Source organism: Chanos chanos, chromosome 11 (assembly GCF_902362185.1).
Source record: "Chanos chanos chromosome 11, fChaCha1.1, whole genome shotgun sequence".
Taxonomy (NCBI): Eukaryota; Metazoa; Chordata; class Actinopteri; order Gonorynchiformes; family Chanidae; genus Chanos; species Chanos chanos.
In genome coordinates, this window is record NC_044505.1 from 3,408,940 (window position 1) to 3,481,028 (window position 72,089).

The 72,089-nt window shown below is 42.4% G+C and overlaps 2 protein-coding genes across 2 annotated transcripts; one reads left to right on the top strand and one right to left on the bottom strand.

Moving 5' to 3' along the window:
* Nucleotides 1-3,851: 3,851 nt before the first annotated feature.
* On the bottom strand, nt 3,852-45,267 carry tbck (TBC1 domain containing kinase). The gene is made up of 26 exons (XM_030788066.1): nt 45,240-45,267; nt 44,632-44,860; nt 41,199-41,271; nt 40,631-40,745; nt 40,451-40,524; nt 38,714-38,855; nt 38,383-38,443; nt 38,177-38,238; nt 37,458-37,519; nt 36,487-36,635; nt 35,117-35,255; nt 34,206-34,305; nt 33,870-33,919; nt 33,624-33,753; nt 32,973-33,071; nt 32,167-32,229; nt 31,747-31,873; nt 31,215-31,265; nt 30,941-31,024; nt 29,777-29,862; nt 26,358-26,394; nt 24,104-24,265; nt 16,153-16,331; nt 7,529-7,704; nt 4,559-4,721; nt 3,852-3,962 (listed from the first exon to the last, which is right to left on the bottom strand). The coding sequence occupies exons 2-26, from the start codon at nt 44,822-44,824 to the stop codon at nt 3,852-3,854; spliced, it is 2,688 nt and encodes an 895-aa protein (XP_030643926.1). The 5' UTR covers nt 44,825-44,860; nt 45,240-45,267.
* Nucleotides 45,268-45,571: 304 nt separating this feature from the next.
* aimp1a (aminoacyl tRNA synthetase complex interacting multifunctional protein 1a) lies at nt 45,572-60,080 on the top strand. The gene is made up of 7 exons (XM_030787952.1): nt 45,572-45,647; nt 49,482-49,615; nt 49,958-50,071; nt 52,352-52,525; nt 54,775-54,980; nt 57,614-57,782; nt 59,789-60,080. Coding segments are annotated over exons 1-7 (966 nt in total). The 5' UTR covers nt 45,572-45,645; the 3' UTR covers nt 59,956-60,080.
* Nucleotides 60,081-72,089: the final 12,009 nt, after the last annotated feature.

Sequence of the window (72,089 nt, forward strand, 5' to 3'; positions counted from 1 at the left end):
TGTCTGGGCAAATAAAGAAAAAATACAGAAAGGCTCTGGTGGTACATTCATGATATTTCTACAGCATTATTTACATCAGTACAACAACATAGAGTAATTATGCTCACCACTCTTAGTTTCACTTTTTAGGCTAACAGAAATACCCTAGGGATAGTCTTCTAGCTCACATGGATTGTGGTCGCTGTAGGACTGTGTGTGGTAATGGCCCATTATTAGCACTCAGGGACATCACTGCCAAAACTCTCTCCTTCCTATTTCCTATGTGTTATTTCATTATTTCTTTATTTCATATTACAGCATGTCTTAACTGTACTTGAAAAAAGTCATGGAGAGGAAGAAATGTCTGCTTTTAAGTGGCGTCAGTAGTGTAAGGATACGTTGGCTGGTGAGCCGGAAACGGAGGAACAAAATTTTACCTTTAAACCTGTCATTATTTCAGACTGTTCCCATTTATCCTCCTTGATAAACAATAAACAAATAGTTCACAGAATAATCAACACTAATTGGCATAAATGTAATAGATGATTACCTGTTTCATTTTGTGTTCTTTGCAAACTATTGCATCATTTGCTATATCCACAGATGGTTGTAATCTGCCGATAATTGTGCTCTTCATTCCGTCTCCAAATTCAGGTAATATTGGTACAGTAAAATGACCTGCGAAAATTCTGCAGGTTGAATGTGCTAATGAAACATCCGCCTTTTGTGTGGTCTGTGTGCTAAACTTTATTCTGTATTGCACACAAGCTGGTGCAATATACAGATATGTATATTGCATCAGTTGAATTAATCAATCTTACGTTGCAGCTTTCAGAGTAGCGCACAAACCGTGCTGTTTTGTTTGCATTATGATCTTGCAGATCATAGCAGCGCATTAAATAATGGCCTGTGTCTAATAATAGCCCGTAGGCCTGGTTCTTTCTTCAGTCGAGGTAAATAAAGGCCCTGGCCACTATTTTTTTGAGTATTTACGGTAGTCCATTTTCTGTGTTTTTCTTCTGTTCTTCTCCTTCTTTTTATTATTATTAATTTGTTATTAATCTCATTATCTCCCAATCAGAGAGGAGCTGGCACTGAGGCAGGACAATGGGATGAGAGGAGCAAGGCTGGAGGTTACAATTAGAGTCTGTTGAATAGAAAAGTTGCAAACAGCAACACGGTAAGTCAGTGACCAATAATGTTGTTCATTTTGGTTTACGGTAAATTAACTCTACTTTTCAGAACTTGCTGGTAACCTGCACTCAGTTAATATTTTGCTGAAGGTTTCTTACGTGCAGTATCTAACTGATGTGGTGTGAAGGCTTACTTGAATGCTGACTAGCTTCATTAGCATAGTAATTAGCAACTGTTATTGTGTACACACATATGTGAGTGAGAGAGAGAGAGTCAGTATGTGTGCAAGGACCCACTTGGGTGGGCTTTGTATGTATGTCTGCATGCGGAGCTATATATATGTATGCATGTATGTGTAAAAGAAATAGAGAGTATGTGTCCACATAGACTGAGGCTTCATATTTGATTCTGTGTGAGTCTTATGCTTGAAACTACAAGTGATTTCAATTCAAGAGATCACTATGTTTTTATTTTATTTTCCATTGCCTCTGATACTAATTGGGTATTTGTCATTGAACTCAAAATATGTTACTTGTTTTATTCATATACTTTAATATTTTTATTTTCATCTAAAGCGATGTGTATAGAGTGGTATTTCAGCTTATTGGGAATTGTTTGAACTATTTAACACATTGGTATTAGTATCAAATGTACATTAGTTAATTTAATTCTTAGGGGATTTGATTCGTTATTTCTCTATCAACTGGAGGTACTGCATTAGTATACACTAGTGCAGCATGACTGTTTACAGGAAGAGAGTTTCGTAATTAATAATTAATCTAATTACAATATTCACAGATTGATGTTCATACTTTTTTTGAAAGGTAAGCTTGATGCTGCAACTATTTAACACATTGGTATTAGTATCAAATATACATTAGTTAATTTAATTCGTTGGCTGATGGCAGTTCCACTCCTTAACCTGTATCTGTAGCCGCTCTTAATGATGGTCTGACTGAGGGTTCAGGCCTGTGCTGAACAGCACCAAGAAAAGTCTGCCTTCGTACATACCATGATTAATGATCACCTGGGCATTTGGCCTTTTTTTCCAGTGTTGTCCTCTAGTGGTGCAAACTAGTAGTGGGTAAAGTGAATCTCCTCCTCTTCCAACCTGGGGGTCATCATACCTGACAGGAGCTTCCATGTTGTGGATAGGCAGGTACTGGTCCCTTGTAGATGTCCCTCATGATCAGCACTGTCCCATTGTGTGGCTGTTGCCAGCAGATGGTTTATTATTTTTGGTGCTAGGTGGGTATGCAGAGCTGTTAGTTTCTTTAGACAGTAGGTATGGATCATTTGAGGCCTTGGTGCCACCCAGTACTTCATGTTTGTCACCCATAGTTGGACATTTCTTGTTGTAATGCTGACTGGTTCTGGGTCTGGGGAAATTGTAGTATTCTAAAGCTAGCCAGTTGAGGTGTCTTTGATGCAAATGCTCTCCTAGTGCTTTTCAGGCCATCAGTCATTGTTTAAGTGCCATAAAAATGATAGTATAATTTGAGGAATTCCCCTCCGCCCAGCCTGTCCTGGCTACCCATCTCCTCGTTTCCTTCCCTGGGACAGTTGGGCCCTGTAATCCACGCAAACAACCAAGCCACTGTCACAGCAATCAGGAGGCACATGATGCTTACCTGACTTGAACCCCAGTCTCCCGCATGCCAGACCATGACGCTAGCCACTGCCCTACCCAGGCACTACTTTGTATACTTCATGCAATATATTCATTTATTAAGGGGGTGTTTTTTTGACTAATTTTTAAAGTTTTTTTTTTTAAGTCGTTAATGGGAATCAAACCCCAGTTCACTGCATGTTAGACCATGGCATTACCCATTATACTAACTGGTATGCATGGATAGGTCAAATGTTAGAGCTATGTCAGATTTTCAGTGTTTACCTGAAAATAAGTAAAACCTGGTGTAACAGCAGTGTGCTTGGACAAGGGATCAAATCCCCGTCTTCCACATCAGGGTGGTGCTGAGGTAGTGTTATCCATTGCACTACACGACAGTTGACAGATACATTGCTGTGGACAGATTTCGTGCTAGACATTGTGCTCATTACTTGGAACTGCCTTAAAAAAGACCATACTTACTATAGTTAATAAGCTGGTTGTATTTGTTTTTATTTAGTTGAATAGCATTACACGACATTTAATGAACCATATAAAGTAATCTATTTACAGGTTGAAACAAAACGCCTGGGGTGAAATGCCTTTCTAAAGTTTTCTAGAACATTCAAAATCATTAACAAAATGATGAAAAAATTCTATCATTGAACACAAAAAGGAAAACAACAGGGTGTACTGTGTTTGGGCTCCACATAGTTAAGTCCACTCAAACACCTTCAGATATATTTTCACCCTGTAATACTGTGCAAAAATCATTGAAGCAAGAAAGACATCAACTGTGGGAGCAAGACAGTGCCGTTGTAATGAATGCAATGACTGTGTATCAGTCAAGCATTAAGTCATTTACGAAGGAAATGTTGCCATAATTTTAGTTGCACAGAAACTTTCTGTGGAAATGACAGTTGAAGCACTGCACTGCAAGGGTTTATGCATGTTTCATAGCTCTGTACATATATATATGTGTGTGTGTGTGTGTTTTTGGTGGGGGGTTTTCCCTTTCCCCTGCCAACGGCTTTGAATGGTCCTTGGCCTTTATGGTAAACAACATAGCTACAACCATAAGTCCTTGGGTTCAGTATGCAAATTTGTAGCGGCATCTGAGATGAATGGCTCAGATTTGAGGAGACGGAACTGTGAGCAGACCGGTCGACTTCATCTTGTTCATTCCTCCATCCAGAACACACACACGAGGGTAGTTTACCCTCACCAGGTGAGCTGCAAACTAGACAGAAGAAAGTATGACAATATTAACTATCAATTCAGAAAGTATTCTTATGTGCAGATTCATAAGGATTTTCCATAGCACTTCCCTCTAAAGAACGACTGAAATATCTGTCCAGTGTAAACAGTTCACAGCAATGACAATGTAAAATGGGGCAAGTGGAGTTCTCCCGCTGGAAACCTGTCTTCTTGAAAACAGGGGTTACAAAAAGAAAGTAACAGTGCTTTTAAGTAGGGAGTGAGTAGGTAGCCTCTGATCCACGACACACAGACAGAGCAAAAATCCCCACTGCCCCACCCAAAAATATTCAGGTTATTTTAATACCACTGTCACTTGAATTGGTCAGAGGGTACCTTTTGTTTTACACATCAAGAGCTGAGAGACAAAGGCTGAAAAACAAAAAGAATAAAGAGAAGAAAGAGATGGCAAAAAGAAGATAGAGGAGAGCACTCAGTGTAAAAAAAAAAAAAAAAAAATTCATGACATCATCAAAACACTTCAGATGGAGGAAAAAAAAAACTCAAGTGCTCTTAGTGTAAAATTAGTGTAATGTCAAAGTGAATGGAAGAGAAAGAAAAGGGAGAGAGGAAGCTTACTGTTGCTGCATTTTTCATGACGTTGCTGATGATCACGATGACTCTGCCTCTGAAGCCGGCCAGCGTCGTGGTCGTGGCCGGACACTGAACCAGTTCTCCGTCCGGCCCGAACGCGGAGCTGTATGGAATGTTAATGCTGCCTGGGATATGGCCACGGTTGAAGCTACACACAGACGTGGTAAAGGCTCAAACAGTTTCAAGCCACATGGAATCTCATGCCAAATGGAAGTAGAATTCACTGTTGATACATACATATTTGCCATGGAAAAAAAAATTGTATCTCAACGCTCTCAACAGTTATCAGCACCTCAGTTTTCCCTTTCACAGTCCTTGTCAAACCCATATACATCCACTGAAATTTCTCTGAAGTAAGTCAGACATTGACAGTAATCATAAACCATCTAGGAGACAAAAAAATGACAGCTTCACCAATGGCATGTTTGATCAGAATGGATCAGATCAGTATTTGTGATAGTGAATGGTGGGTGGGGGGGGCTATAAATAGTGTTGTAAATCTGAATATATTTTGTGGAGAAATGCTTCTCAATTACAAAATTTATCTCTAAAATTAGACTGTGAGATACCTAGTTACAGACAGAAGGATCAGTTTTCTCATAACCAGCATTAACTGGGAACAGTGTGAATCACACCACAGCACAATAGATTTTAGCCTTCAGCCCTAACAGCTTAAATTTACTGGGAAGTGCACTCCAGCCAGTGTTCACATTTTCAGCCTGTTACGCCTCATAAAACTCAGGGATCGGTAGTTTGCCGGACTGGCTGGCCTACACACACACACACGCATGCTGAGGGGTCTCATACTCCCATTAGTGACTGATGGATATCTGTATGAAAAGCACAGTCCACATGGAGAACCAAGCTGACTAAACATGACCTCGTCAGAGTCTGCTGGGTCAAAACTGGCTGTATGTGCTGAATTCTTCCTCAGCAGGTTCACTCTACAGTACAAGGTACGATTCTCTGGGGTATAAGACTGCATGTTAGTTTAAAGATGAGATGCACTACATCAGTATGAAGTTGTCGGGGGGGGGGACGGTTTGCTCCTTGGATCTCGCTTTTAGCTTCATGACTTAATGAATACCCTAGCAACGGCCCCACAGAGCACAACAGTAAGAGGCTCTGTTGACAAGTTGACAGGACTTCGGAGAAGCTTTTCCAAATCTACTTCTCTGCTGACTGTAGCTCCGCTGACAGAAAGGAGTGAGTGTGAGAAAGAAACAGAAGGGAAGTGATGAGCGAGACAAATGAAAGCACTAAGCAAATCTCTCGGGGTGGAGGTGGGGGGGGGGGGAGCGCAGGCCAGGACCAGGAAATGCACGCGGAAAATTGTCTTAATGAGGGAGTATGGGCAGAAAGAGGCTAGGGAAGAAAGAAGCTACACTACAGGTTGACTTGAGGGATGAAGAAAGACAGTGAGGCAAGAGTGAAGATGAACAAAGAGAGAAGAGGATGGTGTAACTGAATAATCTCCAACTGCCTTTTTCTTGTCATGGGGTTCAGACTTTGCTGACGTTCCTGCCATAATTCTTTCTTCTTTTTTTTTTAAACTGTAAATGACACATGGTTGGTTCAAATTACTATTCAGCATTATTCTTACGAACAGAGAAACAGTCACACCTCAATTCGTCACATTTTGTTTTGTTCTTAAAATGCATACATTTCACCTGCTGAGCACTGTAGCACAATGCTTGTCTATTTTCCCTGGCTGTTAACCATGGATCTGTTAACATTTAAAGATACAGTAAGGTTTTAAAATGTTACTTAAAAAAAAAAAAGAAAAATTTGGATCCCAGTGTTTCACTGAAAGTGTTGCTATGGCTCTTTGGGCTAGTTTACTTAAAAAAGAAGGGGGGGGGGGGTTGCTGATTCATATTATCCCAATGGGAATAAAACTGGAGTGAAGTAATTCATATCCCACGTCTACAGCAGGACAAACAACTAAGATTTAAAATTCTTAGAAAAACTTATTTGTCTTCTTCAAATTTGTACAGTCAGCATTTGGTTGTACCTGAAACAATGTTTTCTGAGGGTCCCCCCCCGAAGGGTTACAGCTGTAGTCAGCATTTTGTTGTAGATGTTATCTGAAACACATTTAAGGTTAGCTGTGTAATGAAGAAAAGCTACGTCTCTTCAGTCAGCTACACAGAGACTACGTATTGGTTGTGTATACAGAATTAACAGGTTGTTTGACTGTTAATCAGTCATTCTCCACAAAAAAAAACCTCCCTCAGCAAAATTAACTTTTTTTTTTTTTTTGTAAACGTGCGCCTAGCCTGGTTTGATTGCTGGTGCGGTCAAAGCCTAAATCCTTTCCAAGTGGGATAAATGTCTATTGTGTGAGCTGGTAATGCGTGGCAGAGGTAAGTCAAATGTCTTTATGGCCCAATGGAGCTAGTTTGATTTGGCTTTGTGAGCTCTAAAAGACAGAAGTCACACCTGAGATTGGCTTTGAACACTGAACCATGCTGAAACACTCAAACACCTGAACAGAACCCCGCAATAAGTCATGGATACGGTCAATGTAATTGGGCTCTGTGCTTGTGTGTGTGTGTGTGCTTGTGTGTGTGTGTGTGTGTGTGTGTGTGTGTGTGTGTGTGAGAGAGAGAGAGTAGTGCGCAAGACTGAAAGACCTTATGAAATTTGGATGAGACGTGAAGGGAGAAGATGATGGAAAAAGAGATACAGGAAATGAGTGTAACAGGGAGAGAACAAGTAAAACAAATAAAAATGCTATGAAGGTCATGGGACATTAAGTTCAAATTTCACCTCAGAAAGAAACACACATAAAACACTCACCTCAGGTCACAAGAGATCAGTATGGCAGAGAATAAAAATAAAAGGTCTGATATAATGACTAAAGAAACTCGTTGCCTGCACCAGTGAGAATGCGCTCCACACACGTGGCAGGTTCCCAAACGCAGCGTTAAAGGAACCGTGCCCAAAGGATACTCCTCGCTGCCCCGGATGTCCACTGCCAGGATCTTGGCTTTGCCGGGTTTTGGCTTCTTGACGGGCGTCTTAAAGTGTGCAGGGCCACTGAGTTCACACAGCTCAATGAGATCCTCCGCGGAGATGCGAGGACTTACCTCCGCCTTTAGCTCGGCTAGCTTCAGAGGCTCTCTACACTGCAGGGGAGAGAGAATACAAGGGGTTATGCAGAGACAGGAAAAACACGGTAAGAGACAGATGTAGCAGAGCAAGATCAAAGAGGGGAACAGATGAAAGGGGAAAATAGAGAAAGAAGGATGGAAGGTGAAAAGCAGGGAGACAGAGTAATAGCAAAAGAGAGAGAGAGAGAGAAAATATACTTCATCTACCCTCATCACTGCCTTCTTTGAGATCCTAATCATTCTGTTCAAATCAACCTCCAAAAAAAGATAGATATACAGACATTACCATACAGCTTAGTCTTATTCAAAGCCAAACAACTGGAAAAAACACGCACACGCACACATACTTTCTACATACAATGTGTTCACATGCTGTGAATCAGGACAGTGTATATGAATGGTTGACTCTGACTAAGGATTGGAATCACCAAACACCCAAAATACCAATTCCTGTTCTCATCAGTGTAATGGGAACATAACTGAAAAATCCACAAACAGCATCATCTCTAAATCGATTCAGAGGCCAAAGGGTCCCCATCACACACAGGGTGGGGAAATCTGAGGAAAATGCCAAGGAACCCTTGTCCTTAAAAACACAATGTTGGACATTACTGAAGTCCAACCCCCTAGATGTACACTTGCCTGATATCGCTCATCTGTTCTACTCAGGGAGCAGCTGGGCTCCAGCCAGTAGTGGTTAAAAGACCAAAGCCATTGTCATTAATGCTTTCTGAGTGCACTTGTATAGGTGCACTGAATTTAGCTACACACACACATGCACTCACACAGTTGCCCTTTTATTATCAGAGTGACATTTTCAAAAGGCTCTATTCTGTCCCTATGGCTCCCTTCTGCACTAGCACTGCTGAACACCTGGGAGTTCAAGGGTTCAAACCACTGGCAGTTTTTTTGTTGTTGTTGTTGTTGGTTTTTGTCAATTGCCGAAGCCAAGCTCTTGTGGTAAAAAGTGCTCAGGGAAAAAACAAAAGAGATCTGACTTGAGTGGGACTTAATCGCTCCAATAGCTAAAAACTGTAACATCAGCAAACTGACCACCCCCCTCCCCACTTCCCAGACAAAAAAAAAAAATCTAAAACAATTCATTTCCTACCCATTCAGCCATAAAGACTGCAAAGACATTTGGTACAAATTAGGCCCTCACAATATGAGGAAAATCTGCGATGTGTGATAACATTGTACAGTATTGCGATGATGAAATGACTGACAGTAAATAAATAAATATTGATGTATGCATATTATCTGTATAGTTCCTATGTCTTTCTGTTTTAATAGGTACACTGCAAACAGACCCCAAACACTGAATTTCCTATGCCCACTGAATAAAGAAATTAAATGAATTATTTCATACGACGGAGTATTAGGGCCACACTGAGGGGGAAAAAATTCTGAGATTTCGAGAATAAAGTTGGAATATTATGTGAACAAAGTCGTAATTTTACAAGAAAAAGGTCATATCATTATGAGAATGAAGTAGTAAGTTTACGAGAAAAAGTCATAACGGGAACAAAAGTCGTAATCTTAGGCTACGTGTTATTTTGCAGGGGAAATATCAGAAGAGCAGCCTGTTGCCTGCGTTAAAATGAGGAACGTGGAGCATATTGTGAAGTTATACTTTAGCATACGTCTCACAAATAACGCAATACTTAATCTTTAAGCACATCAACACCACATTATCATAAATATCAGGACTTTGAAAAGATTGTGCAAGAAACTGTGATTGTGCAACAGTGCAAGAGACAAACAGCAGTTCCCAGAAGCAGACTCAAGCGGCCATTGACTGTCCTCTCTCCTGTTTTATTGGTTGCTGGTAATATATTTTCCTAAAAAAAATTTTTTTTCTTTGAAATTTTACAATTTTATTCTTGTAATATGATTTTTTTTTTCCTTGTAAAATTACAACTTTATTCTTGTGATGTTACGACTCCTGTCTTGAAATGTTATGACTTTTTCCTCATTAAATTTCAACTTTATTCTCAGAATATTAGGACTTTTTTCTCAATTACAACTTTATTTTCTCCTGATTCCAAAATAATTCCAAATAGCTGAAGTGCTGTTCTTTTTCACCACAAGGTCTTCCTCAACCACATTTTCCTCGCTCTTCTCTCCTTCCTCAGTCATCGTGCTAGCTAACGTTGCAGTCGTCACCAAGTTGACACCAATTAATCTGAGGGTACTTGACGGCTACCTGGGACTGTGAATGCATGGCCCATGTATCCAGGGCTCCATCTGATAGGTCAAATGTTCTCTCATGCTGAGTGTGCATGCATGGCGCGTGTAAAGAAAATTATTTTTCTTATTCATCGCATTTGAGGCAGTCTTTTGCAATGTGTTTATCGTGCATGTTCATATTGCGGTGATGATATGAACATTTTATCTTATTTTTTTTTAACTTATGAACTAGAATTTCACCTCAGGTACTCACAGCGCTGTTGATTGGATTGTTCTGCTATAAATAAAAAGGGAAACGTCCAGTTTATGTTTTAAGAGAAAACAGAGTCAGTTGTTGTCATCAGGCCGTAAAATAATTCAGTGGTTAAAAAAATGTGAATGAAAGTAAATGACGAGGCAAAATCCATCCTAGGGATAGAGAGATGGCCGAGTGCAGGGTTCACCGCAGGAAAAGATTTACTTTTTGACAACAGATCATTTTTGAAAACATTGAAAATAAATCTAGCCTGGCAGCATCTTTGAGAGGCCTTCAAGCTGCGGTGAGAGAAGGGCAGTGAGGGTGGGGGGGGGGGGGGTTGGCGTTGGCGAGCGAGGCGGGGGGGGGGGGGGTGCGAGGAGAGAGATGCGTGAGAGCTGTATAGGTATAAATCTATGGCAGGGCTCGGGGTTGACAGGCGAGGGGGGGCAGGTGTGAGGAGAGAGAGAGAGAGAGAGAGGTGGATGCGTGAGAGCTGTATGAGTATAAATCTATGGCAGGGCTCAGTGAGTTGGGACAGATGATAATTTTACACTCCTGTCACGCATCGTCAGTAAACAAGGGATGTGGGACGGGTGGAGAGAGAGAGAGAGAGACTGAATAACAACATGAAAACTTGGCCCTTGCATTGAGGTGTAGGATCCTCATTTTACTGCGCTTGTGTTAACCCAAGTGTTCAAACAGTGCCAGAAATGTTCAAAACCAGATTAGATTCTCACACAGCAGCAAACAGGCAAAACACAGGTTTGTAAACAGGCAAAGAGTAAGTACGCCTAAAAAGAATGCTTTTAAAGGGATTACCTACAGCTGGGGAGAGCTTTGTAATCCTTGTTCTGTGGTGACACTAGCCCAATAAGCATAACGATCCACTCAGGTGGTCGACTGGCCAGTTAAAGGTTACTAGAGCTGAAGTTCTCACATTGTCCCATGTTTTAGGCGTAGGTTCAGGTGAAGGGTCAAAGGTCAGGAAAACTTGGCTGTTTCACACCCAGGCTAAACAATTCTTCATTAACATGGAATTAGAGAAAGTTTGGAACCACTCTAGCCGTAATCTTTTAAACCACTGCAATCTATTTAAATCCCAGCATTAACACAAAGTTCATTTAATTACGTAGTCATAGTAATTGGATTAAAAAATGCAAGTCTAACTGGGAGAGTAATACCCAAATACTGAGTGTATTAGGTACTTCACAACTCACACTTTCTCTCTCTCTCTCTCTCTCTTTCTCGCTAACACACACACACACACACACACACACACACACACACACAATCTCACAATTCATCTTAAGTCACTGTGACACTGTCTTTCCATTACTCCTTCCTCTTTTACCACACACACACACACACACACACACGCACACGCACACTTTGTCATTGATGAGAGTTTCATCTCTGGAGGCCGAACAGTGGATTCAGCAGCTATGTGATGAGTGGTGTCTGTGTGTCAGGCTCTAGTGGCAGTTTGACGAATTGTGTGTGTGTGTGTGTGTGTGTGTGTGTGTTTGTGTGTTGGACTACAGCAGTAGTTTGATGAGTTGTGTGTATGTGTGTCAGGCTCTGGTAGCAGTGTCTGTCAATGGCCTGACAGTTTGTGAGAGAGTAGCAGCCCTGTTGTACAAAAACATCTTGCTCTAATGGCCACAAGATGACAATCATCAGCCTAACCATCGGCAGCATTCACCAACATAACATACACTCACTCCTACACATTCTCTCCTAAGATTTGGCCAGTCATACACTGAGGTTGTGTTTAAGAAGGCCGATTGACTCATTTAAAGTTGATACAGTGAGATTCATTTAGACTTGCACTGAGATTCACTCCACTTTGACTGCATCATGAGACAAGCTGCCCCATTCATCTCACAAACTCATTTGTTTGTTGTTCCCACAACATCCCATGTCTGCTGTTAAACTATTATTTCGCACTTTTACATCGGACACTAAAAAAAAAAAAAAAAAAAAGAGGTTTGGATCATTTTTCACTCCCTCTGTGTATCAAAAAAAAATCTTGCTCTGCAACCAATTCAGTAAAACCAATAAAACTGGAAATGACATCTCCATAAACGCATTCATGAATTCTGATGCAATGCAAAACAACGCTAGAAGAAATTTATAACGATTTCCATTCTCGCCGCGAGTCGATAACAAAACGTGAGTGGAAGCGTATCTTCCGAATCTCTTTGGAGCGATTGCCCGGGCGAACGATTGTCTCAGCAGATATGAGAATATTACAGCAACGACAGCAAAGCCGAACTGCCATTTGGGAGCTGCTGACTTGACTACCTTGTAGCCATACAAAATCAATTACACACAACAAAGCAGTCTCATAACAAACACAGAGGATTGCAAAAAGCGACTTCCTCTTAAGCGTTTGGGAGGATGGAGGGCTGTGTCATGTACTATTTCTGGCATCGACGCTGCTGCTGTTGCTTTGGGCGACCTTTGAAAAGTAAATCGCTCTCCTCTCAGTCACACACTCTCTCTCTCTCTATATATATATATATATTTTTTTTTTTTTTTAAATAAAATGCCTTTCTATTTTCGCTGACCTGCATCAAGCACAGAAACTTGTTCAGAAACTGGTTGAGTTGCCACAGAAGAGTGAGTGGGCCCCAGTGAGCAACAGAAATATAATAATAATAATAATAATAATAATAACAATAATAATAATAATATAATAATAATGCCTTTCATTCGGCCCTTTTCTCTCAGCCATGCTGGATTCACGCCACAAAACCTCTCTTAGGAGGTGCAAGTCTTTCTATGAGCATAAGCCAAAGAGGTTTGGAGGATTCAGGGAGCTGGGTGGTTCTATGTCTCAGGGGTACTGCACAAGTTTGAGGAGGAGAGATCAGAAGCATTGACTGACTCCTGCTGAGCAAAGACAGACCTCATATCCTGCGCTGTTTTTCTTTTTTTCCTTTCTCGGAAAGAAAGTATGATGTTGTCAAATGTAGAAATCTTCAGGTCACTGACATTTTCCTACCTTAAGCACAGATGGATGAGTCCGTTGATCAGTGCAGCAGTGCAGTTTCTTACTCTCTATTCTCCTGTACTTCAAACAGTGTTCATCAAGAGTTTAGATTAGACCAACCACTTAAGCACAAATACCCGCGCGCACACACACACACACACACACAAAATGGTAAGAATGTTTCTGAGGGAGAACTCCAGCTGTGCACTCAGCTTAAAATACATGCACAAGCATACACACACGCACACACTCAAAGATAAAATGCTCCTTTGACTCTGGGAGTTCTAAGTGGCTATTGCAAAATACTTCGGGTACATTTTAGTCTCACTGCAACTCAAGTTTATAACCAGTTGACCCAACTGTCGTAATTCCACTGTCTGTTATTTTCTTAAAACCAACCAATCAGAGCATTCACATATGAACTGAGTAGTTCACTGTCAGTGATTTGATAGGGTGGTACACACTGTTTTCTTTGGAGCTTGGCAAAGGTCTTATGAGACAGCAAAATAATCACTCATATAGTTTCAGTCCTCGTTCTACTGTGATGGAGAGATGAGAGCCATCTTTTCACAATAATGCCACTTGGAGATGAACTAGTTTCGTGTGGATCTTGCCATCTGCAGAGCCACAGAGGCACAGCATTCATCCTGACCATACCACCTTGGGAAACAGCATCTTTTTTTTGCTTTTTCACAACATTGCACAGCAGTGTTGCCCAGTCTTGTTCCTGGAGGCCAAACCCTCTGCCCATTCTCAGTCTCTCTTGTGTTCTGACACACCTGCTTCAGCTAATCAAGAGCGTGATCATTTCCTCGTGTGCTGAATGAAATGTGTCAAGAGTAGGGAGAGATCTGAAATGTGTAGTGCAGTGAGAATCCACGAGCAGAATTGGATAACAGTGTTCTACAAGACACACACAAAAAAAAAAAATATTTTACATATTCAACCACAACTGCAATATCCCTCACGAACCAAGAATATGACAGGCAAAAGGTTAGAGGAATGGTGGGGGAGGAGAGAGAGAGAGAGAGAAGACAAGTAAAAGGCCCTGCAGCCATGCCCTGAGGTCAGGCTGCAGGGAAGGGTGGGCGGTAGCTAAAAGGCCAGACAGGTTCACCATCAGAGGTTGAGACCTTTGTGTCCATGGTAACGAGACCGCTTGGCCGTGCAGTTGAACATTACACTCCAGACTCAATCATAAATTAAGACCCTGTCCAACTGATTCGTCTAGACCACTGTCTGACCATCCTCTTTTAACTGTCTGAACGTACCCAATGAAAACCAAACTCGCAACCAAATACGAGTGGAGCAAGTGAAATCATATAGCTGAAATTAACTTGAGAGACGAATCCCAGTGTTATGGCCGTTGCAATCACATTTGTACTGTCCCTCGGGTTGGTATCAGCTGAAACAGGCCTGTGTGTCTGGCTCGGGTTGGAAGCAGCTGAAACAGGTCCGTGTGTCTGGCTCGGGTTGGAAGCAGCTGAAACAGGTCCGTGTGTCTGGCTCGGGTTGGTATCAGCTGAAACAGGTCTGTGTGTCTGGCTCGGGTTGGAAGCAGCTGAAACAGGCCCGTGTGTCTGGAGCTGAGCCTGAACGTTTGAATGACAGTTTGCTGCCAGGTTCCCAGAAGTCCTTTCTCATTTACACTTACAAGTAGTGTCAGATTTCATCAGCATGGAGCTCTCACAGGTGGCAAATTCTCCCTAACCCTGGCTACCCTGAGAAATGTAACACCTAACCTCCTTATAACTCAAGACAAGGGCTGGAGCATTACTGGTCCTGGATCCTTTTTGTCTTTGACAGCAATCTTAGATTTATTGATCATCTCTCACCCATGTTCAAGAGGAGGGGAAAAAATGCGTATGGTGATTTTTGGAGATATCTCCATGGCGATGTGAAGTGGCAAAGTCCGTGAGTGGCTGATTTCCTGGCGTATGTAATTACAGACCGCCCGTAGGTAAGCTGATTGGCTGTAGACAGTGGGCCAGGGCGCCTGCTGCAGTGGCCTTATCCCACGAGTGCGTGGTTCTCTGTCTTCAAAAGGCTAGACAACAAGCCCTCAGCAAGGGGTATGGAGGTAATTACAGAACACACAAAAAGGTTAACTTCGTAATTACAGTGAACTTTCATTGTACATTTTACTGGTGTAATTCCACCATAATGGTAGAAACAAAAAAGCAGGAGAAGGAAATTACTCTGACTTAGAGTCCACTGTCATTCAAATATAAGTAGATGAGTGTCTTCCATTAAAAATGAAATATAATTAAAAATAGCTCTTATGAACTCAAAAGTAAAACTGTTTTGAATCATATCGGCAGTGCAGCTGTGCCTTTATCACAAGTGTGTGGTTGTGTGTGCTGATGAACTGTTTATAGTGGAGGTTTTAAGAATATTGAATACTGAATATTGTTGGTAATGTCCCATAGTGGAAGTGTTCTAGCGACAGCTACAATGAGAAAGAGGAGGATCATCCAATGTCAGTATCTGGAGGATCTGAGTTCAGTAAAAATGGTCAAATATTCTTCATTCCAGATGTTTCTATAATCGCTACAGATTGGACCAGAACAGATGGACACCTTTAATACTGAAGAAACATCTCAGTGCTATTTCAGGTATACCACCATGCTTGCACTTTCATCTTTCATGTTTTTTCTAACCCAGAGTGTCAACATGAATCCTGGCGACCCACAGACTAGACAATACACTCCTGTGAGATCTCAGCAAAAACAAACTTGAAGTGACTTGTTGACTAATCAACAAGCCCTTGTTTAGTGGAATGAGAGGTATGTCCTACAGTGAGATTACGGTCTTAGTGGGATCTTGTGACATCATCCTCTGGGTGAAAGTCAGGACAGACCAATACGAACTCTCCTAACTTTTACCCTCATCGAGATTCCTAACTTTTGACACACTGTCCAAAAAAAAAGAAAAACAGTACTATAGCAAAAATTCTCTCCAAAAAAAAATGTGCTGTCCTGCAAGTCATTGGAACTGGAGTTGAATATTCACTGTGGTTTGAGTCATTGGGAGTACTCACTAAGTCAGTCTTGGGCAGGTCCTGGAACTCGGAGGTGGAGAAGTAGGATGGAGTTTTGCCCAGGCTGCTGCTGTCTGTCGTGGATTTGGTCGGCTGAGCGTGCTGTCGATACGTTGCACTCTTTGGTGTCCAGCAGAAGAGGTTTATGGATTCTCTGACACAGCGCTCAATGTCTATCTCTACAAAACACACGCACACACACACACGAAACACAAACAAACAAATAAATAAATGTAAAATAAAAATAAAATAAAATCCAAAGCAGTAGTCTGAAAAACAGAGGATGACAGGTGTATGAGATAGCCATGTTATCTTTGACCTATAAGGTTCACAACAACCCACAGTTGTCTTGAGTGGTGTTTTTTTTTGTTTGTCTTTTTTGGTGCTTTATCCAGTTTCAAAGAAGACCAGCTGACACGTCTACTATCAAGGCAAAAGCACAGCGGTAAGACGGCAAAAGAGAGCAAATTGTTCATTAATAATTCTCTGTACATTAAGTTTCCCTCACTGTTACAGCAGCAAATTATGACACAAAAACTCGTTTTGTGTCGTAGCATAGCGGGTTCCTTTTTAAAACAGGCTTTAAACTGACACAAAGCAGTGGAGCTTATGCTAATTCAGCCATTTGAATGGGTGCGTTTCGCATCTTACACCTTCCTGCCAATGACCCCAGGTCGACCTTGGGATTCAACTCTGCTGAGATATCTAAGCAGTCATTCCAAACAGCTTGACTTCCTGTCCAAGGCTCTGCCACAATCAGCCTTTACAGACGCCACAATGTTATTCACTCTCTAACTACAAACAATAGAGGAATTACACAAAACACACACGCATGCATACACACAACCACACACTCACACACACACACACACACACACTCACACAGAGAGAGAGAGAGAGAAAGAATTTTTTTTTCCCTTTCCAAATGCAGTGCCACCTCTTCCAAGTTATGTGCCTTGAACTAGGGATTAGGTGGGGGAAAAAAGCGGGATCCATTGGATTAGAAGCGGATTTAGGCAAGATGAGAATTCCTCAGTCGCAAGCCTGCCCGCTCGCCACCCCCCCTCCCCCTTCCGCCCCCTCCCCGTCAGCGACAAGTATGTCTAATGAGGTGCTTTGCCGTGACTGGACTGCTATTTGAATGAAACTGAATATGAGAGTGTCCGTTTGTTGGCTCAGAGGAGGGGAAATGAAGGAGGGAGGATGGATCTGGTTACTGGGTCATCCCAGAGAGAGAGAGAGAGAGAGAGAGAAGGAATCCACTGCAGAGTATGTGACATATAACATCAGGCAGAATGTTGGCAAAAGTTGGAGACATTAAATAAAAAAGCCTGGATGAAGACAGACGTGAAAACATTACACTCTCATTCAGGGCATCAATGACGCATGACATCAAATCCACCCTTCCCAAAACTCATGTGCGCGCGCACACACACGCACACGCACACGCACACGCACATCCCAAAAGGTAACAGTGTCTAGTGAGCTCCAAACAGGTATGCCCAGTTGAGCCATCAGGTCCAGCTGCACATACCGTATCTAACAGCATTCTTTACAACATTACGTTGATCAAATGCAATAAGTCTGAGTAGTTATACTGAACTGATCAATACCACTCATTATGGACCAGAGGGACATGTGTAATGACCCCAAAACAAGGCACTGAAAATCCATCTGACTGAGAGGCCAGAGCAGGATGTGACAAGAGGACAGGGAACTAGATTCTCAGCACCCAATCAGCCAGTGCCACCAGGTGACTGACCAACGGTGGCTGAAAATAAAACAGCCTTTCTGAGCTCGGTCGTGTGACCGAATGATCGCGGCCACGTCGACAGGGAGTGTTGAATCCGCTAGGGTAATTATAGTCACCTCTGTCTGAAAGTGGAATGCCAACCGGCCTGCCACATAAGATTAAACGAGCATCGTAGTCTTATGTTAAAGGTAAAACTTCCTCCAGAGTCCCAGCAAGTTTTTCAGTGGTCTTTCCACTTTTAACACACTCTGGTGAAGTGATCTGAGCAGAATCCAGCGTATGTGCACATCACAGTGGGGATTATTTAGTCAGACACAGCAGTTTTCTGACTATTTCTGAGTTGTTAGTGGCTGTGAAAAAGTAAATGCGGAGAATGAAGAAGAATACGCGAGCAGGTTTGAAATGAAACTGTGAAGCACTGTTATGTGCACTGTTGTGGCCACAGTGTTCTGCCATGCATGTCAAGGCCTTTCCCACCATTCACACCAAACTTTCCTAGTAATGACTGCACAATGAAAAACACAGGGACTCCTCATACAGTGTAAGTTTATGCCATGGCCAAGTTGGATCTTCTGAACCCGACTTCCTATAAAGAACAGCGGCCTTAAGTCTTTATAAACCAACACCTGATTATGAAATTTTTCTGAAGTACACCCAGTCTTGCTTTCTTGGGAGGGGGGGGTTCAGCTCTCTGGTGTACTTGCAACATCCTTAGTCAGCGCCAGAAACTAGTTGGTCCAGAGCACATTCTTTTTGAAAACATTTCACACCTGTTGGAATAGGGAGCTAGCATTCATTTAGCACAGACCACTAACCAGAAAGAGCAAGCTACATTTCAGTCAGTCTGTCCCTAATGTAGCGTGAAGGTAATGCCCCAAACATCATCAGCAAAAAACCAAACACCTCTTCTGCCCTGCGTATCCAGGGAGCCATTAGAGCGACAGACTGAAAACAATCAATGAGTGGAGAGTGACCCAAAAGCTTTAAAACGCACTTACAAAACAAATAGAATCCTATGGTCCGTTAAACGGCAGATTCACACGTCAAGGTGATTTAAGAAATGAAAGTATCTCAAAACAAACAAATAACCAAACAAACAAACAAAAACCTGAAGGACAACAGGTCACTTGGAGCAAACCATGAGCTGGTCTGAGCCCTCTTTGCATTGCTCTTTGCCAAAAATAAGTGTACAACTCAAACTACTCAACAACCCCATCTTAAACTGGCTGTAAATCCCAAACACTGCAAGGTTCAGATACATTTAATCCAAAATACTCCCCCCACCCCAAAACAAGTTCCAAAAAAAAACCCCCAGAAAACAAGAGTGATGTTTTTGACAAGTTCTCGCTGAGAAAGAACTGCTCAACATGCACAGCCGCTCCTCTCTCGTCTGGTCTGGCCTGTTCAAATTTCACGTCTGTTTGAACTCTCCACCGTCCACTGGTCCCTCAGATCTGCATGAGGGAGTATTTCCCAGGCACTCTGAGATCACCCTGCACAGACCTCATCGTAATGACTCTGTCAATAGGGATTAACGTCACCGTCTCTATTCAAAAAGCCAACAGACCGGAGCAGGAGACGCGGAATGTGTCTGGGTTATTGGGGATCAGCTGGTTTGTGACCTCATTTTAATGGCCGATGTTATTTTGTCCCATATCGTGTATGGGGTAGAAGACAAAAAAAAAAAAAAAAAAAAAAGGATAAATTGGGGGTTTTGATAGAAGTTCTTTATTCTGAGAATATTAAGTTACACTCTGCAAAAAAAGGTGCCTTTTTTTTTTTGTCATCTTAAGACTTTTGTTTTAGCTTTGAAAGCCTTAAACTGAATTAAAAGGAAAGGTGCTTTGGGCTTCAGCTGCAAGTGTTTCAAAAGAGCAGAAAACCGGTCTCACGGCATTAACGTTCTGCTTATGCAGACTGAGGGGGGAATCAAAAGTTTTTCATTTTAATACACTGAAATACAATTTCAGCAGTAGCCAGGGGACAGGAAGAAAAAAGGTACAGGTGAGTTTCCTTAAAACATTGAAGCTCAACTGGCTTCTAGCCAAAGAAGAACGTGGTACATCAGGTAAACCTAAGGCAACCAGAGGAGTGTACTTTATGTGTGAGTGTGTGGGTGGATGGTTCTCTTTTTGAATTACACCTGGAGGCATGCGTTTTGGTCTGGACTCCACTCCATGTGACGTACTAGGAGTTTTATGTGTGGTGTACACATGAAATCATGTAGCAACAAGTGGGTAAAACATCTAATTACGTCGAGATATCTGAACCGTCATCTCGCAGAACATCAATCCTGTTCTCTGCATGTTTTAAAAAAAAAAAAAAAAAATTCTCTGCAAGGCAGATCAAACGTAGTTCACTCAACCAATCAAGGCACACTCAACCATCAGCTGACCAAAGCGACTAGTGATCCACCCAGATACTGACTGCGCCCTCCAAACAGATGACGCCAACAGGCTGACAAATCACTTTCCACTGCACATGGCTGTCCATTAACCCACCTGTCACACATCCACTAGACTGAATAAAAACACTCAGTTGTTTTAAACCATCCAATTTCTGGGGCAAAAAAAAATATTATTCTGCCCTGAAGGTAAACAGTACCTGGGCACAGTGCACGGTGCTCGGGGCCCAACCCAAAGAGGGTAAGAAAGATGTGATAATCGTATAGCAAAAGTTCCCAACATTGGAGAGAAAACCCAAGGAGTTCAGAGATCAGCCATCTGCAGGCTGGTTGTGCGCCCAGTTGGTTGGTTGTTGATGGTTGGTATAAAATTACACAGCTACTGACAGACAGAGTAAATCAGGAGTATGGCAGAACACGAGAGTAAACACTCACAGCTGCTCCACCTCACAGACGCCTGCCAAAGAGAGAGAGAGAGACAGAAAAAGGGAATGTGTGTGTGTGTGTGTGTGTGTGTGTGTGTGTGTGTGAAAAAGAGCAAGAATAAACGAGTGTTTGCATGTGAGCGAGAGAGATGGAGGGGGGAGACTGTGTGTGTGCAAACATATTTTACCTTTATAAGGAGCCTGCTTTCCCTCTCTGTCTCCTCTGCCTTCAGCGAAAGGCTTGCTAAAGCTGGCCAGTAAAGGAAGAGCTTAAGCTCCTGAATCAGTCCTTCTTAGCAGCATTAGCTTAGTGTTCGGGGCTAAGGTTCAGCGCCTTCATCTTGCTTGTAAATGTTTAATGCCATTTGCTCCTCTGTGAAATGCTAACTGCAATTTAAAGAGAGGTTTTAAAAGGAAGAGGAATTGCTTACGAAATTCCCCCAGGATGCTACAAAGCTGATATGTTTTGGAAAATGTCCCCTCCAAAAACTTCTTATTAGTGATAGCCTGCTGAGTCAAGCACTGAGCTTCAGGAGAGAGCGAGAGACAGAGACAGAGAAAGAGACAGAGAGAGAGAGAGACAGGACCCAAAGCATATGTTGGGGACTGACAGAGAATAATGTGCCCGCACTAAATGAGCTGGCATCCACAGACAGAAGTGTCAACATCTTATTCCACAGTGACCTCAAATGGAAGCTTTGCATGGAATTGATCACAACTTTTCCCGTCTCACCAAACGACAGGAGATGGCAAGCCCCAGGAAAACGATGTCACACTTCAAGAGACCTAAAGCTACTGAGACGCAGTTCAATTCAAACAGATTTGGACTCCAAATGCTAAAATGCATCTCACATTGACATTCAGCACTGTGGGAAGAATACGTCTGGGTATAGAAATATTGCTTTGGATGAGAGAAAATCTCTCCTTTCCCCAAACTCATATTCTCAAAAAAAAGATCTGCTGTATTGAGTATTCAACATTTGATATGAAATGCAAAATCCTTCAAATAAAGAAATAAAGAAAATAAAGAAAAAATATCATAAACATCCAACTATAAAAAACCTGAAGGCATTCAACTGCCTGGAGTATATATCTATATATCAGGGTTTCCTTTACCCGGTAATTACCGGTTTTTGCTTAGTAAAATTTGTTAAAAAAAAACAATAAATTAAAAACTTGCTGGTAAAAATGTCCAGTACATAGCTATAACAAAGGCTATCCCTAAACAGGACATTTGAGGTCAACCTAGGTGTACATTATATTTGCGTTTGTAAGACAGGCTGTTACTGAAACATCACCAGTAAGTTTCAGATTTGTCTGGTAAAATAAATTCTTTCCGGACGTCAGACCAGCAAGAAAATGTCCTAGCAGAAACCCTGCCATATATCCATTTGTAAAATGGGCAGTTCCTGTCCTGGATGCTGACTGGTCAATCTGGTATTGTATCCACATGTATTGTGATGACATATGATGGCTAAAGCCTTCTCAGCTCACTGTATCATTGCTTGTATGAGGTTAATAAGAGTTAGAATTACTCATTTGACCTATGACCGGTTTGACTACAATGGAAACATGTTCGAGGACAGCAGAAGAATGGGTGGAATAAGACGTCACAAACTACGAAGTTATAATTGTTCATGGCATTTTGGACCTTTTGGGAGAAGGCCAGTGGATGTGCGTCATTCACTGAAAACTGATATATCTGTGTGTGTGTGTGTGCGCGCGCACGTGTGTGTAACAGTTTTCAAGTTTTTAGAGCTTTATTCAATGACGTGACATGAATACGTTGCATGGAACAGCACAGAACAGTGCAGTGGAGAAATGGAGGATTCTTGTGCTTAGAGCACAACTGGAATCAGGAGTCGGTCTGGTACTGAAAGCAAAAAGAAGCACAGGACAGCTGGGTATGCCTGGGGAATGAAGGGTCGGAAACCAGGTCTCATTCAGTGCTCGACGCGCTCCCTTCCAACTAATGCAGGGAAATCAGTGTCGGATTATGGGCACAGACTGACGATTTCAAATGAACTGATGAATCCGACGAGTCAGTCCTGAAATGAATTCTCCCTCACCTCCTGACAGGGGAACCGGAGAGCCAAAATAGGAGAACAAAGTGACAATCTGTCAGCTGTAATCTAAACCGCTAAATTGTTTGTAGAGTGTTGATCTATTGCACTATAAATCAAACCGAACAGGAGGATTATGTTCTATCATTCATCCATTCACCCATCTCCTCCTTCAAGCTAACACACACACACACACGCATTTGACATCCTGTACAAGTCTCTATGAATACATCTACAAGTTTTTCTCTCCAGTGACAATCCTACAACCCTGAGGCATTCCTTGGTCTTAGCTACCATAGCAACCGGATTTTAACAGCCCCCCCTCCCCCTCTCCACAGACAAGTCCACTCCAGCCCCCCCCCCCCCCCCCAAGTCTCCTTGTCGATCAGGAAGGTAATCCCTCTACCGTGGCCTAGTGAACACAGACTGTGAAGTACACGGCATGTCTGAATGACTGGAGCTAATTCTTTCGCATTAGGCTCAATCATCATTGCTCACTTTAGCTGACACGCTAAGCAGCGCAGCATCTCTCGTCGCTGACAGCCAACCTGTGGGAACCAGCGGCTCTGCGCCTGTGCCAGGAGGAGGTTTTTCGCCCGGCCCATGTTTGGCCGAGGCCAGCGGCATGCCAGTCCCGCAACGGCACCATGCTCGGCAGCCCGAGACCGTGGCAGATGCTTCTCCCAGCATGCCTCTCCCGTCGTTCCTTCAGAGCAATATCTCTCACGCTGAGAGAGACGTTCAAGCACATTAGCCTCTCCAAAAACGCAGAAATGTGGCTAAATGCAAATGGAGCCTGCAGGGAGAGGCGGGTAGAGGCTGAAGTACAAAGCACTCGCACATTTAAGCAGTCAAATAGCAAGAGATTGGTAACCCGTCGCTTTCAAAAGAAACGGCGCCATAAACAGGATGTCTTTGAAATGGTATCAATCTGCTGTGAATGAAAAATGAAAAAAAAAAAAAATTTCAAAATTCAAAACGGAGCCTCTCTACAAGATCTGAGGCCGACAGACGATCAACAGAAAGCTAGGGGTACTTCTAAAAAGTGTGTGGTGGCAAAGTGATTTGATTGTGGCGTGTGTGTGTGTGTGTGTGTGTAAAGGGGCAAATATTCTAAATAACATTTGAGGGACTGACAGTTGAAGAACTGTATTTCAGTGGTTTTCAAACCTTCTGCTCTACACTGGGGACATCAAGGGCACTGAACTACGTGCTGTGTGGAGCTCAACGGAGGTGTGTGCTCCTGGAGGAGTTTTACGTGCTGCGTGGAGCTTGTCGGAGGTATGTGCTCCTGGAGGAGCCTTACCTGGTAAGTCTGAGAAGAGCAGGATACACTCATTAAAGCCGTTAGCCAGCAGTCGGTCTCTGAGCTGCTGAAGGATGGACACGCCAATGCAGAACGGAAACGAGGAGTTGCCCAGTAACAGCGTGTCCCAAAGGTGAAAGATCTTGTGCAGCGGAAACACATCTGAGGAAGAGGAGAGAAGAAGAGCCAAGAGTTCAAGGTCAACTTCAATGTCACAAACTACAGATACGCCGCAGACCCCTAGTTACAAGGTCATGCTCTTAAATTGATAAAAAAGAATCATCATAACAGTAGCAGCCATAACAACGCCAACATCATCAACAGCAGGAAAAAAAGAAACGAAGGGACAATTCATAGGGAGGGAGCATAAAAAGGGCAAGCGACACTAGTGTAAATGAAACTCTTTCTGATCTGGCTGGTTTTGAGTCCTGGTACTCCCAGACTGGGAGGATGTACATCAGTTATCTCCGAGGCGAAGACCAGGATCCCGGGTTTTTTCGGAGGCTTTTGGAACCCTGAAGGAAGCTCGACCGGACTCGTTCTGAATAAAGTATCAGTCTGGGAGCTTAGACACACATGTGACAGAAGATCGATAACAGATATCTATCTGTCTATCTATATCTCTGTGGCATCCTCCATTTTAAGGAGCAAGGATAATCGTTTCCAGTCGTCAAGAGTTCCATTGATTTATGCTAGCTTTCAGATTAAAGACTCTTCTCTACCAGGGAACTAAGTGTGTGCACCTTTCAAATTATCAGTAACGGAAACAGTTGGAAACGAAAAGATTGACGAGGATTTGTGAGTGTGCATACCCCTCTCGTACAAAAGGACTAGGGCCCTCCAATCTATACGCATGTTAAAGTACATTTCTCACTGGCTGGCATAAAGGGGAAGTGCCCATTTTGACATGTACCTGAAGAAATTCCATGGAAATGGCAGATAAACTAAATATGAAAAGGTCTAAAAGTGTCAATCATAAAGATTTAACTGATACCGTTTGGCGCTCAGCACAGAGGAAACCCAGTAAATGAAAAGCGTTTTTTGTATGCGTTTAAAAGTGTTTGAGAGTTCGGAGAATAAAAAAAATAAATAAGAAATATATATCAAAGCATGTGTGGGTCTCCCCCTCAGCACAGAACATTGGTAGCCAGGGGCACCCTCCCACACTCTCTATTCAAACCAAAATGAGAGAGAGAAGAAGAGAGGACTACAGGAGAGCAGGAGAGTGGAAAAGAGGGAGGAAAAGAGAGAGAGGAAGAGAGAGTGGGGGAGTGAGAAACGGAAAGGTCTTGTGTTAGCAGACAGAGTGAGCGCTGTCTTCACCGTAACTATATGAACATCTAAATATGTTTATAATGCAGAATTAATACTGCAGTACACACAGAAAGACCAACAAAATTTGGAAATTAAAGACTTCGTGAGTTTCAAGTCTCAGTTTGTGCGGCACACAGTGGTCCTGTGGGTGAGTGTACATGTCGTGTGTGTGTGTGTGTGTACATGATCTCTGGCAGTAGCAGTAAGGATGGATCTGTACCACTGTTGCATCATGTATGCTGGGACATTTCTGATGTTGCTATAGTCCCTTTCATTTATTTACTTTAAACAACCGTATGGGCATTTAACTCCCAAATTTGGAAACCATTCCAGCTGGAAGCCGCTTAGCATCTCCAAGCTCTCCCAAAGCTCTGCATAATCACTCTTTAATTAAAAATAATTGGATATTTGAAATTACAAATTGACGTATTTACTGAGTAATATATACATATCCAGGAACAGCAGTATTTCACGGACTGTAACTGGTTATAGTGTCTTTGAAGAGAGAAAGCTCTTCTAGCTTAGAAAATAGTCTTAAAAATTACTTTAAAGAATTCACTATTCTTCATGCATGTGTGTGTGTGTGTTTGTGTGTGTAGCTATTCTACATGCCTAAGCTGACTTCTGTTTTGGGCAGGGCGAGATGAGACTGTACACTGGGAACAGTGGAACGCTGTCCCCATTAGTTGGTTTGCAGTACTGCAGCTTGCAACCGAAACTGCCAAGATATTTTTCAGACAGCTCCCGTCTCCACTAAATCTCCCCAGTCTTCCACGTCCCTCAGGTCAGACCTGAGGATCATTAACGCTGATAAAACTTACAACTCATCTCATCTCAGGAATGTTCTGTGCATGTGAGAATCCAGCCTCACTCATGAATGCTAACACCCCCACCCCCCATTTCTCCCTCTAACCCCCTGCTTCTGACAGGTGGTACTTACGTGTGAACATCGTGAGAAACCAAGGGATCGCATACAGCTGTGGGGAGAGAGAGAGAGGGAGAGAGGGAGAGAGAGAGGGAGAGGGAGAGAGAGAGAGAGAGACAGAACAGAAACAGAAGGGGACAGAGAGAGAGAACATTTAAAATAATTCTTCCTTCCATTTTAAGCTCAGAACAGAAGTATGTCCCCTGGGGCAAACTAAGTACCACTTAATATGCTAATGTTGCAGTTCCATAAACACACTCACAAAGACCAGACTGTTTCTAGTAAAACATTACTCTTCTGCTGTGTGTTGTTCTGCAAATATTTTATTTCTGCTCAAAATCTGTTCTCAAACAGGCAAGGGAAGTCTCCTCTGGGGTAACACATTTCCACTTTCACTCTCAAACTCAAACTCTCACACACACACACACACACACACACCCAAACACACACACTTACTCTCACGTCACATCTCATCTAAGCTAGCACATCTGACTTGGACACACTCCCTCTCTCTCTTTCACACACACACACACACACACACACACATTTACCCTCACACGTCACATCTCTCTGGCTCTATCTGCCCTGTTGTATTGTACATATACACTTTGGCTCTCCTGGGACATTGCTGTACATCTGTATGAACATATCATGCAGGGGCTGACAGTGGCTCCTTTAATCTCTTCTGCTCTTTTACTTTCACTTTTCTGCTCTTGAGAACACTTTGTTTCTCAGCTTGTTTCTTGAACAGCCTGGTTTGAGTCCAGCGACAGGGAGATCATTCCAGACAATGTGGTGAGAATGAAACAGTTTCATTAATGGATTCTTCAGTCTTGTCTCAGCTTGCTGTTCTTCTGACAAGACCAAAAAAAAAAAAAAAAAAAAAAAGGGAGAGAAAGAAAAGAAAAAACAGAAAAGGAGGAAATGTATGGGAGTGGAAATTAGCCTGCTGGTCAGCCAGCCCATCATCTGTTCTCCTGAGCACCTGTTCCAACGCCAACCAAATCTCACAGGACCCCCCCCTCCTCCAGATTGTGTATGTGCACAAGTGTGTGTGTGTGTGTGTGAGAGAGAGAGAAAGTGTGTGTATGTATGTGTGTGTGTGTACATATATGTGTGTGTGTGTGTGTGTGTGTGTGTGTGTGTGTGTGTGTGTGAGAGAGAGAGAGAGAGAAAGTGTGTGTATGCATGTGTGTGTGTGTGTGTGTGGAATCTATTTCAGTGGTTAATTGGTGAGGGAGAACAAGCCTGGCACTTTCTCTGAGACTGCCTCCAGGGGGCTTCTGGGTAATGGAACTGCGGCAGCGTTGGTTCTGCTCGGGCTTAGCCCAAGCCCCCTCCCCAGTCTCCGGAACCCAGCCGCTCAGGCCGACAGGATTACGGCGAGTATGAACACCCTGTTAAGAGCTGCGCTGGAAAAGAAAAACCCAGCCCTGGTATGACAAAGCAATAGGAGTCCCAAACAGTAGTGCAGCACCATGTCTGAGCGCATTGAGTCGAGGTTTTTAGAGGACGGAGGGCTTTTTTTGGAGTGAAACGGTAGTCCAGTTCTCTGTCTGAGAACGATGAGAATGGGATTTAGCAGACTGAAAAGTTATTGGGTTTTTTTTCTTTTTTTCCTTTAGGTGCTTAAAGTGATGTGGGAAAGCGAATTAGCATTTCAACAGCAAGAGTAGAGAGATGAATCATAGCAGAAACGACTTAGCCCTGAAAATGGAGGTCTAAATGCACTACAATACGTTAATTGTATTCACGAGGTCCTATTATTAAAGATGAGGGGACCAAAAAAAAAAAAAAAAGAAAGAAAGAGGTTCTAGTGCTGAGCGCAGCTGAAGGATTGAGTCTTTTACCAGGACGAATAGGGCACTTCAGACCACATAAAAGAAGCTGATGTTATGAAGAAGAAGAAAAATAATAAGAAAAGGAAAAAAGAAGTCTTTGCTTTATGAAATAACTTTAGACTGGCAGCCTTCCGCATTATTCCGGGAATACCGTGCATACATATTCATAGTGTGTGCACAAGTTCAAGGGAACTTGGTCCAACATACCAAAGACCAAACATTAAAATATTATTCCAGCTTAGTTAAAAAAAAAAAAAAAAGAAAGAAAGAAAGTCTGAGATTCTTTGAAAAAGAGTGATATAACTGAAGTTCTAACATCGTTTGTTAGAAAAGTTCGTGACGTAAGGTTGTTAAAAGCGCTTATTCAGTCTGGCATCTTAAAAAAAAAAAAAAAAAAGGGCAAAAACAGCGAAGGGTGAACGAGAACATTTCATTAAAAACGCGAGCTGAAGGCCTCTGCCCAAGGTCACGCCGTAGAGAAAGAGAGTCAGACTTATTCAAATCTCAATCACCAATACTACTGCAGAGTGGTTTAGACAACGCTGCCGCTGCCAAACTCAACAGAAGACACCCACTGTTACACACGGCTCAACAAAAAAAAAAAAACCCTCGAGCTTTGGATTCTGGTCGTCTCGGGGACAATGACAGCTGTTCACAGCCCGACAAGGACGTTAGCCTCAGAAGAAGCCGATGTTCATTCTCACAATTCACTTTTATTTATTTATTTTTTTATTATTAAAATACGTTCAAAAGCCCCGACTGGATGGAGTCCAGACTGAGCGAGAAGGTCATGATTTCTTTTTCTTTTTAGGAAGAAGTGGGATAAAAAAGAAAAAAGGTTTTTTTTTTGGTTTTTTTTGAGCCCCCTGGGTCAGACTGGAGAGGTGACACACATTCATCAATGCTTTACAGGCCAGGCTGCCAAAAGCCCTTAACATTGCAACAGCTCAAGGAGAGAGAGAGAGAGAGAGAGAGAGTGAGACAGAGAGAGAGAGAGACAGAGAGAGAGAGAGAGAGAGACACAGAGGGAGAGAGAGAGAGAGAGAGAAATGAGAGCGAGGAGAGGAGACAAGTGCTCGGGAATCCCAAAGCAATTCCCGCCCTTGTTATATTCAGAACAAATCATGAGTGTGTTTGTGTGCATGTGTGTGTGTGTGAGTGAGAGGACTTGGCCAGCGCTCAAATCTTAAACAGCGGGAGCCGTGCGTGAGAACTCCCTCAATGTCAGCGAGGGTGAGGAAGGCGACACCATCTTCATCATCCTCACATCCAACACCAGGTTCCGCTCCCTCCCTCCAAAGCTCATTAACTGGCACTTTACATGCCAAACCTCCTTAAAACCAAACCTTAAACAAAAACCCTTTTGGAATAGAGCAAAACCGATCCCAGAAACTTCGATCTCAGCACTATTCTAACAAACTCTGATGATCTGCTCTATTTGCAGTGAGCTGACTGACAAAAAAAAGAAAAAAGAACTGTTTCACAAAGCAGTGCAGTGAAGGCAGGGAGCCTGTCCAGGGCATGTGTGGTTGTGGTGAACCGTAGGGGGGGAGATGGAGACTGTTCAATCTTTTATGAAAGGAGAGGACTCACGTCAGGAATGAAACCGATCTCGTTGAGATGGTTGCTGAGCTCTGGGTCGTGGAAGGCAATCATCTGAGAGAAGACTGTCAGGTACTCTGAAACAGAGAGAGAGAGAAAAAGAGAGAGGGAGAGACAGAGAGAGAGGGTGAGATAGAGAGAGAGCGAGAGAGAGAGGGGTGTGAGAGAGAGGGGGGGGGCAGAGAGAGAGAAGGTGAGAGAGAGGGGGAGCGGGAGAGATGGAGAGAGAGGGGGGGGCATTAAACATTTGCCTTGAATTAAACAGCTACATTTCCTGCTATTTTTCTGCCCCATGAAAATCAAGTCAGTTTGGATTTCAGCACTGAGCTCAAAGGTCAAATCCATAAAGTAGAAACTTTCATTCAATGTTTCCTAATGAGAGCAAGTTTTGTGTTTTTTTTTCCCCTCAAGTTTCATCTCTGTGAGAAAAAAAAAGCAGCAGCTTGACTGAACACCGTCTCCTGGCAAATATACAACTGTTCAACATTCAGACCATTAAAGGAGAAAAACATCAGCAAATAGGCGAAATCACTCATAAAAAGACTGACACTTCAGAGGCCGAAGAGAAAAAAAAGAAAACATTTTTTATTCAAGGCTGACATCAGAGCAAAGTAATACTCTAGGAAACCAACACAGGCTACAGACCACAAACACATGGGGGGGGGGGGGGTCGCTTTAAATCTACAAAATATTGCAAGAGCGGTTCTTAACGAACCAAACAAGCAGCTTTTCCCGCAACCCGCACAACTGTTTAGTCCCGATTTGTCCTCTCCCAAGCCTCATCTTCAACACCGCTGCTAGTGAGGGTGAAGGAGATGACCACTGCATCAAACGCATCTTTTCACACTGCAGGTTGCGTGGTATTGCTAAACAACACAGTGTGCTAAGAGAAGAGACCTTCTCTTTAAAACACCCCAAACCCCAATGCATCGCTCTGATTGGCCAGTGAGAGGGACAGTGGCACTGGCTGGCGTACCCTCCCAAATGGGACGTGGCCTAGAAGGCTTCCCTTTGGGAACGCGTGACACGGCTGGGATTTGAAGCGTGAGGACACACCCCCTACACCGCACAGTTTGACACGCCCGCTCTGGGACGTCCGAGTTGCGCTGTCATGTGAGATAGCACAGGTGTATGGTAAGAGAAAAAGAAGCTCACCTTGTATCACATGTGAGTTGTCCTTCAAGAAGAAGTTGTAGAGGTATTTGGGGATGAAGGCAGACATGCAGGCGTACGCAAGCGCTGTGAGGAGGAGGAGGAGGAGGAGGAGGAGGAGGGGAGGGGAGAGAAACATCTGTTTGAATAATTAAAAACCAATTACGGTCGAGATTAGCTGCGTTCACAATTAAGCCTGACCGATTACTCCGTTTAAACCGGATTAGCAACGCTTCTCGTGAGAGTGTGAACTGTTTAAGCGGCGATGCGATCGTACCTTCGTTGTTGAAATTCAAGTAGAGGAAAGGGGCACAGAGTGAATCCAGGCCTGAGGGTAAAAGGACAGTCAGATCTGAGTTAGCGTGCCAAAAAGTACACTGAAAGAGTATCTAAGTGAACTCGGTGTCTTTCGTATGCCTTTTTTTTTTAACAATCGGAATTGCATTTTTTGTGACAGGTGTAGCAGAGAAATCCTTCAGACAGTGATCTCCATGACATATCATCGAACCTTTAGAGCCACCTAGTGGCCAGTTGTTAAAATTGCAATTGTTTTGGAAGCAAATAAACAAGGTTCTGAAATATGGGCCTGAAGGTACAAAATCCTGCTGGTTTTCATATTGACCAAACACCGCGGTCTAATTGGCTGAGAAGTGTTCACACCTGTTTCTCAGCTTAAAAAAAAAACAAAACAAAACAAAAAAAAACCTGCCCTGTATTCAGAGGCATGGTCGAAAACCTGCACTGTTCTGGATCCTCAGGGCCAGATTTTAACAGGGAGGACATGTGGATCTATAGTACCGATCCCTGACCTTGCCAGTAGACCAGGTCTGGATGGGACACCACCCAAGCCTTCAGAACTCTCCGGAACTTCACATGGCCTTGAGGCGAGGACAAGAGCTCGTCATACTGGTGACAGCGGGGGATATCCACCTCGATCTGTAACACACACACACACACACACACACACACACACACAAACACAATCACACACACACACACACACACAACACCACACAGAGACAGAGAGAGAGACAGTGATGCGATGGTATATTGCAATTATTGTTGTTTTCAGACATACATTCATAAACGTGAAATATTTCAAAACAACAAATCCTCACAACCATTGCATTAATATAATCATACAGAAAAGACACAGAGATTAAAGAGTGAAGTGGATAGCTGAACATGGCATTGCAGGGGCGGTTGACAGTCCTGACTGGCTGACGTACCTGTCTGTCTGTGGGGATGGGCGTGTCCTTGTCTATGCTGTCATATTTTGCCTGGATATCACCCTGAAAGAACAAAAGATGATCGAGTCGGTTGTTTTCCGGAGAAGAGAGAAAGCAAGCTGATGAATTAGCCTAATTAAGGACAAATCTAACATTCTAAGAGAGCAAACACTCAGAGAACGCAATTAATAAAACACATAACGAAATAACTAGCTGATTAATGAAATACAACTGCAATTCATTATAAGAGAGAAAGTAGAAAAGAAAAAAAAAAGAGTTTAGTTTAGAAGATAATGAATCAGCAGAAATGGTTTTGAACTTTCTAACACGCATACACACTCTCCTAAAACAGTAAATCAGGAAGGCCGCAGAGGTAAAGTATGGACTTACTACAAGATGTATTGATTACATATCAACCTCAACTTAACCATTCATTAATCACACTGAAAATCAATAGCCTGGAGATTACAAACAAAATGTGATTCAATAGGACAGGACACATTGCTCTCAGACTGTCGCTTTCGTTAATGATTTCAGACATTCTGTCATCTAGGAGCAAAAAAAATAAATAAATAAAAATGAAAAAAAAATACATAAAATTAAAAATAAATGAAACAGCCAAGCCACAGCCGTTCAAATGACATCGCGTCACAGTTTCAAAAACTTTCAGGTCACAGGTGACATATTCTAGGTGACAAATTTAAGGCTGAACTTCAATTCAAACTCATTGTGCCACACAGTAGAAACTAAGTGAGCAATAAAAACAAATAAAAGAATAGATTTATGCTTAGATTTCTTCCGTTTACCTCCACTCCCAGTAAAGCGGCCCATGCCAACCCTCTCAGGAGGGGAGGAATGTCGACTCTGGCTTCCTTCCAAACCTGGTTCTTCTTATACGGGTACGCCTGAACACACAGGTGATAAATGGCCAGTTCTCAGATCCCGAACACAGACTATTAAAGTGCCCGTCAGAGAGAATCTGCTTTTTAGATTAGATCTGTTTCTGGAATTATGTTACAGTTTCTCAGACACAGGAGTATCTCCCACAACCCAGCATTCAACCGACATCATGAGTAAGAGACCTGGGCCTGGACCACGTCTGGGCAAACTGCTGACAGTTTTACAACGCAAGCTTTCCCAGTATAAAAACAGGGAAGAAAGCCACAGCACCTTAACGGAGAACACAACAGTAAGACAGGATAATGTGGCATTTACTGTTTTGCCTTTGGGTTTTTCTAGAACAAGCTGTCCAGGAGGATGGACAGAGATTGGCAGTGCACATCTGTGTGTATGTGAGTGTGTGTGTGTGTGAGAGAGAAAGTGAGAGAGAAAGAGAGAGAGAGCGAGAGAGAGAGCGAGAGAGAGAGCGAGAGAGAGAGCGAGCGAGAGAGAGCGAGAGAGAGTGAGAGAGCGAGAGAGAGAGCGAGAGAGAGCGAGAGCGAGAGAGAGAGAGAGACCTTGAGAAGCCTGTCGAAGAGGACGATACGGATGAGCTGGTACTCGGTGTCTCTCTCTCGAATAATGAGGGGCAGAGAGACAGCCGCGGTCAGCTCGTTACTGCTGCTCGACTGAGGTAGACTGGACTGTCTGTAAAGGAAGAGGGCACAGGTAGAATTAATAAGTAATTAGGGCGTGTCCATCGCCTAAAATGAAAGGTTAAAGAAAAGGGAAATAGTTCAGTGATTAAATAAGGTGATTCTTACTCGTCCTCTAATAAAGGATAGTATGCCTCCCCTGCCACCTCCTTTAATCTCTGCAACAGAAACATCAGCACCGTCTGAATACACACACTTCCCCACGGTTCAGATAAGGACGTAGAGCATGCAAAGACACACACACACAGAAACAGACAGAAACACACACCCACGGACACACACCCACAGAAACAGACACGCTCAAACAGACACACTCGAACAGACACACTCGAACAGACACACTCGAACAGACACACTCGAACAGACACACTCGAACAGACACACTCGAACAGACACACTCGAACAGACACACACTCTCCCCCGCATTCATCCAGACACACTCACATTTTTAAGCTGACAGAGTGATAACGTCACAGTGGTGTCATCCAAGAGGAAGCTTCGATCCCTGCCTTGGCCAAAAGACTCTCCGTCCTCCAGAATGAACCTGACGAAATACGACAAAGAGAAAGAAAGAAAGAAAGAAAGAAAGAAAGAAAGAAACAGAGGGAGAGAGAGAGAGAAAACACAAGCTTAGAAACCCATAATAATAGGGGTCTCCAGTGCTATTTACCATACCTAACACAGAGGAGCACTAGACAGGTGTAAAATTATAGACTGCAGCAGAATCCGTCAGTCACCCTCTACGCCATTCAACATGTCGACTGCATATTATCTGGGTGGCAGACCATTCTTAACCCAGCGGTGACACGCTGGTACGTGTGTCTCAGACACAGCGGCGTTGCTCAGGTTTTTACACGCGTCTGTGGCCCAGATGGGTTGAGAGTGGTCCACCACCCAAAACAATCCCACCATCAGTGGTCCTGACATCAAACAGATCGCTGATGAAGGTCTAGATCAGGGGTTTTCAACCTTTTTCGACATGTGCCCGCCCCCCCCCCACCACTTTTGTCTACATTTGAGCTAGCACCCCCCTCTCCCTCCTTTTTCATCTTACTTGCCGGTGTGTGCCAAAAAAACCTCCTAATCCCCCCCCCCCCCCCAAGTTAAAAACCCCTGGGCTAGAGGATGGCTGACGCAAACAGTGCATAGCAACAAAGTGTGTCTATGAGGTAGTCTTTTCTAATAAAGCGGCCAGTGAGTGTGTATCAGTATAACATAGCACAGTATGTAAAACTGAAGACTTGTAGTTCGGTGCAGTTTGCCTGTGGCTGTGAGGCGGGGGGGGGGGGGGGGGGGGGGGGCAGACATTATTAATGCAGAAAGATCGGCAGGTGGGGTGGGGGGGGGTTGTGTACTTGGGCAGGGTGCAGACTGGAGGTTTGGACTGAATGATTCCTTTGTTGGTCAGCTCCTTCTCCAGGTCTCCTCCTGCCAGGCACCACAGGTGGTATACTTCAGCAATAGATCTCTCAGCCAGGTAATCGTCTCCTTCATCTGCACGAAACACACACACACACACACATGCATGCACGCATTCAAACACACACGTACACACGCGCACACACACACGCACACTTCAGCAGATCTCATTCACATGTCCCTATGGATTTTTAGCTCTCTGACTATAGAAACTGACTCTTTTTTTTTAGATTTCAAAAATAAAGGAAGTTTTTAGCTGAGCAATTAACAATACTATGCAAAGGAAAAGAAAAGAAAAGATCATTTGTTCAACACAAGGTTTCTTATGTCTTTAAGTCTCTGACATGATCTTACAGAATGTCAGAAGAACGTCAAAGACACACAGGGGTCGGCTCTGTGGCCTGGAGATGCACCCACACTGAGCTAAAGGACCATAGATATGTAGACTTGTGTTCCAGTGCCTAACAGACCATAGATATGTAGACTTGTGTTCCAGTGCCTAACAGACCATAGATATGTAGACTTGTGTTCCAGTGTCTCACAGACCATAGATATGTAGGCTTGTGTTCCAGTGCCTATCAGACCATAGATATGCAGACTTGTGTTCCAGTGTCTCACAGACCATAGATATGTAGACTTGTGTTCCAGTGTCTCACAGACCATAGATATGTAGACTTGTGTTCCAGTGCCTATCAGACCATAGATATGTAGACTTGTGCTCCAGTGCCTAACAGACCATAGATATGTGGACTTGTGTTCCAGTGCCTAACAGACCATAGATATGTGGACTTGTGTTCCAGTGCCTAACAGACCATAGATATGTAGGCTTGTGTTCCAGTGCCTATCAGACCATAGATATGTAGACTTGTGTTCCAGTGCCTATCAGACCATAGATATGTAGACTTGTGTTCCAGTGCCTAACAGACCATTGATATGTAGACTTGTGTTCCAGTGCCTCACAGACCATTGATATGTAGACTTGTGTTCCAGTGCCTCACAGACCATAGATATGTAGACTTGTGCTCCAGTGCCTCACAGACCATAGATATGTAAGCTTGTGTTCCAGTGCCTCACAGACCATAGATATGTAGACTTGTGCTCCAGTGCCTCACAGACCATTGATATGTAGACTTGTGTTCCAGTGCCTAACAGACCATTGATATGTAGACTTGTGCTCCAGTGCCTCACAGACCATAGATATGTAAGCTTGTGTTCCAGTGCCTCACAGACCATAGATATGTAAGCTTGTGTTCCAGTGCCTCACAGACCATAGATATGTAGACTTGTGCTCCAGTGCCTCACAGACCTTTACAGAGTTCACTGATGTCCTCAGGCAGCTCCAGGTGAGCACAGCGCAGGGAGGAGGAGAACAGCCCCGCCGCTTTCTGATAGGGCGTGTAGAGACAGGACACGCCCTCAAAGACGGAGTCCTCCAGGAGCTCTGACGGAGTAGGTCTGAGAGAGAGAGAGAGAGAGAGAGAGGGAGAGAGAAAGAGAAAGAGAAAGAGAAAGAGAAAAAGAAAGAAAGAGGAAGAGAGAGAGAGAGAGAGAGAGAAATAGAGACAGAGAAAGAAAGAGAGAGGTTTGATTAATGAAGACTTAAAAATGAAATCTGCAATTCAGTCAGGTCAGTCGCACAAACACTGCAAATGCCTGTCGACTATCAGTCTTTCATTTAGCTACTGCTCTAATCCGGAGTGACTTGCAAGTATTACTGTCTATGTCAGAGAGCTTTTCTCTGTCTCTACAGCAACCTGGGGTTAAGTGCCTCGCTCAGGGACATATTAGCAATGACCCATCGAGTCTGGGGTTCAAACTCTGAACTCAGCAGGTTATAAGGCCCCATCTATTACCACTATACTGTCACCACCCACCAATGAGGAAGTCCCTCTGTAAGCAGTATGATTCTGACGTGAGCTTTCTGAAGAAGCCTGGGAGAACCGGGTCATTATCTTAAGCACCAGTGCCACTGCGTTGGAGCTTATCAAAAGCCTTTTTTTTTTCTTTTGGAAAAACTCCACAAAACTTGCCACTATAGGAGCGATTGTGTTTTGAACACATTCAACACCATTATCTGAAAGGGGGTATGACAGAGGGCTTAAGGCACAACGAAAGTTGCTGAGAGTTATTTTTCTCCTGGACTTTTCACTCTTTCTTTTTCTCCATGCGTGACGAAATGTTTTCTTTCCTTTTTTTTTTTTTTTTTTTTTTTTTTAAGGAGGACAGAGAGAGCCGTGGTTCCTAGAGGAAATGATGGTTATGAGGGACCAGGGTTACCTTTTTGAGGGGAGGAACGTCAGGCATTTCCTTAATAAAGCTGAGGCTTTCTCTGGCAGCTCCTGGAAAAGGACGGGGACAATCGCATTAGTTATGCTGCCAGCCCGTCACGCCTCACGGCCAAATCGATGTGCCTCTGACTCCCTCTCAAAAAAAAAAAAAACATCATCAACAGATGCCCGCAGCATCGCAAAAAAAAAAAAACTCCAATCCATTCTTACAGGGACTTTTGGAAGTCATCAGGGTTTGGATATGCAGCTCTTTTCACTGAAGTCACTGAAGTCAAAATCAGCAGGTTATAGTCAACGGATTGATTTAGTTTTACTTATTTTTATTTTTTTTGTGCTGAGAAAATTTCAGAGGAACAGAAGTTTAATTATAAATTTAAATTATACAGTGAGAAGCTTAAGGTGCAGGACAGCGAGAGGACGACACACAGGAAACGGGACTGTTACAAAATGCTGCAGGATGTACGAAAAACATTACACAGACGCAAAGGCTGACATTCTGTGCTTTACCCTCATATTCATCTGTCGATCTGAAATATGAATTTCATGAATATTCAACAAAAATAACCAATTTTATCTCACTCTTCCAACACATGCACCTCTAATTGGTTCTGACTGACTGATTTTGAAAAGACGACAGTAAACATTTCGTGATTTAAAGTAATTTAAATGGAGGGAGGTTTTTTTTTCTTTTTTTTTTTTAAGACTAACCTTGATTATCTCAAGGCATCCATGTTCCTCAGCAAGAACGGTTACTATGTCATCCATGACACCTGTAGAGCAAAACAGAAATCACACACACACACACACACACACACACACACACAGACATATTAGAGAAACACACGTGGTTTACCAAAAACACACCAAAGTCAGTCACTACAATTCATGAGTATAAAAAAAAAAAATGAACTCACCCAAGTTGATGATAAACTTCAATCTCTCACTGATGTCTATGTTCTGCAAAATTCCTCTCCCCTGAAAAAAACAAAGCAAACAACATAATATTATTCAGAATACAGAACATTAAAAACCCATGCACAGAGAACAAAGAGTTTGTGAACAGAACGAAATCCATCCAGACTGGTCCTATTTGAGTATGACAGAAATCTAGAGGAGTGGATAGAAAGCTTTACTCCATGATTCACAGACATACGAGTGAAGTCCAGAGCACAGACAGTGCTATGGTTTACGGTATTACTCTAGGAGCATTACAGCAGAGAGAGAGAGATCTACTGGATAACTTACCACACAGAGCTCAAACAGCAGGATCCCCAAGGACCACACGTCTGACTTAGGTCCTGAGGGCAGCGGAGGATCTACCAGAGAAGAGTCAGTCGAGCGGAAACAGCCCTGGGCTATCACCTCAGGAGCCAGGTAAGACGGATACCTACACACACACACACACATACAGCGTAAATATACAAAATACACACACACACATACATACAGTATAAACAAACAAATATACATATATATATATATATATATATATATATATATATATATATATATATATATATATATATATATATATATTTATATATATATATGTATGTATGTGTGCGCGCGTGTGTGTGTGTGTGTGTGTATATATATATATATATATATATATATATATATATATATATATATACACACACACACACACACACACACACACACTCACACACACACACACACATATATATAAAGAGAGAGAGAGAGGCATAAATACACATACACACACACATGCATGCGGACAGAGAGACACACACACACACACACACACAGTGGAGAGGGAGCAGTTTGAAAGGTTTAAACAGGCAGGTCACAAACTCTCAACAGTATTAAGAGCAGGCAGCAGCGGATCTCTTGGTGACCATCACCAGAGTGAATTAATGCAAACACCACCCACGCTGCTTCTGATGATCATTAACAGAAAAAAAAAGGTGTGCTGGATTACAGTGAAATGTGTCAAAACAGGAGGATTATTACATTTTTTAAAAACTGTTTTGATGCAGTGTTTTTAAGACCGTAGCGACGGATTTAAGGATTAAAAGTTACGTTTGGCCCTAGCAGGGATGAAAAGGGAACATCATATGAAGCTATGCAAAGACAACCCCAGGGGGTCAAAATATTATAATTATCATGAAATGGTTTGGTTCGACATCAACTCCAACATCATGGCATCTGGGGTCATATCGCATCAGTCCCGAGACTGTTTACTGCAAAACCCGATGCCACGTATCACGGCAACGTATCACGGCAACCAACTTCAAAGCTCTAGGAGGAGTGCGATCGCTGCAGCAAGAAGATAAGGGACTGATCCGGTCTGCCTGTCCGTCACAGACTCAGAACACCGGTTCAGAAATAGACATTTCTGTGCAGACTCTTAAAAATAAATATATAAATAAATGAAAAACAGCAAGGCCCCTTGGGTCTGGAAAAGAAACAGGGCGTTTACCACTGACTCAGTCTGAGGAAGTTACTTTGATATCCAAAAAAACCTGGGTCTGATCAAAGCTAAGACGGACCGTAACGATCTCATATTAGTCCCTCTTGACTGGTAATGAAAACTTTTACGGTTTATACGGGGTCACCACGTCTCCCCCGAACGCTGCAATTAGTTTACCGAAGTCTTTTTTTTTTACCATTTATGTCGGAAATATCCTTCTGGGATGTTTTAATAGCCCGTCAATAATCAGAATGGCATTCAACTGACTCATCAGAAGTCCAAGTGTGGAAAAAAGACAGCATAAGATAAAAAAAAAGAGAGAGGTAGATAAATATTAAACAGTGAACATTTGAAGAGAAGAAGGAGAAGAAGGATCGACCTGCAGGGAAAAAGATTTCATTACAGGAGAACAGAGTTGAGCATAAGGAGAAATACTGTTCATTAGTGGAGAAACAAGTTCCTGCAACAGGGAAATAAAAGCTCATTACAGAAGGAAAAGTGCTCAGCCAACGGGGAAGTGGATCTCATTAGAAGTGGAGAGAACTCACCCTATAGGAAAGTCCACATCCGCGCCATGGTCCGTCATGTGGTAAAGACCGAATTTAGCCAGCTTCACGTGTCCCTGTGAGAAAAAAAACATTACATTCAGTTACGCATGGATGACACTGCCCAACGGAAAGTAATCATCGCATTAAGGCTTCACTGACGGCCTGCTTTTGGGGACGTACCTTGCGGTCAAGGAGTACATTATGAGGACTGAGAGCTTGATGCACCATTCCATGTTTATTCATGAAAGCCAGGCCCTCAAGTATCTCAAAGGCAATCTGCAGCACTCTGTCTGGGCTGCAACACAGAACAAGGCAAGAGTACTACACTTCAACTCTCTGTGTGTGTGTGTGTGTGTGTGTGTGTGTGTGTGTGTGTGTGTGTGTGTGTGTGTGTGTGCGCGTGTGTAGGATCTCAGTTTGTTTATCATGAAGTCCATACCTATCTCCTACAGACATTAATATACTCATTTTTGAGACGGTGATAAAGAATTACACTTAGGGAGAGTTTTCATCTTTACAATGATTGTGCGGTGACGCATCTTAACCAGTAGGTGGCAGAGCAAGAGCACTGTCCGGCATTATACCTTAAATTACGTAATTAAGATACGAGATTATGATCCTCTCTCTCACTCTCTCTTGCTCTCTCTCGCTCTCTCTCGCTCTCTCTCGCTCTCTCTCTCTCTTTGTCTTGTAGTAGCGTAGGAGGTTTATTACAGTGTGTTTTGTTCGTTTGTGTAGTTTGCGTTACCTGACAGGTTTGCCCCGTCTCTGACAGTCCTTCAGACTTTCCTCGTGATGCTCGGCAACAACAACAAGTCGCTCTGAAAAAAACAAAAACAGCCGTTAAATGTGGAGACACAAAAGATAAGTGCTGGTATGCCCAAGAGAACTGACGACGAGCATTAAAAGTGAAGCGCAAGTTAAATGACTGAGTTTAAGCTGAGAGACGCTGACCTCCAGACACAGAGCGGACACGGAGACTGGAAAACCTGCCACATTCCCAGACTGACCTCTGCCCTGGAACTGCTTGGTCATTTATATTTATATATATATATATATTTTTTTTTTTTTTTTTTTTTTTTTTTAACACGGTTTATTTGACAAGTAATCTGTTTATGTGTTCAGTGCGGAAACATGCATTTATCTGATCATCACACTTAATCCGCAAGATATACTGAACAGTCAGGGTTCTACACATGAGACACAGAAACTACAGTGAAACAGACGCAGTAATGTAGACAACAGCCTGTCCAAGCATACTACATGTCATGCAAAACAAAGGCCATACACTTCACCATAATTAGTTTGCCATAGTGCAATGCAACTGTACATAATTAACTTAGTAGGGTTTTTTTGTTTTGTTTTGGGGTTTTTTTTTTGTACAGCAAGGTGCTTTGACATGCTTGGTCACATGTGGGGTCATTAAGGGTCATTTTCAGGTGACATAACGGAATGGTCATTAGTTAATATGAAAAGGTGCAGGTGAGCAGGAGTGCCACCCGAGCAGGAGGACAGCCCCGGGGAGAGAATACGTCCAGGTTCTGGGTGGAAACACACGTCTGGACAGAACGCAGTCCTAAGCTCCAGTACCTCTCGCATGCAAAGCACTGCTCCGCTACATGAGCTAATTCCTCCTGACACAACTCAACCACAACAACAACAAAGTAAAAAAAAAAAAAAAAAAATCCACAAAAAAAAAAAAAACAGAAAAAAAGTCAAATGTGGCCTTCTTCCTTGTACTTCGTGCCAAATGTGGCCGAAACTTCAGACTTCTGACGGGCTTTTATTCTGGAGTAATCATTTACAATCCCCACGTGTGTCAAAGTTTAAAAGATTTCAGAAAAAAAATAAATAAATGTAAAAAACTTCTGTCAACAGAGTGTAAAGAACAGAAACCCAAAGATAAATAAAATAACAAAAGAAATCCAAGACGAGAAATCTAAGCCCACAGAAGCTGAATTAAGCTCTGACTGGGGAAGACCAATAAACAACCTGAACAAACAGGAGGAGAGCGTTGTGTATTTGAACTCTGACAAAAGCCCAGCCTTAAAACAAAACAGTCTGTGGCTCTCAGAAGCGTCCCAGTCTTCAGCCACGCACAGATAATAACCCACCATAAAAACCCCTATTGTTCCTGTGATGTGTTGCCAAGTACATACAGCCTATAGAACACAAAGAATCTCAACAAAAGGAATCATTTTGTGTGTTGACTTTTTTATTTATTTATTTTTGAAAATTTTTCCCCTAAAAGGCTAAATTATATGACACATGTTAGTGCATGAGCCGTTCCGTGTGAAAATGAGAATATAGTTGGACAATGACTGTCTGGATTTCCTTTTTTTTTTCTCTCTCTCTCTAATGGAGGAAAAAAGCGTTTGATGCATATATGACATCTGTATTCCAAACCATGAAAAAGACAAAGACTGACAGCTGAAGTTTAAAAAGGGGAGGTCCGTGTAGAGGGAATGAATTCAAACACGGTCTCGCTGTAGTTAAAACTTTACAGAAATACGTTTTCAGTATCTCTACAAGAAAAACGAATACAGAAAAAGACACTGTCCTCAAATGGATTGTTTTATACCGATGCTGAAATTTTATAATTAGAGTCTGAAAGGGGGTTTTTGCGGAATGATCCAGAGTAAAGTGTGTGTGTGTGTGTGTGTGTGTGTGTGTGTGTGTGTGTGGTGCCCCCTGACATCCACGGCTGTGTGGCCTTGGGCAAGCATTCCCCGGGCACAAGGAGCGCTGCCCACTGCTCCTGCTCCTGCGTCTGGTGTGTGTTCATGACCGGTGTGTTGGATGGGTTAAGTGCAAAGGACAAATTCACTGCTCACTGTTCACAGTGTGTGTGTGTGTGCGATCACAGAGATTTACATTACATTACATGTGTGCGCGCATGTGTGTGTGTGTTCAAACACCTTGATGTTTGCTGTAAAAAATATTCCAGAAAATACATCATGGGACAAGGAGCTTGACTTCAGCATTGCCTGTAAATGAAATTTCTCTTCCCCCGACAAACGACATGGGTGAGAGGAAATCTGCCCATCAGTTTGACAACACTGGCCCCCTTTCTTTTGTGTTATTTTATTTTCCTCTTCACTTTCAAACATAAAAGCTATTTACTTGAGGATACTTTGTGTATTGTTTGGAATGCATTCAAACTGTAAGGGTTTTAAACTTGTGTTATTGTATGAAGTTTGTGAACTGTACTTAAGTCCTGCTATTTTGGATAAATGTTACACTCAACTGTTGTACAACCAAGTGTATTTTTAACTCATTGTAACACAGGTAGGCCTACATTTTAATCGGACTTCCAGATAAATCCAAGCCCTCTCAAAATATGTTGGAAATATATTTTGGGGAGTAAAATTTTGATGTTGTAGCAGTGAAAGGTTGTGTTTGGGTCTTGGGTCATGAGCAGTTCAAAAGTTGGAGTGGGTTTTTTTGTTTGTTTGTTTGTTTTGTTTTGTTTTTTGCCTCCAGGTGAAAGTCAATTAGCGTGTCTTTTCCCTAATCATGCTCTGAAATATATATTTTTTTCCTCATGGAGGAAAGATTTCCAGGACAAAAAATGTAAGAAAAACCAAAACATCACTGTCCGTTCACACTGGGTGAATCTGTAGGTGCTCCATCCACTGTTATGGCCATTGACCACATCTTAATCTGTGAAGCTGAAGTATGGGTTCTACATGAACTGCTCCTTACATTTACAAAAAAAAAAAAAATATCAACCTGACGGCATGTCAGTGAGTCTCTCACATAAACGTACACTACTCTCCATAAGATTCCTGCAATATTTGTGGCCTGTAGCTAAAACACATTTCATGGTCATACACAGTAGGCGATTTGCAGGGGGATGGGGGGGTGCCATCCCCCTTGTTAACCTGCCATCTCCCTATATATTCTACAGAGTAGTGTCAGTAACCATTGGGCCATGCCCCCCCTGTTAAAAAATAACAAATCACCTACTGGTCATATAAACATTTCACAAAGACAGTTGCACACCTTCTGGTTCTAGCCTAGTTCTCCATCTTATTCTTACCTTATCCATGCCATTTGAACAATAAATTACTAGCTGTAAAAACTAAGAGTTCTCCCAAACACAGTATCGTGAAATCCTACGGAGTGCGCGAGCATTTTCACCGTTGGTATATATACAAGGCGAGGTAAAGTCATCTTACCATGCTTTCCTCGAGAGATGTCCACGTACTGGCATAACCTGGGATGAGTCAGGGTCTTAAGGTACTGGAATCGGCCCAGGATCTTGATAGAGTTTGGGGTCAGTGGGAGACCATTGCTACCACAGACATCGTGCGGAAGCGCGGAAGCGAAGAAAGTAAAAGCTCCAAGCTGAGCATCTCTGAGCGGTTGCATAGCCACTGAACTGCTCGGGCTAGACCACACAAAATCCTACAAAATAGTGTTCTTGATTTTAAAAAACAATCTGGTTGTTGAGAACCTGATACTGAGGCTTTAAGTGACCTCTGTGATATGGGATCTACATTGTTTGGCTGTTTCCACAGCTGCCCGTAATCAGAAAAGCTTGCATCGTACCTATCAAGTTTACTGCATAAAAGGCTTGCACTAGAATGACTTGCACAAAAAAGGGTTCAACTACTTAACGACTATCTTCATATAAATTCGAAAATATCTCTATATATCAATAGGCACGAGCAGCTCACTGTATGAAACAGTGTTCCTGCAAAGGCAGTGGACCTGTTTTCACTGCATGGCGTCCACACGGTATTCAAGCATTAAAATATCAAAATACTAAACGACAAGGACATACCTGTACTGGGCTGAAAAGTCAACCCTCACATTCAAGTATCTTATTGATAGCGATTGACTAAATCAAGAGATATTTCATTGAGCGCTTCCTGTGTGGATCAGATGACTTCTTGCGTCAAACAGCAGCGACACATTAGTAGTTCCCACAGGAATTTAAAGAATCTTTGGCAAGATCATGAGAAATCAACTGCACATCGAAAAACACAAGTTGCCTTCACTTCAGAGATGCATGAAAATCTGCTATTAAAAGAAAAGCAACTCAGAGCTCGCTCTGCCACAAAAGTCTGAACTTCGTTTCTGCGCAGATTTACGCCTGATGACGTTTGAATCGTGCGACCTGAGTTGCAGTTGGGGGTCTGTGGGTGAAAGTGTGTGAGAAACGTGTGTCTGCTTTCGATTGCTCTTGAATGTGAGTACTATATCCGTAAATGTTCACTCACTGTAAATCTTCACTGTTTGTTCTGCATACTAGACCATTTTAGCGGCGGATTGTAAACTTTATTCCTCCACCTTAGTCGGCTTTTATGGTAACCTAGCTTAGTAGCTAATAATTGTGTCGTTAGATTTGGTTTTTCACTAAGTCTGTTCCCGAGGTCGGTTGACACACTGCAGAAATTACTAGTTTACGTCTTTGTAATGTGTTATTTACTATTATTACCACAAACGTCAGTGACTACAGCTCCCCTTTCGGCCTGCGATTCATTCCTTCTTGTTGTTGTGACATTACTGTTATCGTTTCTCTCACAACTGATATTTGGGTAGATGAACTATTCCTAATTTAGCGTGAAAGGGCATCTTAAATTTACTGGATCAAAGGGAAAAACACAAATGGTATCCCAATGGCAGACGAGACATTAGACTGTCAATAACCGGCAGTCACGTGCGAAGGTGACGTACCTGTGCATTTTAAAGCTGCCTCACATTTTAGCACTGCAGTTTCGTTTTGTGACATTTTAACACCTGGAAATCTGGCTTTTTTACATTTGCCGTCCCATTGTTTCACTCTCGATAAGTTTTCGTTCACTACATCCACGTCCTTTAAATAACATTTAATGTTGCACAGCATCGCGTCTTCTGGACCCTTCCAATGTTTTTTCCTAAGCTCTAGTCCGAGGTTAATTAAAGTGTAAATCAAACAGTTCCAAAAGAATGGTAGTCGAGTTTGAACAAGGAAAAAAATTCGATAGCCCCTTTCTGGCAGCTGCACAGAATAGCGTTTTCGTCAATACTCTCATGTAAACGGGTAATATGCATTTAATTTCATTTTGTGGGAGGAAAGTGCTGAAAACGCACTTTCGAGTCTACATGACGCGACGTGTAGCAGCGGGCACATTGTGCAAGAATTACACCGCAGCTGTAGATCAACTCGCGTGACTGTAACAGAGTCAGTGCAGGTCAACAGTAAATGTTCTAAAGAAATTTCGCGGGGGGGGTCAATCCGTCACAATTTGTTAAATTCAGTTTATGCCTGGGTTACTGACTGTATTCAGCACTTTCAGAGTATCCAACGTTAACTCTCACATCTGTAAATACCTAAAGATGTGCCCATTTGAAGCCGTGAGTGATGAGTATATTGCTTTAAGATGAAATTGCCATGCTGGGATCACATTAGTTGTAAATGGGGCCGCGGAACTTGTGTCAGCCTTCTTTCTTCGACAGCACGATCGGTTATTAAAATTCTAGACACACAAGGCCAGCTGTCCGCCACACTGTTTTCATTTGGCTTGGCAGGGGAGCGTTCGGTCCGGGTGCCCTATCTGTGGCGAATTAAATGGTTACAGCAGTTCGACAGAGTGGCAGATCACGTCTCGACTTATGTTCACACGATACCGCTAAAATGTGTGGTTAAGTGAAAGCCGTTTCACAGATACTTAACCTCTAAAGCAAGTATGCAAAAATGTTTTAATACCCCCCCAGCTACTTCCACCCGCTGTGCATGATAGAGGGAAAGCAGTCTTGTACATAGAACAGCGGTGAAACTCACGGCTAGACTTTAGGACTAGTCCCCCCCCCAAGTTTTTTAAATGCAACGTGTGATTCGTAAACACTGGATATCCGTGCTCTTTTTGAACAAAAACTCTCTTTCCTGAAAACTCAAGTGACACCAGGAATTGTAACAAATTGGCTCTGTGAATTTTACAGAATGATTTTCAAGATCCTGTTACCAAAAAAAAGGCCCTCGCAGAATGAAACTGTGCAGTGATTGTGTCTCAATATTCAGATCTGCTATTTATAGAATGCCCGTCATGGTCAGGAAACAGGATTTGACAGCTGCTGGTTGAGCCCCTATCTTCTCTGTCAGCTCTCCCATAACACAATTTCAGCAGTGGACTCAAAGCTTAGGCATGTGTATCTCTCCGCACAGATAAAATTTTTTTTTTTCCCCCCCTGCCTTCCTCCATGAGCTTTATAGTTAAAGAAGAATTGAAAGTTTTTGTGAGGCTCATAATTGCTCTTTTATAAGCATCCGTATCTGCAGGCCTGGAATTTCCCGATGGAGCTGACAGTTTTGGCCTTCAGATCAGTTCCCTGTAGAGATTCGCCGTGCAATTTTGACCTCGAAACTTGTATTGGGACGGGGGTCCTCAAAAAAAAAAAAAAAAAAAAAAAGCGGCAGATAGCCTCATAGCTTTGACCTTTGTTCTAGGTGGTCTAACTAATCAGGATCCAACATAAACCAAAGTGACTGTTCTTGCAAAAAAAAAAAAGTCGAGTTACATTCCAGATCTTTGTGTGTCCATCCTAGCAATATTGGGGGGGGGGGGGGGGGGGAGTGACCACTCCTGAGATTTGTGATTGGCCTGTAATGTTAGGAGGTATTGGAACCTGCTGTGATTGGCTGGAGCCCAGTACTGATTCTCATTTCAAGGGAATATGCAGATGAATAAAGTCCTCTTGTGGTGCTCGTAAATTCCTCCACCGCAGGCCCACTTAAATTGATTCAGGGCTTCAAAAACAAGAGGCTTTGATCCACGATATTATCAACTCCAGCTTTTTTGTGTTTCTAATTTCCTCATCCCGAATGTTTGTTTTCATCCCCGGCCAGCTGTTGTTTTCCAACGCCACCCTCTACTACACGTTGAGAGGTTTTCTTCTCCTTCCTTCGGCCTTGTAAAAGTCCCCTCTTTCTTTTTTGGCTGGAGGAAAAGCAGTACCAGGCCTGTCATGTCCCTGACACATCAGACACAAAACCTTGACTAACTTCTTTTGGGATGACTGTCGCTCAGCTGTTGTGTGATCCCATGAAGCTGGGGAGATATTTGTGAATTCTGTGCGTTATCAGTGGTAACACACACTCACAGGAATGCAAGACAGTTAGGCCTGTATTACCTTTAAATCTCCTCTCGACCAAGGAGAAGGAGAGAATATCCCAGAGAAAGACAGAGATCGTCACAAAGGAGAAAACAAAAGAGTGATGGTTTTAATTATGACACACACAGACAAAATAATACACATTGTGTGTGTGTGTATATATATATATATATACATACACACACACACACACATATGTGTGTGTGTGTGTGTGTAGAGAAGGAGAGGCAGGCATGGCTTATTTCATTTAGCTGTCATATGTTTTGGGGGTTTTTCTGTTGCTTAAGAACTCATATTGAACTGCTGATTACTGTCAAGGCACTTGAAGTTTACTCGTATTGAACTGGGGCTTGTCAAGGCAGTTTTGAGTTTGTCATAGACGGCTGTTTGCAGATGCATTTCCCATCTCAAGTACTTTGAAGGGGGGGAAAGTGCAAGTAAAATTTCCTCAGCTTTCATGATTGATACTTACCATTGATCCATGACAGTGGTTTAGCCTTTGAGTCACTGTGTGTATGTGTGTGTGTGTCTGTGTGTCTGACGTGTTTGGTAAGTTGCTGTTCCCAGTTCGGCGCAGCTGTTCATGAAAATGAAACTGCACAAATTAAAAAGTCCACAGCATAACAATTAGGACAGATGTGTAATATTACATGTTGTTCTAAAATACTGCTCTAGCAAATTAGCAATGTATACAATTCTGTAATACGTGGGAAGGCAGGAAACAAAGAGAGAGTGGATATTTCCGAGGTGTCTTTTTCCATTGGCAGATGGCTGGCGATTTGAAAAGACAAAAAGGAGGTTCCATCCTTTATTGCTTTATATATTCCTGTGGTTTTTAAAAAAACAAAGAAAGAAAACAAGGGGAGGGTATCCTCGAATCTTTTTTTGACTGGTCGGTTGTGTTCCACTTTGCCTTTGGCTTATTTTCCAGGTACCTAGCACGGTCTTTTGTCAAGATGGCAGGCCACACGCCCACACTGGCGAGACTGGAGCAGAGAGCGACTGAGGCTGATCAGGTCATCGAGTATCTCAAACAGCAGGTTCAGCTGCTAAAAGAAAAAGCCAGTAAGGAGAATACACCAACGGCTTTCAAAGGACCTGTATTTTAGCGCCGTATAGTTCTAACATAGAGTTACATCTGGATGGTGTCCAACTTTAAACTTTAAAGAATTTGCATGAATAATTAATCGACACGATTTTCCATAAAGTATAAAGAATATTTTTCTCCCCCCATTTGATCGCTTTGTTTTGCTTTGGGAATTGTGTGTGTGTGTGTGTGTGTGTGTGTGTGTGTGTGTGTGTGTGTGTGTGTGTGTGAGAGAGAGAGAGAGAGAGAGAGAGAGAGAGAGAGAGAGAGAGAGTGTGAGTGTAGCTCAAGTCTGAATAAGAGGTTTCTGTCAAATACAGTTGTTCAGGCAACAGTCCGAGAGGAGAAAAGACTGTTGGTGGAGAACGCCAAGCTGAAGAAGGACATCGAAGAGCTGAAGAAACAACTCCTGGAGAAAGAGAGGAGAAGGGGAGGTATGTTACTCTTTGCTGGAGAAAGAGAGGAGAAGGGGAGGTATGTTACTCTTTGCTGGAGAAAGAGAGGAGAAGGGGAGGTATGTTACTCTTTGCTGGAGAAAGAGAGGAGAAGGGGAGGTATGTTACTCTTTGCTGGAGAAAGAGAGGAGAAGGGGAGGTATGTTACTCTTTGCTGGAGAAAGAGAGGAGAAGGGGGGGTATGTTACTCTTTCTCTGGTTTCTTTGATTGATCAGGTTGATCATTTCAGCCAGCGATGCCCAAGTCCAATACCAAAGGGCCAAACTCCAGCTGCTCTTGGTGGTCACGTGTTAATTAGAACCTAATTTTTACACACAGAATAAGTGTTTGCAGCAGTCTGCCAATCAGAGACCACACTGTGTGGCTGATAGGAAAACCTGTACCACCTAAGCCCTCGGGGACTGGATTCAGAGTGAAACCATACATGTTCATCCTGGCTGAATGGCGCCGCCTACGCCATGTGTAAAATTATATAGAAACACGCAAGATCACATGATCATTCCTTCAATGATCCATCCACCTGTGGAATCTAGAGGGTGCCAGAAATTCCTGTCTTTCTGTGACCATCAAACAATACAGTTGAGAGGAACTTACTGTCCATTCCTGAAGCAAAAAATAATTTCCAGTAACCGTTTTTGATCATTTGTTTTTTAAATTATAAAAACAACAACAGCTACAACAAACAAAAACCAATAAATTCAGTATGGATCTCAAGGCTTTTGGCTTGAAGACCATCAGAGGCCTGTACATAGAGCTGGAAGCTGGAACCAAACAGTTCATCTGCGTGACTGCACAATGTTTTCAGCTGTGATCTTTTGCCCCAGCCATCTATAAACGAATAATGATGTTCGAATCCTCAGTGTTCAAATAAGCACAAACAGACCTTATGGTAATTAGCACATTAATAATGGTTTCCAGAAATCTAAGGTGGAATGTTCACCAGATTTTAAAACAAAAACCAACAGCTCAACTTTGTTCAGACAGATTTCTTCAATGTTATTACTTATAGATACCTCAAAAGTTTGCGTGTATCCTCTGTTTTCATCATTGAATGAGATCATAAAACCTCAATTAAAGCTTGGACAAAGACCTGCTGTTTGATGATGGTGATCAGAACTTGGGTTTTTTTACATCAATATTAGGAGTGGGGTTTTTTTTGTTGTTATAATTAATTTTGTAACAAGGAGACAGGAATCATAGATGGAACATACTATTCCTCCAGCAAATAATCAGAGTTTATCAGTGACATCCTTCATCTAAAGGGCATGGTGGGGAAAAAAAGGGGGTGTTTGGTAAGCAAAACCCATTTCTGGTTACAGGGTTGGAAGCTAAAAGGCTCCAGAAGCAGTGTTTCCCAAGCCTGCTCCTGAGGGCTCCGCAGTTCTGCTTGCTTTAAGTTTCTCCCTACTCTAAAACAACTGGCTCAGCCAATCAGGGGCTTGCCAACTATCTGATGCATTGAATTCAGGTGTGTTTACATCAGCATCCTAAAATGTGCAGGTCTGTAAGTCTTCAAGACCAGGATTGGGGAGCGCTGTTTTATTTTTTTTATTTATTTATTTTTCTTTACCCAAACCAAGAATGTGAAGGCATAATTAACCGTAGTCATTTTGGTCATAATGTGAAATTAACGCAATTAACTGAGAGCATGGACAACATGCTCGCCAGCCATGCTGTTTTGTTTATTTGTTTGTTTATTTTTCTGGGGAAATTTTCACCAGTGGTGTACAGTCACACATTCCCCCAACAATGTGGCGTTCCCTCTGCACTGTCTGAGATGAATGATTGTTGTCCTGTTTTTATTCCCCTCTACTCCACTGTCCCATAAACACTGTCATTTTGAAATTAAATAAATTTGGCCAAACTTCCCTCCATCTCCGTAAATAATCTTTCTCGCTCTCATTCGGCTAAATTACTTTGCTGGAATCTGAGAGGGATCCATCAAATTCCATTGCTCTCATCTCCTTTTTGAGATCGATGAAACTGTCATTCAGGTTGAATTACTGTTTTTGGGGCATATTTTATTACACGGGAGAAACAAAAACACCACTTCTCTGTAATGTACACTACTTTTTTTCAGCCACTTCTTGTGTTAACCTGGTAAAGATATTTCTAAGGTATCTGAACATAGTCCAAACAGTAACTGTGTTTACAAATTCAAGCGGTAAATTCTGCTTCAAGTCTTCTCTCCTCAATGGATGCATTAAAAAAAAAAAAGATTATTGATGATTTCACTGAATCTTGTTCTCTCTCAACAGTACGAGAGGTTGCTATGCCCTCAGAGACCTCCAGTGTCCAATGTGCCTCTAAACCATCTGCCCCAGAGCCTTCAGCCCTTGTGACCCCCTCTGCTCCTGCCTCTGCTGGCCAGCCTCCTCAAAGCTCCCCTCCCAAAGACAACGAGACCAAGAAGAAGAAAGCCGAGAAAAAGGGTAATTACTTTTGCACCTACGTAGATGGGCAGAACCATCCACCTCCATCTCGTGAGTCAAGAGCTCGAATTGTTCCAAACTGTGGCACGGAACTTCAGGAGCAAGTTCGTAGGGACAGCAAAAAACTTCCCCGAAGCTGGTGTAACATTTAAGACACTAAGTCCTGGTCTTTTCTCCAGTGTTTACAGAAAAGCTCCATCCTGACAGCGACTTACACACACACACACCATGCATGTATGCATGTACAGAGTATAGCACTGATGAATTAGTTAGTCTGTACAGATTATCGTCCCTTTAATTTTCCAATTATGATTTATATAATAATTGGAGAACCATGAAGTGTGACCGGCCTGTCAACAGTATGACAGAGAGCTCGTGGGATCTTAAGTCAGGCGTTCTCCTAATGTCAGCGCCGTCAGACTTGGGCCGTAACACAAGCCTAAAGTCAAACCAGATTTTTATTTGTTTATTTATTTATTTAGTTTTTAAACAAATAACAACATAACCCGGCATTGCTGTTAATTTTCTCATTGTAAGATGTAAAATCACACGTTTTACAACAAAAACCGTTGATTTTTTTTTTTCTTTCTTTTTTTCCCCCCCAACTCTCTGTATGGTTTATTATGAAAATTATTTTCGACATAAATCGTTCGCTTTCTTTCAACTCATGACCCATGTGTTTGAATGAAACATCCCCAAAAGAGGGATCGCGGGCAGTCATTTTTTTGGGGGGGTATAATTTATGCGAAGTTGGCTTTTTTTGCGAGGGATAAAATGAGGTTGGAGGGGGGGGGGGAGCCGGGGCTGGGGAAAGAAGACGTTGCTGTGGTCCAGATGTTAAACGCCGTGCTGTAAATATCAAATATGTCTCTCTTCCCTGCTGGCATTGACGAATGCTTTGTTTTAGATGTTGTGAAAAGTCCCACTCGCAGTTTCAGCAGACGGTATCTGTCCACCCATCAGCAGGCTCGCTCGTCAGCAGCGACTGAAGGACCTGTCCTCCGCTGTGTCAGCAATGCCAAGTGACCGGCTCACGTTTGACTTGGACTCCTACTGAACAGGCTCAAAAGGTTCAGCTAGAGCACAGTTTAGATCATTGTGCTGTGAGGAGCTCTCAGTAAAAAAAAAAACCTATTCTTTAGTCTACAACGGTCTACAACACTCGTATCAAAGCTGCCATAAAGTTCATGGTGAGACTTCCACAAGCGCACACAGGCAGTCATATTTCAGATCCAGACACACTAAGGAAATGACAGTCTCCATTTCTCTTGTGAGAAAGTGGCATTTTCACAGAAAGTGTAGCATTTTCATGGAATGTAATATGTCTACTTTATGAAGTCATAAATACTGAAGGTTGTAAGATTTTCTGTCGTTGACTTTTTTTTTTTGGCGACATACTAGTCTCACTCATTTTGCTGCTAAGTCTGGAAGTGGTGGAAAAGTAATGTACTATTTTAAAACGTCTATGGTGATTAGACAGAAGTGCCTATGCTGAGACGGACATTGGCAGAATTTGTTTTCTCTTTTTCTCGGGGAATTTGGATCAGACCAGAGACGACAGGCTAGCATACTTTCCAAGAGCGGCCTTTGAAACGTAACGCAGTGAATCCTCGGGGCGCTATGCAGAAGAGTTCAAAATAAGGCTCAAAGGATTTGGTGTAAAGGCACCTTGAAAAAATAAAAATCACATTTTTTCTCAGGGGTTTGACATGTAATGTAATAAAAACCAAAAATGCCACAGCAGATGTCGGGGAGCGTTCGTACGGTTTCTCGTTTCATGCTTGAATTATGAACTTGTGCCACGTGTTCATTTTTGTGTACCCTTTAGACACGGTGAAAAATGATAACGCCTTTCAGTTTTTTGTTGTTTTGGAAAAAAAAATTATTTAAAACACATCGAACAAGACAAGAATGGGAGCCAGAGGAAAGTCTTTGGACTTTCATAAGATTTGTTCTTCTCAAACACTGCTTGTGAAGAACAAAATGGAAATAAGTATCTAACCGTAGTGTTGTCCTGTTAGGTGTAAGATTTAAACTGTGTTTTTTAAAACTTTTAAAAATTTCTGGTGGGGGAAAAAAAGATTTCTTGTCTTTTTAAGCAGTGTTGTCTCTCCAGTCCTTGCACATGTTCGCATGTTCGCACATGTGCAAGGACTGGAGACAGTCCACATGTTCACGTCGGTTTCAACCTCGCTTTCCCCCTCTCTCTCTCTCTCTCTCTGTCTTTTTTTTTTTTTTTTTTTTTTTAGGAGAAAAGCAGGAGAAGAAAGGAGCAGCACCTCCTCAGGAGGATGTGAAGGTGGACGTGTCCCGATTGGACCTGAGGGTGGGTCGCATCGTTAAGGCGGAGAAGCATCCGGATGCCGACTCGCTGTACGTGGAACAGGTGGACGTGGGAGAAAGCAGCCCACGCACTGTGGTTAGCGGCCTGGTCAAACACATCCCCTTAGAACAGGTACTGAATTCCAACACTAACCAGTCACTCAGTCGTAACACACATGGACTGATAAAACACAACACTCCATGGAGAGTCATGGGTCTTAATGGTTTTGACTCCTCTGCCAATGAACGTTCCTATGTCCTTGCGACAGCAGAGTTGATTTATGGAGATATAAGTATGCCAGACGCAGGGTTATATATCACAACATTTCTACTGTAATTTGACCATAAATTCTGTCACGACATTTCATTGTCCCTTACATTGATCTCGTCTGTTGTTAATCTGCTCTCTGAAACTTCTTTTAATTTGTCCATAAGCTTACAGACAAACATTCATAAGTTATAATTCACCCCTCCCAACATTTCAGGGAAACCCTCTTGGGGCAGCTCTGTCTAGCCCTCTGGTGTTTACACCTTTAAGACCACCTTTTTCCTCTCTTACGGCACAACTCACCCTAATCAAGAAAATTCCCATGTCACAAAACAACCTTTCAAGACATTCATCTTCTGACTGCAGATGTGGCAGATGGAAAAAAAAAAAAAGGTCTTTAAATCCTAAGGGTGCAGTATCACGAAATGAGTTTTGTGTTTTTTGTTAATTGGGAAAGAAAAAAAATTTTTTTTGGTGTTGTTTACGGAGGAGGTAGTGCTAAGTTGTCAAGTAGATTCCTGGGTAATTTTTGGTGTTTGCAGGACTATATAAAACAGCTCTGTGAGGCTACACTATGCTTTGTGATGGCTGTCAAGGTGGTTGTTGACTGATTCCACGTTCCATTTTATGAGCGAGCTTGTGTTTCATTTTCCAGTATCCTCTGGTTTACGATTTGTTTAGGGGTCTCCTAGCAGGTTGTCAGATGTCTTAATGACGCCAATGAGAAGGAACCATTTTCCCCAGCCATCAAACACGTTTTAGGTTTTTCCCCCCCTCACTGTAACTGGCTGTAGTTACAGTTCTTGCATTCCGATGTTCGAATATTAGCGTACAGAGACTTTTTTTTATGCTTTTGTAAATGAAAGCATATGCCCACAGGAGACGTTTACACAAACATAATCTGATTTTAACTCGTAGAGGCTGGTGTAATATACACAAAGAGCCACTTTATGCACCGTAGTGTCTGAAAAGATTGTTGCAGTAATAAGCAAAGTCGCTCCCAATTTTGAGTGTTGAGGGATCAAATGGAGTCTGAATTAAAGGCAAGCTCTGAATTCTCCTTTTGGTTTCTTTCAGTGTATCTTTAAAACAATAAAATCAATCTGACCAAAAACAAAAAACAAACAAAAAAAAAACATCTTTTGGGTGAAGCCCTAGCTTCACAAGGGTCTCTCGCTAAGTGATCTCTCATTAAATATGGTGATGCTGAGATTGTAACAGACAGTTTCATTTGTACATTTGGACTTCATTCACCTTGTGGACTAATTTTTATGAGTATGTGATCAACCAAAAATGATTGTTAGGGGAAGAGTTTATAGACTTTTATTCGTGTGCGGGAGTCGGTCCCCTGATTATAAGCTCTCCTTTCTGAACAGCTTGTTGATCCGTCATTGCCTTCATGCCTTCCCAACCACTGAAGTTAATTTATTCACGATCATGAACCAGAGCAAAAGATACAATGTATCGCTATGTGTTTATCTCATATTGTTTACAAGTGCATGGGGAAATCAGAAAAAAAAAAAAAAGTCTCAATTACACGTTAATCAATATTCATTCATGTGGCGATTGTTTAAATCCATGCTCCCTGTTCCTTGCACTCCAAAGAATTTGCCGATTTCTCCTGCTCTGCCGCCTAACTTGTCAGCTAATTATCAAGCCCTTAACTAGCTCAACTGGATATGTGGGAACAGAGTGAAACCTGAGATGAGCAGAGCTATAAGGCCCAGGGAGGAGAACTGATAAATGCTAGTAAACATGCAGAGGTAATTGATAAGCAGCAGTAACATGTGGAGGAGTATGTATAGTCGAACAGGGAAACAAACTAGATGTCATAGGAAAGAGTTTCCCTGATGCCACTCCTGTGATCAGATCGAGTCTCAGGCCTGTATAAAAGGGGAAACTGAAACGTTGCCAATACAGTCCTGCAAAGCAGCACAAATACGCCAATGTAACATAAACATTTACCTAAAACTCGATGTTTTTTGTGCCGGCGCCGGGATTAATGAGTTGGTTATATGGAAGAAAGGGTCATTAGCGCATTTCTGCAGTCGAAATTCTAGTTGTTTAATTTAAAACATGCACCCCTAACTCAAAATAAGAAAAATAAATAAATAAATAAATAAATCAGTTATGCCTAACATGTTCCAGAGCCAAGTGTATAAAATACGTTTGGATTTTGATCGCATGACTTTGAATTGCTGATGTTTCCCATTCCCGTTGTTTTTTTCTTTCTTCTGAGTTTTCCGGGCTGCTGCCCCTCGCCTCCGCAGCTGTTCCCGGCTCCGACTGTGCCTTTTCCCAGTAGTTATCCAATGATACGCTGTTAGCTGGTCTTCCTCCGCTTTGAAAAGTTAAGATGTTACATGATGGGACTTTATGTGGTACAAACTGGGACTAGATGACAATGTTGTGACACATTAAAAATGGTAAGTAAATGGAGTCTGTAGAGATGAAATTCAGAATTCAGACTGATCATCTGTGGGGAATTTTGGTCACAGATGCAGAATCGGATGGCAGTGCTGCTGTGTAACCTGAAGCCGGCCAAGATGAGAGGGGTCGTTTCCCAGGCTATGGTGATGTGTGCGAGCTCACCGGAGAAAGTGGAGATTTTGGACCCACCCAGCGGAGCAGTGCCAGGTGAAAGAGTCATCTGCCAGGGTTTCCCAGGTGTGTACACAACCTCTTCCCCAACCCCTTTTATTGGTGCCAACGTCAGAAACTGTGCCTAAAAAAGCCCTTTGGTTACACAAACTTGTAGAGTGCATCTGACCCCAGTCCTCACCATCTTGTAAATATAAGCTTTGCTCTTTTCGGTCAGATTTCAGGTTAATTCAGTGTAAACATTCACATAAATAGAATCCCTGACTATAGCAGTAACAGCGTATAGTCTTTGCTAGGACAAAATGCATGGATCTTAACATTTTATGCAAGAAGGGTTAAGCTTAAATTCTCTCGCTACTGACATGTAATCGTTGGGCAGTGAAAAAAAAAAACAGCCTTGTCCTCTTCACACTAAAACAAACTACAACAAAGAGAGTGAGAGAAATTGCCGAAGTAGAGAATTGTGGTTTGGCGTTGTGTCGAGATCTGCTAATAAAGGGAAGTACAGGCTGCAGGGTTTGAAATGAATACCCACTATCCAATAATAACATTATTGTTTCTTTTGACTCCTTTGAAGAGGAGCAATCATAAAGCCTATTGGATTCTCCAGCTGAGAAAAAAAAAAGCTTAAACATCATTTTTTGATTGTCTAAAGGACTCTTGACTGCTAACTGAGCAACAGGCAAATCGCCCAAAGAGAAAGAGAAAGTGTTTTTTATCCTAAGTAGGCTGACTGAGGGAAAAGGTGGAGACATTGACCTGACTGCACTCACCCTGACTCCTAAATTTATGGAGTTCAAATATTTATGTTTTATTCAACCCAAACCCAAAGCGTAAACTCGCATTTAAATCTGCTCGGAACCATTAGCATCCCAGCCATACTGATTCTGCTCAACAAAATGGAAAATGCGCCCTCACAAGACAATAAAATAGAGTCCCCGAAGCTCAAGGAGACCCAAAAGCAGTACGATTTCTCTTAGGACTGTAAAAATATAGCGAAACTGGCAAAACAGAAACTGGGAGACTAAGAGTGTTTGTGGTGGGCCAAGACGTGCAAATACTACTGGGGAGTTTCCCAGTGTGTGCTGGTTTCATCTAGAGGGGAACCGGGTGGGTGGAAGAGTCTGTCCAACGACCTACCCCGAATTTGGTGACATGAGCCAGGCTTTCATCTCTCTGCTGCCCTTCCTCCAGCTGTTCGTTTTATGAGGGATCCTCAGTTGGCCAAAAAAAAAAAAATAGTTCACTTTTATGACGCACACTCCAATAGAAAACACTCTCAGGTCGTCCGTGCAAAAATGCTAGCACTGAACCAAGGCCACTAATGCAGTTAGGCAGATGCCATCCTTCTTAGATACCACAGAGGCACTAAAATACTCAAAAATACAAATTGGCCTTCTTCACAGGATGTTTATGGAGAGGAAAACGGAAGCCAAAATCAGTTTCTATTTCCCTTCCCCTCCCATCATTGACAACATGGCATGTCTGTGTTTGGGGGTACAATACCCTTCTCCATGATGGTCCGGTCCCCCCCCCGTTTTAAGATTATCTTCCTTTTAGCTTTTGCGTGACTGTTGACTTGGCCGTTTACAAACAAAACTGGTTCCAGTGGGCTCCTCAGGAAACATAACCCTGCCCTTTGTTTCCTTCAAATAGCTTGTCCATCTAAACTATGTGTACTTAAGTAATAACTACTGTTCTTTTTCTGTTTTTCTGGCCACTGGACACTCTTGAAGTGGAGTTGCCAATGAAAGAAACTCATGTTTACTCTCAGATTTAAAAGATGAACACTACAAACCAAAGAAGCAGTCAACCAATCCGAGACATACAGCCTGATTTGTTTATGAGGGCATTAAAAAGTAGAGAAAAAACTAAAACAAAACAAACCTCCACATGATAAAGATGAGTGTTTTCCCCTTGAGTTTCTCTTTGGGTAAGAATCCATTCACGGTTAGAGTTGAATGTAAAGAAACAACTGAAATAACTGAAACGTCCCAAAGGTTTTGACTACAATGACTGTTGGGTCTCAAACGATGCTAGTCACAACATTATCTCTGCTCTGATTGGTCCAGGTGAGCCGGACAAGGAGCTGAATCCCAAGAAGAAGGTTTGGGAACAGGTGCAGCCAGACTTGCGTACAGACGCTCAGTGTGTGGCCACCTACAAGGGAGCTGCGTTTGAAGTGGAGGGCAAAGGAGTGTGCAAGGCTCAGACTATGAGTAACAGTGGAATCAAATAGAGCCAAGCAACCGCACGACCATCCCACATGGCTAGAGGGCACTGGACCACTGCCTAGAGTTACCTCATCTCTTGATGAAGGACAAATAGAATATGTTTGAGATCAATAAAACTACTTGAAAGTTCTCACGTGTGTCTGTGTGATTGGAAGGCTACCTTTGTCAAACATTTCCTAATTGAGACTGAGAACACTGAGAAGTCAGTCAATTCTAGTTTGGCCTGATAAGAGATGTTTACAACAACTTGAAATAATCGCCCTGCAACTTTAGTCAGTAGTGATATAGGCCAGCATAGTTTCAGCTACACATCATGTTATTGAAAATGAATTCATATGTAGATTCTGTACCTTTTCTTATTAACCATAAATCATTTTATCAATCTTACATTTGTTTTCAGGGACCTCATCATTTATACTGTGGCATTTGTATGGGAATGGGACCTCCAGCTACAAATTGTCCTTTTAATTGCACCATCTGACCAACAAAACCTATCCTTTGAAGAAATGTTTCATTTTAACACAGTACGCTGAAGAACCAGAACTGCACATCTGTTGTTTCTCTTGCATCTTTCATACAAATAGCGCAGTTTTTTTTTTAATTTTGTTTTCTTGACCCCCCCCCCCCCCCCCGTCCCCAAGTTCAATAACAGAGTGGATGACACTGAACAGGCCATTTGGATGACAGTCACTTCCTCTGTTACGAGTCTTTTTCTCACAGTAATTCTGTGCTTGGCTCCTCACACCAAGATCAATTACTGTGTTTTATTGTCCCCTTGAAGGCAGCATCTTTGGAGCCTCTCACAGGAGGCATCGCTCCCTGCTGAATGTTAAGGATCTTTTTGAATGTTCAACCCAACCCCCTGAAGCTGACTGATTTATACTTCCTTTCACATGCCATTGCGCCAGTTCTAATTAAGCTTGACATCTGTCATGGGATCATGCTAAACTCGCCATATGATGTATCTGGAGGTTTACAGCTTTCTGCTCCTAATAATTTCAGAGTTGTGTGCTTAGTTGTCATTTGATCGATCTGACCTTTCACATAAAGACTAAAGCTTAAGTGTTTTTTTATTATTTATTTACTGGGTGTCCAGTTTTTTTTGGGGGGGGGGGGGTTCTGTCTATTAGACGACCTGAACAGACATTTATCTGTATTCGAATTGTCACCCTCCACATCCCTGCAGGCTCTCAGTTAATGGTGATTAAAACAATTTCCCTAGTAGCCTTATTAAATGATGTATTTAGTAGCTAACTGAGGTGTTTACAGTTCTCCAATGGGTTCAAGAGTGACAGTGACAAAAGCCACTAGAACATCTTGTTGTCATGACGTAGTTGAGCTGAACTGAACATGTGGCAGTTAGTCTGGCTAAGGTTTTTTGTTTGATGAGTGGTAATAAAATAATCAACATCAATTACTAAGATGGTATATCGTATAACTAGGTGTTTGATAAATGGCTGTGCTAACCTGTTGACCTTGGTCTACATCGTGTGCATTGAAGTTCTACCTATAGATTTCACAGCACTGAAAATTGAGTGGAAGGGGGTTATGGGAAACACCAAAACATTGTACCACAGCGTTGTCATAACCATGATATTCAACCCCTCTGACGTTAATGCAACATTCTCTCTGAATGACTGCTGTTCTGAGGCATGTCAGTTTCCCTTTTTTTGTTTTTTTTTTTGCCCGGGACTCTGTGTTTAACACTGTGCTCCTGGTACCACTGTTAGCTCAGAGCAGGCTGGTGCTCTTGATGTGGTGGTGATGATTTGTAATCGAGCTGTAATTGAGGGAATGATTACCGCTGTCGTGATTGCTTGGTTCTGGACGCCAGCGCAGCAAGCTCTGTGATTAGGCGAGATTAAAAAGGCCTCTCCCCGCTGGTCACGCTTGGTTTCATCTTTGTTCCCCTCTTGTCTTCTGGTGTAACCCTGCTAACAGAGCCACACTAAGTTCTGTCAGATGGTGAGCCATAGCAGTCATTTGTGGAATTCCAACACGGAATGGGGGAGCTTCCTTTGGAGTCTTGCTGTCCATTTGAAAGAAGTTGGTTAGGATTACGTATAGCATATTACAGCCTTCCAAATGAATTCTTTTCAAATTACCATGTCTGACAACGTGTTTAGATGTCCTCTAAATGAGATGAATGAATTGTTTATATTTCGCACACAGTGTCTCCTTGAGTTCTGTCCGCGCCTCAACTGGTAATCATTGTTTCTCTATGGTAAACAGAGGCAAAACATATCACCAACATTTCTAGAAAGGAGAGCCTCTAGAAAAGTTTGGTTTAAAAAAAAAAAAAAGCTGAAGGCTTTTGGAATAGAATTTACATGTGAGCATTACAGCACGAGGAAAAAGGGGGCTCTGGAAGCTGATCTTCATGGATTATGGCATTTCAGGAGCATTCCAACATTAACAGAAAGTCTGAAAATTCATGTCTTGAACCTTCATTCTAAATAATTTCATTAATATTTGAAATAATTATGTTGACTACATTATTCCAGGTTCATTACACTTCACTCCTTGTAAGCCAAATTTCAATCACAGTCAGCTGTATAATACCGAGAATATTACAAGAGCATTATAGTTAATTGTTTTGTTTTTTTTCCAAACATGCATTTAATCCAACTTTTAACAATATTAGGTTGCAAGTAAACTCACATTCCCATTATGAGATCTCTAACAGGAGAAGCACAGTTTGGTTGAAACATCTAAGATCTGTCTGGAAGAGTGTCTCAGTGTCTCATTTTTCACAGACCAAAGTCATTTCACTTGACTGTTCTTTTCCAATTTGCGTGAGGTACAACGAGAACTTCTCATAAATAACGATCTAAAATAGATGACGGTACTCAAAAAGGAGTCTGGAAAACACTCTGCTATGTTAGCTCTGTCTCGACTAATATCCATGCCAAGCCAACATGGATACTGATAGAGTTCTCGGTGGCTGCTTTAAAAGCAAAGTTCACTCTTTATTGGCACGATAGCCCATTTTCATAATAGCCTTCTCATAATTATAAAAACATGGGGGTTTTTTTCTGACTTATTTCATATTTTCATGTCTTACTTCAGTAAGCCAATATTTTGCAGGGTTTTTTTTTTTGGATCTTAGGTAAGTTTATAAATTGTCAGCTGACTTCAAGAAAATGGCTTTATGTCCTGTCCTATAGACAAGCTGTAAAAGATCCCATTTACGATGGGTCCCATTTACTGTGAGAATTAACAAGAGTAGTCCCAACACAATTACACAATTTCTCAAAAAACTCTGTGTTGACGAGAAAAAGGTGGGTTTTTTTCTTCTTGGCACAGTGCATCGATGTGGTTTTGAGTATCTTTTGGGTAATTACTGAATATTAGCATTTTTGGTGAGAATACAAAAAGGAGAAAAAAAAACAACTAGAAATCCAAGCGTTGAATCGAAAGACCATCTGGGGTAATGATAAACCCTGTGGTAATGGGTATAACGAGTCCATATGTCAAAAGAGGGTGAACCTCCCTCTTTTAAATTGTAATAGCATAATACTATGACTGGCGCATTCAGCTGATCCATTCTTGTGGTTTAAGAACTAACCTGATTGATAGCACCATTTAGAATGGCTCCATCCCCAATTATGGTAGCCAAAGGTCCCAGAGTCAAATAAGGAACGGCTCTCTTCTGAACGGTGATTGATCAAGGAGAACAGAACGAACAGATAAACGTCTGAATGGAGATACAATGAGTCATGCTTCTGATTGTCACGCCAGTAACGCAAAAATCAAATCTGGTTTGTTTTGTTTACATGCCCCTTGATTACATCAAGGCCTGGTGAGAGCATATAGAGTCTTGTCAACATGATGGATGTCTTTTAAAAATGTAACGAACCGCTGTTGTCATCCGCAATGGGGTGTTGTGTTTTGTCCATTTCCGACTGTTAATTTAAGGAACTGTCTAAAGCTTGTGGTTTTTAGTTGGAAGTTTTTTGGGGGGTTTTTTGGTTGTTGTTTGTTTTGTTTTCGTCAACAAATAACAGAGAATTTCTAGAATGCCCAAACTGTTTTAGAAACACTAAGAGAAGACCTCAGGTCTTACAACAATATGGCTTGTTATCTGCAATGCTAGCTTTATAGCCATCATGGTGTTGCAAACAGGAAATGTGCAGCATATTGGAAAAGTAAAATGAGTGGCTAGTTTAGACATGAAGAAAAGCAGACTTAATGAAGTTTGACCAATCTGTCACCATAGTCATGACATGGTTACTTTTGCGGGTATTCTGCAATAGTGGTGCAGATTCTGTGTAAATGATTCTGAGAAAGTGATGGTTTGAAATACCAAGGTCCGCATTTTGTGTCAACCTCTTTGCCACCAACCCTCACAAAGCCAAAACATTTTAGCTATGCACAGATACTAATTGTGGAATTGTCTGACTCACAACAGTCATTTCTCAAAATTAAATAAAAAACAAATAATCTCCTCTCTACACCAGTGTTATTCAGGGTCAGAAACGTGTACTGATATCTATGAGAGGTAGAATTTACACTGTGTGATAAAAAAAGAAAAAAAATTTTAACAGGTTTTCTGAATCCACTTTTCGCAGCCAGCTTTATGCTCTGAGAATTGGCAGCAAAGGAAGATTTTGGCCATAACTCCCTAACAAGGATGATAAGGATTTATAGGTCCAATTGTTGCTTTATATGGTTTCAACTTCTGGACATTATTTTCAAGCATTTTGAGATCTGAAGACCCAAAGTTCTCAAGGCATGCCGTGTATTTGCTGTGACTGATAACTATTGAGTTTTTCACTGACCAGTGTTTGTTGCAAATTTGTGACATTTCTCTGTGTTCCTTTGTGGTTTCAATGTTGCGATGGTGTGTAGCCGACAAAATTTCATTGCCTTTACGCAGCATACACAAGCATCAGCACACAAATAATTTGTTTAGAAATGCCTACTTGACAACAAGATTGAATTAATTAATGAACGAAATCTAAGTCTTCAAGGGCAATTGTTTTAAAAGACTTTATGTCTAAACATATCCCTTCAAAGCATAGTTGGGACTGGATTATTCAGACAAACATGATTCCTAAGAAATAGCTGCGGGTAAAAGCATTTGTCACAAGACTTTAGAATACAGCAACTGGCCCAATCAGGTTAAAGACTAACCTCTCACTCTCATTCCACACAGGACAAAAGGTACCATATAGTGTTTTTTACTCATTAAACCACTTGGTCACAAACGTTACAAACTAATTAAGGGCCATAATAGCATGGCATTCCATAGCCTCAGCATGGCAAAGTAGGTTAGAATGTAATAGACAGCGTCTGTTAGTTGATATTTCCAAATTTCTTTGGTGATGGTAGGGTCTTAACAAGTTTATGACAAACTATTCAAGTTTAGTTATCTTTGTAAAGACCAGAAACTAAGAGAAAGGGATGCAGAAAGGAGGGAGTGAGATGGAACAAGCAAAAAGAGGCATATTGACAAAGAGGGAGAGAACTTGTGGTGGACTCTCTCATTCTGGCCCAAGTTGAAAGACAAGCTTTCTGCTGCTGCTGCTGTGTGTGTGGTTTTATGGCTCGCCAGAACACAATGAGAATCCATCAAAGGTTTACACAGGCTTCGTGTTCACAATAGGAAATCTTTTGGCCACATTGTGACTCAACTGGTCCTTTTTAAAACAACACTTACATACAGTCTATGTACACATTATTTCTAGCAAAGCAACTGAGATTATTCTCTCTACCAGACTAAGCCTGTCTTCGTGCAGATTTGTAACTACTTTAAACACTTCAGGTTTTAATATGCACATACATGTATTTACGCGTGTTCATTTCCATGAGGTTTTTACCAACAACAACTTACAAACAGATTTTTTTTACTTCAAAGGTCATACGCCTCCAGAGCCACGGTGGTGCCCAGTGCCTTGCCCAAGGGCACATCAACAAAACACTATAATTAGAGAACCTTAACATGCCCCTCCATAGTACATTTTTGGATGTTTCTCATACTTTGTAAATTCGACCCATACAGATATTATATCCAGTCAAGGATCTTCATCCACAACAGCCACATTTTCACCATTTTACGCTTTACTGGTAAACTTTCAGTGAGAAGAATTTTTTTTTCCTTTTTTTTTTCTTAGGTTAAGGTCAGAAATTTCAAGTAGTATTCCTCTGTGATGTCGCTCATTCAACGGAATGAAACCACGAGAGTGTAAGAGAAAGATTCAGCTTGAGTTCCTGTACAAATGAGCAAGATGTTTATAACGGGCTTATTTGTTGTTAAGAGAGCGCATCTTGGCATTGCATGTTTGCGGAGGGGCCCTCAGAGTCGCTTTGTTCCCTTGTGATGTGGATTTGGCAGACGCGATGATTCAGCTGTCCAGTAAGCCCACCCCTTTCGGTCTGACCCTAGCTACAAATCAATTTTTGTGTGAAACTCAAAGTGACAGCTTGAGCGATTGAAAGCAAAGAGGAGAAGGCTGAAACAAAGGCTCAATCTTGCTCTTGGTTATACAACTTAATGTAATGAATTATTTGAATTGGTTTCCAGTTGAGGACTATATGAAACACGGACGGGCACCCTTGTTCTTCTTGTTTCTTAAAGCAAACAGTTCTGGATCATTGTGGTGTGTTAAGTTCTCTTCACTCTGTAAGCTCTCTTCAGTTTTCAGGAAAATAAGGTTTTGGGTGTATTGAGTGTGCCAAAAATCAAGTTGGTTTATTTGGTTTGGGTGCATTCTCCTGGAGTTGAAAGCAGCTGAAGTTGTGCAATTACCAGTCAGGACAGCTAGATGGGCAAAGCATGATCCAGACTGGGTCCTGTATTACTGTAGTTCCAACTGGCAATTACACAGCAGGTATCATATGTTCAAGAGTTGGTTCCAGCATTTGTGTCTTCAAACAGAGCACGGACTACAAAAGGACCACCTCAATACTGTGGTGCTATGGAGGAGCAGTCCAGATGACCACAGGGGGGCAGAACCCCACCATTAATGACACCCACAAGACACTCTGAGGATGTGACTGGTACAAGGCTGCAGAACCAGTTAATTAAACATGTTACAAACCACATTGATCCATCACAATGGAAGTCTTTAACCTCTCTGTGTCTACCTGGAGATGGTCTGGTTATGTTACGAGGCCGTAAAACACTTTACTCCACTTCACCAAGCGATCGCAATGGCACGTCGCGTTCGCAATGGCACGTCGCGTTCGCAATGGCACGTCGCGTTCGCAATGGCACGTCGCGTTCGCAATGGCACGTCGCGATCGCAATGGCACGTCGCGTTCGCAATGGCACGTCGCGATCGCAATGGCACGTCGCGTTCGCAATGGCACGTCGCGTTCGCAATGGCATGTCGCGTTCGCAATGGCACGTCGCGATCGCAATGGCATGTCGCGTTCGCAATGGCACGTCGCGTTCGCAATGGCACGTCGCGATCGCAATGGCACGTCGCGTTCGCAATGGCACGTCGCGATCGCAATGGCACGTCGCGATCGCAATGGCACGTCGCGTTCGCAATGGCACGTCGCGTTCGCAATGGCACGTCGCGATCGCAATGGCACGTCGCGTTCGCAATGGCACGTCGCGTTCGCAATGGCACGTCGCGATCGCAATGGCACGTCGCGTTCGCAATGGCACGTCGCGATCGCAATGGCACGTCGCGTTCGCAATGGCACGTCGCGTTCGCAATGGCACGTCGCGTTCGCAATGGCACGTCGCGATCGCAATGGCACGTCGCGTTCGCAATGGCACGTCGCGATCGCAATGGCACGTCGCGTTCGCAATGGCACGTCGCGATCGCAATGGCACGTCGCGTTCGCAATGGCACGTCGCGTTCGCAATGGCACGTCGCGATCGCAATGGCACGTCGCGTTCGCAATGGCACGTCGCGATCGCAATGGCACGTCGCGATCGCAATGGCACGTCGCGTTCGCAATGGCACGTCGCGATCGCAATGGCACGTCGCGATCGCAATGGCACGTCGCGTTCGCAATGGCACGTCGCGATCGCAATGGCACGTCGCGATCGCAATGGCACGTCGCGTTCGCAATGGCACGTCGCGATCGCAATGGCACGTCGCGATCGCAATGGCACGTCGCGATCGCAATGGCATGTCGCGTTGCATCTCTGAGTGAGCAAATGACAACACACACACACACAGACACTGGTCAGAGGGGCTACTTTCCACTTTACACTTTCTAAATGAAGAGTTTTTGGGTGCCACTCAGAAAAGCATTAACAACCTCTGATTATCCAGGTCCTGTAAATAAAATCATAGAATTGACGGTGTAAAATTTGTCCAGATGTGTCTGCTACACCACTGTTTAGTGAGGGAAATGCACCACAAAGACATGGTTGTGACAGAATAGATGATCGGGCAGACAGCACCTCATGCGTCTAGTCCTTATAACAAAACACATCTGTGACTAAGCATCTATGTTGCTGTCACTCCCTTGGATGGAAAGTCCCCCTTGAGGGGGAAACTTTGAGGCGAAGACCACAATGAGATAAATACAAGGACGGCACTGTCCTCTAAGATCTACAGGTGAAACTCAAGACAACGAAAAGACCAGCAAACTTTGAGCTTTCGGACAAATTAAAGCGTATCTTCAGCACCAGTTGTCTGTTTTAGGTTACAGCCGTCTCAACAGCCTTTTTGTATCAGAATACAGTCATGTTGCCAAATACAGGGCTGTTGGTTGGCTTGATGTCTTCTCAGGTTTTCTGAGCGCAATTCAGATAGGACATTACACGAGTCAAATCAGCCATTCTAGATGCAAAGGAAAGTTGTTTTGGGTTTTTTTCCATGTCACATCAGTTCATGTGCTGTCTTGAGTTCCCATAGTTTGTTTGAAGTTTGTCGCTCTGTACGGGACTTTCCAAAGATACACTTTTCATATGAAAGTAATTTCCAAATGCACTTGCTGCCAGTTACCATAATGCAGGCAAGTGCTAGTGATATTAGGATAATGTTCTGTGTAAACTGAGCCTCATCTTAAATAACATACACCATAAGTCAATGAAGCAGCTGTTTTAACTGTAAACAAGAGCCCTGCCTGTGCCCACAGAACTGGATATGATGGACTTGTTTTGTTCAATTTGTCTGTGGTGTTTTGGGAAAGCCCTACTCCCCAAAGATTGGGCTGACTCAGGAGTTTTCATTTATGTTCTGAAAGGATGCGCATATCCCAAAAACCAATTCCCGAACGACTGAGAAGGGCTGTTTGGCCGTTTGGATGTCTTCCGCTGGAATGTCCTTCCTTCTGAATCGTGGACATTTACAGCCATGATTTACAATCCTGTGTGGACAGGAGAAGGGGAAGGAGATGGGCGGCTGATATCCTGGAGGCTTCAATGGCTTTGATTTTGCTATTACTGAAGGGTGCCAAGCTCATGCCAGTCATCTGTGTTATACAATGTCTTAATACTGTGTGGTTCGGGGGAGTTCACTTAACACAAAAGGTAAAAGGCTAAGATGGACGTACATATATATATATATATATATATATATATATATATATATATATATGTCGAACCCAGAAATGCAAATTAATTGGATTGAGACGTCTGCTTTCTTGACCCAGTCAAGTCCTTTTTTCAGTGAAACTGGTAGTGGTGGAAGGCATTAACAGCTGTAGTGTTGAAAGATCTGCCCACAACCCTGCAATTTAGGGCTAACCAGTACAGGCCTCGAAGAATCACTATTTCCCCCTACCTCTCAAACTAATGAATGTTTTATGAAGCAAACAAAGTGTCTGTAACAGCAGAAGTCAAACTAAATGTTTAGCCTTAAACTCAATTCTCACGAAGAACAAAGTAAAATGTTGATGACATATCAATGACTACGTTGCTGTACAACTTACATTAAATCCACTTCACAGATTACATAACCTGCAAAAATGTGTATTTTCATTATTTACAACATAAAAGCACTTCATTTGTACAGCTGCTTCGCGTACCAGCTGGCCGAGTCCGACTTGTGAAAGAGCAATTATACTTCTGGGTATTATTATAATTTTAGTTTGTAATTTAGAGTAAAGAAAGCAAGTCAGTTCAAACAAGATGAATATTCATTAAAGTTTTGGCTCAGAACAACAGCATGTCCCAGTTCTTTGATGCAAGTATTAAATTCAGGACTTCGCTTATTCAGGAACTGCTCATTCAGGAATTCAGGACATCAGCATTTACTCAAAACATTACAGGTCACTGAGAACAGAAACTGTCAATGAAATTCGCTAACGAGCTGAATGTTTGACGTGCCCAAATAACTGTGATGAAATCACCATTCTCCCGCTAAATGAAAGAATTACTGCATTTCTTTCATTATTCTCCACAACACAACCTGGACATCATGCCAAAATATTTATGATCTGAGTGCTGACACACTTAACTCTCAATGTCAAGACACAGAGATGGGAAATGACCCTTAACCTTTTCCCCCTACCACATCTGGCCTCCATTAGCCTCCTAACAGACGATAGTACACCCCCACCCTCTCCACTCTGCCCCAATTTAAACCACGTCTGTCACCTCTGTTGCTGTCATCACCAGTCACCTGGACACTAACCCTCAACAGCACATATGAATGGACGACTATGAGCAGCGATGTTATCTGTTCAACCCGGAGGCAAAGATTAAGTTTCAGCAGTAAGCACGGAGTGCCCAGATAAGGAAGCTCAGGGCATGATCACTCCTCCCAAACAAGGACAACAAAGACATGTAAATCATTTCCCCCAGATAAGTGTGCGGTTTAGCGCAATCCGATTGTGTTTATCCAGTCACTTCATCCAGCTCCAGCGCCCAGTCGTCCTCTCTCCACTCTCCAGTGGCAGAGAGTGCATTCCTAGGCATTCGCGGAGTCTCTACAGTATTTTGTTTTGTCTGGAGGGTGTGTGGAACTCCATGTTCATTCTATTGAGACAAATTATTATTTAATTACGGGTGATGTACCACACATGTTGGCCAAGAAGGCTGTGTTTAGGATTATGTCAAACCCAGGCTCTGCTATAAACTTTCATGAGCTGTCCAAAGTGCTGAAGCAAAAAGCTGTTCAAAGTTATTGCAAGATTTTGTAATTTACATCTTCATTTTGGCACCAATAAATCTGAAAAACGCTGTATCCAGAACTTCCATCTAACAGTTTTATTTATTCATTTATTTGAAGACAACTTCAGTCTGTTTGAAAAGGGTGGGAATTAAAATCTGTTGGATTCACTGCACCCACCACTTCCCATCCAACCAATTTCTTTTCTTTTTTTTTCCTTTCTTTTTTTTTTTTTTTTTTTGAGGAGAAACAAGGGTGGGAATACATGGCTGGCCTAGTCATGCCTGTACATTTCAGATGCAGTAATGGGCCTATTGGTGGGCTAAGAAAAATGGATCACCTGGGAGCTAAGCACTTTTTTTTTTTTTTACCCAAACAGTGGAACAGTGAAAAGACCTCCACTAAAAGAAGCACACTGAACTGTTCTACAGAGACGTTTTAAACAAACACAGCACTCCAATAGAGTAGGTCTCTGGTTACCGCAAAGGGGCAAAGCGAAAGAAAGGAGATGGAGACCATTGTGAAAAGCATTGTGGTCACAGACATTTCTTTCTTTCTTTTCTTTACTTACCTTTTTTTTTTTTTTTTTTTGTTCCTTGTGACTTTTAAACAGACCAGGTACTTCATCATTTCTCAGATAAACGCAGAACATCTTTAAAGGGCAGAAACAAATGCAAAAAAAAAAAAAAAAAATCTTGGAGACCTGATCTAGTAATTGTTGATGCTAAATGGAGTTTTGTCTAAGGGTTCATTGCTAGCCTGAGGGTACACTAGGTCCAAACCTGCCACTGAAACGCCTGGGGCCCATCTTCAGAGCAGACAGGCTCTTGACATGAAAGAGAAAAGCGGGATCTGGCATAAACGGAAAGGTAAGAGGTCACTTACTGCGGCTGTCATCACCTCAACCCTCCGCCAACCCGAAGCCCTCACAAAGATCGTGAGCCGCCCAAAACCTGACCCCCTGAAAGAGCAAACCTTTAAAGCTAAGGGAAAGACTGAGTGGATCTCCGTTTTTTATGGACTGGATTTTCAGAGAAAAAAAAGAAAAAAGTCTCAAAATAATAACGTGGCTAACATGAGCCAATCCTTCTTCACTGACATTCCATCTTGTGTGG

Coding starts and splice junctions, on each gene's coding strand:
- aimp1a (XM_030787952.1), top strand. Junction 49,616..49,957: donor GCTGCTAAAAGAAAAAGCCA/GTAAGGAGAATA, acceptor TGTCAAATACAG/TTGTTCAGGCAACAGTCCGA. Junction 54,981..57,613: donor AACACATCCCCTTAGAACAG/GTACTGAATTCC, acceptor TTTTGGTCACAG/ATGCAGAATCGGATGGCAGT.
- tbck (XM_030788066.1), bottom strand. CDS start 44,824: ATGCAACCGCTCAGAGATGCTCAGCTTGGAGCTTTTACTTTCTTCGCT. Junction 40,746..41,198: donor AGACGGGGCAAACCTGTCAG/GTAACGCAAACT, acceptor TCTGTGTTGCAG/CCCAGACAGAGTGCTGCAGA. Junction 38,856..40,450: donor GATGTGGACTTTCCTATAGG/GTGAGTTCTCTC, acceptor GTGTGTGTGTAG/GTATCCGTCTTACCTGGCTC.